The sequence below is a fragment of the Phoenix dactylifera genome, unplaced genomic scaffold (genome assembly GCF_009389715.1).
Source record: "Phoenix dactylifera cultivar Barhee BC4 unplaced genomic scaffold, palm_55x_up_171113_PBpolish2nd_filt_p 000167F, whole genome shotgun sequence".
Taxonomy (NCBI): domain Eukaryota; kingdom Viridiplantae; phylum Streptophyta; class Magnoliopsida; order Arecales; family Arecaceae; genus Phoenix; species Phoenix dactylifera.
Window position 1 is genome coordinate 199018 of NW_024067708.1, and position 72089 is coordinate 271106.

Sequence of the window (72089 nt, forward strand, 5' to 3'; positions counted from 1 at the left end):
TTGCATCCTAGTGGTCTAGACCCTGGAGGTAAGTCGGTTAACACCCATGTATTGTGTGAAAGGATTGATTCCATCTCACTTTTAATGGCTTCCTCCCATAGAGGTGCATCACTAGATTTCATTGCTTCAGCATAAGTCAAAGGTTCATCTTCAACAAGGAATGTGTAGAAGTCATCTCCTAGGTTTTTCTCTATTCTAGGTCTCTTGCTCCTTCTAAGTTCAACTTGGGGTTCTATTTCAGTGTTATCATTTTGTGATTTAGAGGATTCTCCTATTTCTAACTTTCTCTTTTCTTTCATAGGAAACACATTCTCAAAAAATACTGCATCATTCGATTCTTTAATAGTGTTCGGTGTAATGTCAGGTACATCTGATCGTACTACTAAGAATCGGTATGCGTTACTATTTTCCGCGTATCCTATGAAAGCTGCATCGAAAGTCTTAGGAGACAGTTTAGTCATCTTGCTAGAGTTAATTTTAACTTTTGCAAGGCAACCCCAAACTTTAAAATATTTTAGACTAGGTTTTCTACCCCACCATAACTCATATGGTGTTTTCTGGTTATCTTTAAATGGTATACGATTAAGTATTTTACATGCTGAAATTAGAGCTTCACCCCACAAATTGTTGGAAAGACCAGAACTAGTAAGCATTGAGTTAATCATGTCAAGAAAAGTTCTATTTTTTCTTTCAGCAACTCCATTTGACTGAGGAGAATAAGGGGCAGTAGTCTCATGTATAATCCCATGTTCCTCACAGAATTTTCCAAATTCTATTGAACTATATTCTCCTCCTCTATCTGACCTGAGTCTTTTTATTGTTTTCTGGGTTTGATTTTCAACCTCTGATTTATAAATTTTAAATTTTTCTAAGGCTTCATCCTTAGTTTTTATTAAATATACATAGCAGTATTTTGACATGTCATCTATAAAGGTAATAAAGTATCTTTTTCCTCCTCTCGTCAAAATACCGCTCATTTCGCAAATGTCACTATGTATTAAATCCAGTAGGTTAGAACTTCTACTTGTTGATTTAAATGGTTTCCTAGGTTGTTTAGCTTGAACACAAATTTCACATTTTTTGTTCTTCTCTAAATTATATTTAGGAATTAAATCTAAATTCATCATTCTTTTGAGAGTATTGTTATTCACGTGTCCAAGTCTACTATGCCACATCTCTAAAGAGTCAATATGCATAACAAGTGAAGAAGAAACATTTTTATTCATATTGTTGCATGGTAATATACTCAATTTAAATAACCCATCAGCAACATAACCCCTCCCTACAAATGTCCCACCTTTGGTAATTACAACCTTATTTGATTCAAACACTAATTTAAATCCTAATTGACTCAAAAGAAAACCACTAACAAGATTCTTGCGAACATCTGGCACATGTTGCACGTTGTGGAGAGTAATAATTTTTCCAGATGTGAATTTCAATTTTACTTCTCCTTCTCCAATCACTTGTGCAACACTGGAGTTGCCCATGGTCACAGTTCTCCCTTTAACCTCCTGTCCTCGGTTCCAGCAGAGCCAGAACTGGTTATCATGTTTGCCTGAGGAGTCACTTTGTCACCTTGCCCCTTGACCTTGTCCTTTCTATGTCTACACTGTTTGGCAAAGTGTCCTGGTTTTCCACAGACATAACACGTTCTCTTGCTCTGTTCCTTTTGAATCTTTGGTTTTGGCTTCTCAAAGTGTTTCTTGGGTTTATTTCTCCAGAAGTTAGTTTTCTTCGTTTCTACTAAGTTTGCTTTTGCATTAACTTCTGAGTCAATACCCAAGTCCTGTTTATGGTTATTCCTGTGTTTTTCTTCTATTTGAAGGGACACTAGTACTTGATCCAAAAAGAGGGTGTGTCTCTTATGCTTCAAAGAGACTTTAAAATTTGTCCAGGAAGATGGAAGCTTTTCTATAAGGGCTGCCGCCTGAATTCTCTCATCTATAGAAATTCCCATTGCGATGATCTTCGCCACTATATTCTGGACTTCATGTGCTTGATCAATTACTGATTTGTGATCTACCATTTTGTAAGAAAAATATTCTCCTATGATGAACTTTTCTTCTGATTCAGTTTCTTTACCATATTTTGACTCAAGTTCATCCCACAATGTTTTAGCTGTACCCTCAGCTCTAGAGTAGATGTCGTACAAGTTATCATTTAGTGAACTAAGTATCAAACTCTTACACAAACGATCATCTTTATCAAATTTGTATTTAGCAGCTGATCTGCCGGGTTCATGATCCATTGGGTCCTTAGTTGAAGGATTGTTTGAAACCACATAAAATAAATCTAATGTGTCCAACCAAGACTCCATCTTTGTTTGCCATCTAACAAAATTCTTTCCATCGAATGACTCGGGTTTCAGGATATCGTTTAATGAGTTCTTAACTTTGTCCATCTTTGTGTTTCGGAAACAAATCTCTTTCAAAAATGTTGTAGTAATCAACTCAAAGAACTCAAATAAAACTTAAATAATTTAATATCACTGAAACAACTGATTCCAATGCGTACCTCTTTGATGTCGTTTTCTTTAGATCCAAAATAAAATAGATAATACCTGTAGATCGGTCCGAGGCGTGTAGTCACTGTCTTTGAAAGAGATTCGCCTCCTTATATGCACCGGATTCTGGCGATCCCTTCCCAAGATACAACGGACCGTTGATTTTGTAGACGTGCACAGTACTACAAAATCTCTTGAACTCCGCAGGGATTTTTCTGTATGCTCGTACAAAACTGATTCAAAGCCAAAAGATAAAGAGTGATCGGCGAAGAGGAGGCCAACCACAAGATAACCCCTCTTGTCTTCTCCCCTCACCACTTGAAAGCCAAAAAAAAAAAAAAAAATCAGAAAAAGCAAGGAAAACCGTAGAAGGAAAAAAGCCCTCTAACGGATGTGAAGAGAAGGAATTAATGAGTGTGAGAGAGCTCTCCTCTCTCTCCCATCTGGATCAACGTTGGAGCCCAACGTTTGTATTGCATTTAGGATGGCTTTAAATGAGTTTAAATGGGGAGAAACGGTTCACAACCGTTTCAAATTTCAAATTCAAAACCTCTTACAAACATGCCCCAAGTTACATCTCTAGTTGGAGGGATACTTGAAAAACTCTACTGGTCCCTTTAGATAATGCTACTGGATCCATAGAATTGGCAACAAGATTTCTCATATTAAAGGATGATAGGGCCACATTAACTAGATCTCTTCCAGTCCGTTCTCATAGGAAGAAAAAAACGACCTTCCCATCTTTTTCTTTCCTACCATGTTCAGTTACACTCCTCTTGAATCCCATCCTTGGCCTTCTTTCTCTTTGATTGGATATTTTCGGTGCTCTGAATTTTACCGGATGGCACAGTATTATCCAAACAAGCCCTAAGTGGAATTATGTTCTCATTGTGGCAGTGGAGGACATCATACATACGCTTAGTTTCTTATTTGAAGGAACGCAGGCCGGTTGACCAGTGGTTCAGGAATGAGGTGAAATATCCTTGGAGACTCGTAGGCTTAGATTGGCCTGCCAAAGCCTTATATGAAGCCTCATCATGACATCAGGGTTAGGTCAGACTTGGGACACTGTTAAATATTATGCTGACGTGTCGGGCCCCATTTCACAACCACACCTTTGCCAACCAATCAGAAACTGACAGAACATCCATAGAAGGCTGGTGCAGTCGGAGATAAGGCAGCTGAGCCTGGCCCAGAACAAATCAAATTGGTGAATTCATGTGGCCTCATGACTTTGATTTGTAGTGCAATGATCCCAGAAGTTTGTCTATAAGCAAGATTAGGAAGATAAAGAAAAGGAAAGGAAAAATCAACTAAACAAGCAATGAACAAAACTACTCTTCGATGATAATGACAGTGATGGCGACAATAATAATAGCTTAGCTTATGCGGCAGTTTGCATCTCCATTTCTAATGGGTCTGTGTCACAAGTTGGCAATCTTTTAAGTTTAACAATCTATGCGCTCTTTCCACCGTTGATTCTACCGTAATTTTGAGATTGTCAGAAGATAAGGTGTGAAAAGCCTACTATTGTTACCTATGTAGGAAGTGAAAACACTTCAAGTTATCTGGAGGTCTCTAAAATTTTTTACCAGTAAAGAAGGCTCTAAAATTTGCGGAAATAGAAGCCGAGACATGCTTGGCTAGAAGCTTGAACTGAGTAATTATCCCTAGTGCCACAGCTCAAGTATGTGAATTCGAGGCGAATTTAGCTACATAGGATCACATATATCAACAAGTTATAATGCTTCCATTCTAATGAGGAAAATCAATGCACCAATCAATGTATAGGCATGCAAATTATGGCTAGTTGTTTGCTAATGTTTCGTCGGATGGTTCTTTAAGTCCTATCTGGACTTAAAATCCATTTGATTTATATTTCGGCGTCCCTCATAATAATCACAATCGGCGCGTAGATAGATCTTTTTTCTTCTGATTCTCCTCTATATCTAAACGATAATTTTCAATTCTAGTAAGGTAAAAATAATTACATTAGATCCATTTGATTCAGCCACATGCATCACAAGCATCAAAATCTAGCAGTCTTTTAGTTAAAAAAAGATTAATAATCTAGATGTGATGACCCCATTAGCCCTGCCATCTATAATACCAAGACCAGCAACCAATTTCTACCTCCAACCAGTGAGAGCCCAAAGCTGTATATAAGTTGTGACTTCATCTCAATAGTGTGCCATGGAGGAAAGGTGTGAGGCCCAATAGTCCCACATCGGAAAGACTCGTTCCAGAGCCTGGGCATATGAGGCGGGTGTCTCCAAATCCTGTAGACGCGTTTTGGATGGAAAACAAAACCGGGGAGGGGTGAAGGACGCTTGCGTGAAGCCCCAGAACCGGACAATATCTGGCAGGGGAGCCCCGTGTTCCCCCCTCATGTGGCCCCCACGTGGGCACTAGGTGCCTCACGTGCCTCCGAGAGGCGGGGGCGTGACATTTGGTATCAGAGCCGAGGACGGCTCTTGTCCGATGGTGGGAAGGGTGTGATTTCCAATAATCCCACATCGGAAAGACTCGTTCCAGAGCCTGGGCATATGAGGCGGATGTCTCCAAATCCTGCAGACGCGTTTTGGGTGGAAAACAAAACCGGGGAGGGGTGAAGGACGCTTGCGTGAAGCCCCAGAACCGGACAATATCTGGCAGGGGAGCCCCGCGGTCCCTCCTCATGTGGCCCCCACGTGGGCACTAGGTGCCTCACGTGCCTCGCGCAGGCGGGGACGTGACATTTGGTATCAGAGCGGACCCGGCCCATAACCTATGTGGACTAGGGGACACTGCAGCACGGATCTATTGGGGTTGACCACGGACCGATCGTGGTGTTTGTGATTAGATTTGAATGGATTTGAACCCTTAGCCTGACGAGGACGTCAGGACTTGAACAGGGGGAGTATGTAAGGATCCGTGCGGGCGTGTATTTAGTCCCACATCGGTTATTCGCTGGGTAGATCTTGGGTACTTATACAGGATCAAGGAACTCAAATAATACCTTCCGGCTAGCCATTTTGGATGAGATCCTGGGTTGTTACAATGGTATCAGAGCCAGGTTTCGATCCTGGGACCTGTGGGTTATGGGCCCATAACTTATGTGGACTAGGGGACACTGCAGCACGGATCCATTAGGGTTGACCACAGACCGATCGTGGTGTTTGTGATTAGATTTGAATGGATTTGAACCCTTAGTTTGACGAGGATGTGCGGGCGTGTGTTTAGTCCCACATCGGTTATTCGCTGGGTAGATCTTGGATACTTATACAGGATCAAGGAATCCAAATAGTAACTTCCGGCTAGCCATTTCGGGTGAGATCCTGGGTTGTTACAAATGGTATCAGAGCGAACCCAGCCCATAATCTATGTGGACTAGGGGACACTGCAGCACGGATCCATTGGGGCTAACCATAAGCAGATCGTGGTGTTTGTGATTAGATTTGAATAGATTTGAACCCTTATCCTGACGAGGACATCAGGGCTTGAACGGAGGAAGTATGTGAGGACCCGTGCGAACGTGTATTTAGTCCCACATTGGTTATTCGCTGGGTAGATCTTGGATATTTATACAGGATCAAGGAACCCAAACAATACCTTCCGGCTAGCCATTTTGGATGAGATTCTGGGTTGTTACAAAAGGGGTAAGGAATCTAAGCATGGACAGAAGGAGACCAAACACTAATAATACGGAATGGGCATCTACAAACCTTGGGAACCCAAAGGCTAGAATCCAGGACTATGGTCTCTTCCACTTTTACACCCACTTCCCCTGGAAGCCGAAAGAGTACCAGCAGCGTGCTTTGGTTTTCCTATACCTGAAAGCTACCTTCAGCCTTTCTTGGCAAATATGTGAAAGAAAAAGAAAAAAAGGTCATTTCTCATATATTATATTCTTTAGTTTCTCATTCCACCAGTTGTTGAAGAGCCTAATGATCAGGTTTACAAAATATTTTTTTCCATTCAGAGAGTAGGAGGTTTCCACCATCTCTCATCCATTTATCTACCTACCTGTTTTATATGTAAATCCATGTGTACTAATTCCTGTTGATTCTCAAGAACTATTTCTTCGTGATTCCATCCATCTATACTATGCTTCTTCTTCTTCTTCTTATGCTTTTATTTTTAAATATTTTTAATAAGATCTGTTTTGTCAGAATCGGGCTCAGACCGGTTTTCTGGCAGCACGAATAGGTACGTCTCTGTACCGTTTTATGCCGAGCCTATATTGACACAATAAGAGAGAGAGAATGGAAGAGAGAAAAAGAGATAGAAAAGAGGGAGAGAGAAAGAGGGTGGGGAGGCCGACGAAGGGCCAGCAAAGGCCAGCGAGCGTGTGGAGGGCTGCAAAGGAGGGGCTTTGCCTCTGGTCTTCTATTTTTTTCGAAACAAGGCCCTTAGAGGGGGCCCTCTTCCTTCCTCTCCCGCGCGTTCTCTCTCTGTTTTCCTCTCTTTTCTTTTTCTTCTTCCTCTCCGTGCTTTCGTCAACCCTCTCCGGCCTATATTCTCCCTTTCTCTCCCTCTCCCTTCCTCCTCCTCTTACTCGCTCTCTCTCTTCCTCTCTTTCCTTCTCTTTCTTTCCCTCCATCGGATACTTTTCATTTTGGTTGCCGGAACTATCCCGGTCTGCCACGGTATGGCTTGGTATATTCTCCGAACCATACAGTTCGAGATGGTTCCACCGACCTTGATTTCTAAATTGGTGGCTTTACGTACAATGCTAGCAACTTGCGACCAACGAGTCCAAGTGATAGAGATTGTCTTTTCATTCCTCTTTTTTTTTTCCCAATTTGTTCTTTGGATCACTTGTAGAGATCGGTAGTTGTTGGCTTATTCCTAATGCTGAGACTTTGAGTCCAAGTGATAGAGATGGTGGGGCAGGTAGGGGTTTGGAAAGGAAAGATGAGGAGTTGCACATGCTTCTTATCTTGTCACCAAAGTTAGAGGGATCAAATCAGCCACATATTTTCTTTTTCTCATAAATGAACCTTCCTCGTACAATTTGCTCAAAACCTTTATTGTCCAATGCCTTGTTGGATTCACTGCATTCCTACGTACGGTCCAAATTTTTTCTGTTATCTACATATATATATATATATATATATATATATATATATATATATATATATATATATATATATATATATATATGTATGTATGTATGTATGTATGTATGTATGTATGAATGAACTTACGCACATGCAGAGATTAATAATTAACTATGACAATTCACTTTTCACAATAGAGATGGGAATGAAAGACATAATTGGGGCTTTAGTGTGAGATCACCTTGTATCATCAAGTTAATCCCATGAAAAGGACATTGCAGACCATGTGACAAGTAAACTATTATGCTAATTAAGAGATTTCTCTCACAAAAATTCTTGCGTAGATCTAGACTTGACCTTGTAGCGAAAAAAAAAAAGAAAAAAGGATTTAGTATCAGAAACTACATCCATGTCCAACCCTAAATGTTGCTTTTATCTAGGATCTTAGATGTAGACCCATTTTCTAGACATCTTAATGCTCCTGATCTAAAGCAATATATAGTAACTGGAATAATTTAGTAACATCAAGCTATTCCATTTGGTCCAATTCTCAAAACTACTCAAATCTACTATTCTCATAGGTTTTTCTCTTCCATAAACACCATACCATAACATGATAAATGCAACACTTACGTTTTTTTAATATATATATATATATAATGTGTTTTTTTTTTTTTTTTTTTTTTTTTTGCTTAAGAAAAGGAGGTAGGGGGGGAGGGGACAAGCCCACCCCGCGTAGCAACCCCAACCGGGCCCCGCCCCCGCCAGGACTATGTTCGATTCGGGCAGAATGGTTGTTTGGTATAGGCCCAGCTCACCAGACCCCAGCCATGTATTACTCATACCCTCCCCACCCGTGACCCCGGCTCGGTTACCCCTCTGGGCTCCGGCTCGAGAACCACGTGTGAGTACGTCACACCTGGCACCACCAAGGCTACCAGCCGACCAGTAGCGCTTCTAGACCCCGTGTCCAGGCTAGGGGCATCCGGTCCCCACATTTAATCGACGCCCGCGCGTTTCGAACCTGGAACCACTTGGTTAGAAGCCGAGCTCCGTTCCAACTGAGCTACCGCCTTGGCGGTATATATAATGTGTTCACATATTGGACAGGAGTTGCAGTAAAATATCAAAATAAAGGGCAATCACACCATTTTTTTTTTAATCCCTATTCAAGAATTTGAGTATACAGCCTAGGTATTTGGAGTATCAATTTTGGAGTAGCAATTTCTTTTGAGGAAATCAAGGGAACCTTGGTTGCAATTTGGAGCTTCAAGGTTGCTAAGTGCAGATTAGATAGGATAGAGGACAATGGAACTTGTGATTAAAAACCATGCATTTGGGAGCACATAAAATCCCATCATAATTATGTTCTTTGAGGTAAATAAGAATTCAATTGCCTCACGACTCTATTTTCTCCCTCAATAGCAAGGTCGTTAGCCAGTACTCCTCCATCCCTGGCCCCTTGCCGCCGATGCTGTCCTATACGTACGTCGTCGACCCCACATACACTGTATCAAAGCTTCTGACCACCACCATAGGCTCACTCATAGTAGACAAGCTGCTCGATCTTGGATTGACTGACCTCTACTTTCTACCAGGCAAAATCCCGCTCCTTGCCCTCCTCTTCTTTCTATCTCAAGCCTTCCTCAATCAAAACCGATCCGGCTTCAACGCCGACTCACCGCTCGATCCGCCCCCACCACCCCTCCAACGCGTTCACGGCCAACTAAGAAAAAGGATTCTCCACCTACCTCGCAGAGAGAGGGGGTAACGAAGCGAGAAGAGGTGGGGCGATAGCTATAGAAGCTGACAGCTGTAGGAGTGGAGCTCATGGCAGCATAGAGAGGCATCTTCTATGCGAAATGGAGGCTGAGGGTGGAACGTATCATCTTCGAGAAAGACTCAGTCATGGAGATCGACTGGATACGAGAAGTGGGGTGGAGAGGAGATGAGAGTCGTTTACTCTGCGACATTCGGTGGATGATGAGAGACTGCATTATCTTTTAGATAGTGCATGTATATCGGAAGGCAAACATGGTTGCTGACTGGATCGCCTCCTATGCAGCACAACACTCTAGAAAAATCCTCTCGACATATCAGAGGGTCCTCCTTCACAGTTATGCCATATTGTCGCTCTTAATTCTGCTGGTTGCACCTATACCAGTGTAGGATGTACCAAAAAAATTAAAAAAAAATAAAAATAAAAAGAAGGGAGAAGAGAGGGGAAATGAGGAGACGGCTTCACTTTCTCTTTTGTTGTTCCTGTCTTTTCTTAGCCGTTCACAGAAACCACGAAACTTATATCGTCTATGTTGCTTTCTAGTTGGACTGTTCCTGCTAAGTTGGTGGGCCTGGTTCAATCAATTTCTCCTTCAAAAGATAAGGCGGGCACTCTCACTTTCCTTTCTAAAAGTTGCCAGCTGGCGATTGCGTATCAAATGAACAGCTCGCTCAAAACCTAGTATACAACACCAAGGTACTGCTGCCGACGTGAACGTTTGGGCTAACACAGCACAAGGTTTGGAATAAGTATTTTTTATTAAGAAATTATGATTTATGAATAAACTAAATGAATCCTACATCCTCCGTGAAAAGCTTGATCAAATGTAATAATTATGAAATAAATTAGTAGCAAGCTTATCCATAATAATAAGCTAAAGTTTGTTCAAACGTCACTTGGAATTTGATATTTTTAATTGTATAAATTAGTTCTTTGCACTGGTACTGGAAAGCTCATCCTGCCAAGTTGCTAGTGTTGGCCCTGACTAAGCTACAACCATTGCCCAGTGGTAAGCTGTTTGTCATCGCACACAGTGTGTGGCTAACCATGCTCCTAAACTTGTTCCATGGACTACATTCATTATGCCACCTACAATATAAAGTTGTCTTCAAATTTCTCTGAAGGAATTAGCTACTTTTGATGGTAACCATATTGTAACAACTCAGAATTTGACCCAAAATGGATAGCCGGAAGGTATTATTTGGATTCTAAAATTTATCCAGTAAATAATCGATGTGGGACTAAACACACGCCCACACGGCCCTCACACATATGACAAGAATAGTATATTTTTTTACGAATTTACACCTATCAAATTTTCAGACATAATTTTGATTGAAAGTTTGCTACGGAAGTTTCCTATGATTTTTTTTAAAGTTATCTGTTCTTTTCATCTTGATCCCAACAAGCGAACACAGGGGATGTGATAAAGACTAATGCCTTATCCCAAAGAAATGAATGGGGAAAAATTTCATTCCACTGCCTTCAACCTTATGTTTGTCTCAAAATAAAGACAAAATTGGTCTGCTTCCTTACGTATGACCTGAAGACAAGGAGAAAATTAACAAACTATGTGCTGCCCAAAATTCACAAGGTTGAAGGCATTGACCCCAGAACTAGATGTACATAAATATTTGATACCAAGATAGTTTACCTTGCTACAAATGAATAGCCTATGAATGATCTAATAGTTCTACGGTAGGCTCAACTCTCACTGCAACCAACCTATATTTAATGATAATTGAAATGCAACTCACAGGTGCTTTTGGTGGACACAGATTAATCAAGGCCTGGTGGATACAGGTTAGACCTAACTCGAACCCGAAATCTGAACCTGCGTCAAGTATGTGTCCCAAAGATCAGCTTGCTTTGCCAATAGGCTAAAGGTCAATCATCGTCCGATAGCTCCACAGAACGCACAAGCAAACATCCCGGACCCCAATCCTGTGAACTGACTAAATGAGAGTGGAGAATAATTTGGGTTCTCTCTAGAAAACCAACCCTACTGGTGCTAACACAGAAAATGCCACATGAAGATTTGATCAAATATGTTTTGATTGTGATTATAGGCTTGTTACTTGGTGCATATTGACCGAATTTTGCAATTCGTGCTAAACTGCAGGCAGATTGTAGCAGACCGCAATGAATTCATGCTAATTTCTGTTAAATAGATAAATTATTTCTCGACAGAAAAGTTGGGAACTCATCTACATTATAATTATCCATCTTCCAATACTCGAAGACGCGCCACCGAAGACTCAAATCTAGAATATCTGGCTGCGTAGTAGGAGATGACCACAAAGAGCAGTTCATTGTTAAACAACACTAGAAATCCTCAAGGATTTATTATACATAAAAGACCAACTTTTCCAATCTGAGGGGAGGAATGAGTCTCCTACCAACCATGGATAAGGATGTGACATGGCATCAAATTGGCATAACTAAAATGCGAGAGAAGGTTAGTTTGCAAGCGAATAAAATGGCTTTAACCGAGAACCTATGGCTGACCTAGAAAAGGCGCCTTATGGAGAAATAATACCCTACGCCATGTCTCTGACCTGAAGAAGGCCCCTCATGGAAAAATAATACCCTACACCGCATGCATCATGTGGTTGTGCACCATACCAATTATCTTGTCTCTTTCTCCTAGACCCCATTCATCATGCGCTCGACTAGATGATTAACCTACATGAAGGAGACGGGCTGATTGGCATGGTGCATGATCATGTTGTTGCATATAGTGTAGCGTATAATTTGTATCTAATGAGAGCCATGCTGCAAACAATATTTTGAGCTCGGTTATAAATTCAAAGGAAAGAATTGTTTGTTCAACACAAAATCATACCTCAAAGCAAGGTGCTGACAGCTGACTGATGCTACTATCAGAATAAAAGAGGATGCCAATGCTTTGTTTAGGTCCATCATTACTGACATATACACGCCCTCTCTATAACTAACATGGGATCCATCTACCCCTTCAGGGCAGTCAGTACCCTGGCAGGTATAGCATTGCCTTTATTTTTGTCTCCCCCCCCCCCCAACATTTATTATAACAAACAAAGTCCAGATTTATCAGAGAAAGAGCGAGCATATGTTACTTGGCTATGCTTCCACCAGTTCATGACCTGGAATTCTGGAAATGAGACAGACTAGGAAGAATGATGCAACAATTTGGTTTACCGTAAGCTGGCAGACCATATGATTGAAGGAAACCAGAAGTAATAAAAACAAGAAGTAATAAATTTCTCCATGGCAACCAACATACCCTTCCGCATCGAATTTTCTCCTGATGGGGTGGGGGCTGCTACGTAGAGATGGGCTTGTCCCTTTCTCCCCCTTTCCTTTTTTTAAGCGGGAAAAAAAAAAAAACAACATATGCCCTTAAAGGTGCACAGAAAAGGAGGACAAGCAAAGGCAAAGAGTCTGACAGAAGCCAATGTACAATAGAATGTACATGGTCAGCAGCTATCCATGACCAACAAACTGAAAGAACTGAAGGGTACAGACAAAGGAAAAAACAAATATATATAAAATAAGGAAGAAATAGATGCTTTACATGACAAAAGTTACTAACAATGCAAGCCATATGACAGACAATAGTCAATAGAGGCCAGTATACAGCAGAATTTACAGCGACATAAATAGGCAGCATAGCTCTCTTCACACCTCCCTCAAAAAACCATCTCTTAAACCATATTACAAACCCACATCACCCACTCACTTTATTTTATTAAACAAATATAATTTAACTGGAATAAACAAACCAATAGAAACAACATAAAAGAAAGAAAACCCAATTCCCCCTAATGCTTTCTCTTATTATGTACCATCAAGTTCATTTGGCAAGTAGGCAGCTCCTCATATAGATTCAGTAGAGCTCTTTGCCTTGGATCTGTAAAGGAGCTTCTTCTTCTTGGAGGTGGGGTTGTCAATAGTAAGAACCACCTTGCCAGGCTCACCGACCTTGAAGGCGGCCTTCATCACAGGCTCATCGGTGGCGGCCAACTTCCTTGTCTTCTGGACAATCAGTGTGTACCCATCCTCTGCATTCGGCACAAACTCAGCTCCATAGCTCACCTCCCATCCTAGGACTCGGAGCTCCCAGACCAGAAGGCATGTCTGCGAAGATGGCATTCAAATCCAAATTCCAAACGAAGGTATTACTAAACCATCAGAAAAAAGAGAGAAACTTTTAAAATTATAAGACTACCACATTTGATTATATCGATTTGATAAAAAGCTTAAGAGGATGGATTTCATGTGGTAAGTCTTCCAGGAAGAATTAAGGTCTCAGACCTCAGAAACTGGAATTTCAACTGTCATCTTGGATGAGGGCTTGATGGTGGATTCAGTAGCAGCATCAGCTGGGGTGAAATCAGGGTCATCATCCTTGCTCAGGCCACCATATTGAACCGGGACTTGCTCAGGTGCAATGTATCTGTAGCAAAGAAAGATAGAGAAAACATAATGACAAAATGTATTACACAATTCCAAAAGGAAGATGGTGTAGTAGAAGAAAATTGAGAAGTCTTCCTTAACTTGAAGAGGGTCTCTGCTGATTTAGATGGTCCTGCAAAGACAAACTTGCTCTTGGTCCTTTGTGTGAAGAAGGGGCTGATCATCCGATTGAAAGCCAAGTACCACCATGGAACATTGATGAACACCTAGCAAGGGATACCCATGTTATTACTCCTTTCCCTTTTGTATTAACACAACTCAGTTCCGCCCGATCCGAAAGCATAAATTTAAGAAAGTAAGAATGATGAAGACAGACAACTTGAATGAATTAGTTTTTGCAGATAGAATCCGTGCAATTCATTTATCCAAAAGCCGCCGCAATAAATAAATTCAAATTCTTGTAGTTATTCATTAACTTTCTTCAATAAAATCAGATTCAGCTATCAGAAAAGAAGATGCAATTAATTTATAACACTTTCCTTCTATCATATATTCAATATAATTTCAACCAACCAAAAAGCAAACACATCTCCTGAACGAATTTAACTCAGAAATGTCAAAAGAATGAATCCAACTTCAACCCCCCCCAACCCTCCAAAAAAAAAAAACTCCATTTTTGCAACCAGCTACCAAGCTTTTTGGTTTTGATAAAAATCCAACTCAATTATCTCAACCTAAAAGAGAAAAAACAATCAAGATGTAATATTTTCCTCTGACAGACACCCCATGCCAATTTTGAGACATAAAAAGACAGATTAAATACAAGGAATTAATAGAAAGATGGGATCTTTATCAAAAATACCTTCTTGGCAATGAATTCGGGATAGTTGTCTTGGAGAATGGTGAGCGCCTGCTTCGTGGCCTGGCGGTGCTTCCCTAGCTTGGGCGAGTTCTTCAGATCAGTGACCTGGACCATGGAGCAGATGCCGCCGGGAGTGAAGTCCAATTGGCTCCTGATCCCTTTCTCCAGGTACTGGATCCTCCACTTGAGGAACCTCTGCCTCTTCTCCTCGTCGCCAAAGGCCTTGGCATAAAGCTCCCTGTTTTGGAACGCCCCATAGACGTTATAGCACACAGGGTGGCCCTCCTTGTCGAACCCGTGCATGAAAACCACCTTCTCCATTTCCGGCAGGGCAAGGTCCTCGTCGAGAAGGGCGTCGATGCCGAACTGCTTCCTCCAGATCACAGCGTTCTTGATCATGGCCATGGCCTCCTTCACCTTGAACTCCCTCGCGCGGAGGAATTTTAGGAGGACCGTGTCGCTCTTCTCGTCGCCCACGAGGGGGACCCCCCAGATGACCACCTCCTCCGGCGCCACCGCGGCCGTCGGCGCTTCAGCAGAGGCCTCCTTTTCCGGCTCTGCGGCCGGCGCTGCCGGAGTCACCTCCTCCGTGGCCGGCACAGCGACGGGGACGACGGTCTCCTCGATCGCCTCCACCGTCTTGGCCCCGTCCTCCACCACGACGGCCTTCTCCGTCGGTGGCAGCGGAGGCGGCGTCTCCTCGACCACCGCCGGCTTCGGGGGCTCCTCCGGTTCCACTGGCTTCAGGGGCACCTCCTCTGCTTCTACTGCCTTTGGAAGCTCCTCCGACTCCGGCCTCTCTGGTGGGGCGGGCTCCTCGGCCGGAGCAGGGGCGGACGGCTCCTCGGCCTTGGCCTCCTCCTCCGGGGCGGCGGCGACGGGAGGTGGAGGCGGTGGGGGAGCGGTAAACTCGTTGTTGACAAGGGCGGCCAGGACGAGCTGCTTGAGCTCATCGAGGGCCTTCTTCTCCAGGTCCTGGAGATCGCCGACGACGTTGCTCTCCTCCTTGAAGGAGGTGGACTTGGGAACGACGGCCGCGGCTTTCTCGCCCTCGGGCTTCTTATCTTCCGGCGCGAGGCATGGAGGCGCTTCCTCCGCCTGCTTCTCCGGTGCTTCCGCCGCCGGCTTCTTAGGATCTTCCATCGCCTCAGGAGCGGGTGGCGTGGGCGCTTCGGTCGCCTTCGCCTTCGCCTCCGCCTCGGGCTCGACGGCGCGGACCGGTTCGGCTGCCTTTGTTTGCGTTTCTTCGGCCATCGTCGACGTCGACTGGATGATAACTAGAAGTCGGGAGCGAGGGAGAGAGTTTAGGGCAGCGTTTGGGGTTGGTGGGGCGGAAGAAGAGAGAGAGAGAGGGGGGTTAAATAGGGGAAGAGAGTGTGCAGGTGGGTATCGGGGAATGAGTAAAAATACAGCGTCTGGACCGTGCTGGCACTATTGCACTCTATTTTGGAGCGTTCCCCGAATCCGGTCCCAAGGATGACACTGTACCTAACTAAGGACAGTATTCGTTATTTTGGAGCCAGCTCCGTACTGCTTTGTGGAGTATCTGTTAACTTCTTTCTTTTCTTAAGAAAGAAAAAAAAAATCAGAAAAAATTTTCTTTCCTTAAAAAAAAAATACAAAAAAAATATTTTTAAGAAATAATTTAATTATTATTATTACTAAATATTATAAAATATTGAGTAAAGTTATACAATTATTTAGAATGTACCAAAAGAATATCCACGCGCAGAAGTCATAGCGGCCTTGTGAATATAAATTTATATAATAAAAAATATTTTTTTAAAATAATAGAATGAAAAATAAAAATAAATAAAATATATTTAGTAATTAATGATGATTTTTTGATATCAAGCCTTATTCTAATTCTTTCGATCATTTTGATTGTCGTGACACCTATAGAAAATAAGTTTTAGAATTTTTTGAATGTCAGATTTAAATAGAGTTCAATAAAAAATAGTTAACAAAAGTTGTTATATTTCTTAAAATAATTAATAAAAAATTATGTATTTTCCTAAAGGATTAAGAAATTTTTGCTTGGCTGATATATATATATATATATATATATATATATATATATATATATATATATATATATATATATATATATATTTTGAGATGTTTTCTGCATTTCAGTAAGGCACAGTAAAAAATAATCAAGAAGAGTTCCTATATTTTCTAAAATAATTAACATTTTTTAGTTTTTATAAAATAATTAAGAAATTTCTAGGTAGAAAATATTTTTAATCCTAAAATATTTTTTTCTTTAAGAAATTTCTCAAGGGACACCTTCAAATAATTTTTTCCTTATAAATTTTTCTAAAATAGCTAAAAAAGTCAAGCGGGTGATATTTCTAACAGCTTCCAATGTGTGATGACTTTAAACATATGGATTCAAATATTTTTTTAAAATTTTGCCTCTCTAAAATAATTTATATATTTTCTAAATAGAGCTTGATAAAAATTAAATAAGAAGAGTATTTGTTTTTCCAAAATAATAAAGGAATTTTTGTATAGAGGAAAATATTTTCTAAAATAGTTAAGAAGCAAGCTTCTAAAATAATTCTTTACTTCTAAGAAATTTTCTAACTGGTGGATTTAAAAAATTAATTTGTCATATTTTTTTCTAAACTAATTAATAATATTTCAGTGCATGGTGATATATGACAACTTCCGATGCATGAAGACTTTGCATGGGAACCCTAAATGGACGACTTTAAATATTTTTTTAATTTTTTGCACTTTCTAGAGCAATTTATGCATTGGGACAAATTATTTTTTCTAAAATAATTTTTATATGGGGACTACAAATGGACGTCTTTCTATAATTGCACTTTTTAAAAATAATTTTAGATATTTCTAAACATATTTTTAACATTTTAGAAAACTTTGGCAAATATAGATATATTTAACATATTTTGATAATTTCAACATATCTAGTTTTATTTTTTTTAAAAAAAATTTGTACTTTTCTAAAATAATTTTTACATAAGAGAAAATAATATTTTTCTAAAAAAATCTACATGTGAACTATTAGCGAGTGTCTTTATATTATTGTATGTTTCTAAAATAATTTTAGATATTATAAATATTCTTCTAACATATTTAGATAACTTTAACATATATAGATATATCTATATATCTAATATATTTGATTTTTTTTAAAATAAATATTTTCTATAATTTTCCTCTTAATTTTTGAATTTTGGAGAGGGGTTGAATTTTTCTCTCCTTTTCATTTAATAGGCATAGAGATACTTAACAATGCCACCATGAAAGGGACAATAAATTCGTTAAATATCCACTATTAAAATGCAGGGCCGGCCATTCTAAGTTGATGAGTCATGCCATTAGTCACCTACACCAAAACTGACATAGTTTACATGGTTTTTTATTGTATATCAACACAAATTTCTACTTTTTCAAGATATTCTAAAATTACTTGATTTACAAAATATTTCAAAATTTAACTATGAGAAGTTGATTAATCAACTACACCAGAATTTACATGGTGATGTGGCTAAAGCTTGCTCTAATGATCTAGAGATGAGGAAGGCACTGAATAGTCTACTACGATGGAAGACGAAGTGCCAATCTACTATAGAGAGATTCGAGTCTACACACAAAAAGAAGAGCGAAGGAAGTCATCGGAGCTGATTCGACCAAGAGGCCTCCAATGCTTAAGTTAGATAGATCATTAGAGGACAAGATATGTAGAAAGACAAAGGAGAAGAGGAGGTAAAGAGCTTGTAGCTCCATATCTTGTCTCCATACTTGGGGTCTTCAGCCTTTTTTTTAGTTGAAGAGTCCTTATCCCGTCGGAGTTGGATTCTTCGGAGTCGGACTTAGAGTAGAAAACTACCTCTTGGCTTTTCTTATTTGATTTAGCTCGAAAATAATAATTCCACTGAAATTGGCCTCCTTCTATGCCACAAGTTGGCCTATGATAAGCAGGTTGTTTTTAGACCTCACATGCCCCCTACATTCGAGTTGAAGCTATTTTTCCCTGCTTGGTTGAAAATAGAATTCAGATTGGCAAACTATAACCAGGTTCGGGCTTATCTTGTCTTGTTAATTTTTTAAAATTGTAAGTCAGGAGTGTGATCAGGCTCTAGATCTTTGGTTGATTTGAGCCATTGAATTTCCTTGTTTTGAGAGCCATTGAGGTTGACTTCTTGATTTAAGAGAGTTCAGCTCATCAGCATGTGGGAGGTCAATGCATCAAGTTGTGGTCCTCTAAGATTGGCTTGAGAGCCATCATGACTTGAGATCAACTATCAAACCCTTGCTCCCTATTCCTCAGTATAATTGGCAGAGCTGTAGGAGTTTTTGCTTCTAAGGGCCTCCTTTCGTTCATTGTAGCTTGAGATTGGGTTTAGGGGCTATTATTAGGTCAGTCTCCAGGAGCTATTGGAGGTCGATTTTCAAGCGCCGATAGAGATCAGTTTCTAGTAGACTTTATAGGTTGGTCTCCAAGAGTCGTTAGCTGGCTGGTCTCCAGGAGCCATTATAGGTCGGTCTCAAGGAGTTGTTAGGAGGTTGGTCTTTAGGAGCCATTATAGGTCAGTCTCTAGGAGTTGTTATAGATTGGTCTCAAGGAGCCGTTATAGATCTGTCTCCAATAGCCATTATAAGTTGGTCTCAAGGAGCCGTTATAGATCTGTCTCGAATAGCCATTATAAGTTGGTCTCAAGGAGCCGTTATAAGTTGGTCTCACGAAGCTGTTAGGAGATTAGTCTCCAAAAGCCATCAAAAGTCGATCTCAAGGAGCTGTCAGAGGTCGGTTTCCAAGAGTTATCAAAGAACAATCTCAAGGAGTTGTTAGTAGATCAGTCTCTTGAGGCCATTATAGATCAGTCTCCAGGAGCCGTTAGGAGGTCGATCCCCAGAAGCTATTATAGGTCGATCTCAAAGAGCCGTTAGTTATAGATCAAAGAGCCCTTAGAGATCGATCTCTAGAGCTATTATCAGTCAGTCTCCAAAGCTATTATAGTTTAGTCTTTAGGAGCCATTACAGATCAGTCTCAAGGAACCGTTAGGAGGTCAGTCTCCATTATCCGTTATAGGTTGGTCTCAAAGAGCCATTGTAAGAGGTCGATCTCTAGGAGCTATTTCTCAAAGAGTCGTTATGAGGTTGGTCTCCAGGAGTCATTATACGTCAGTCTCAAGGAGCCGCTAGGAGGTCGATCTCTAAGAGCTATTATAGATCGGTCTCAAGGATCCGTTAGGAGGTCGGTTTCTAAGAATTGTTATAGGTCAGTCTCTAGGAGTCGTAAGTAGATCAGTCTCCAGGAGCCATTACAAATTGATCTCAAAGGGTCATTAGAGGTCAGTCTCTAGGAGCCATTATAGATCAATCTCTAGGAGCCATTGTAGGTCCGTCTTCAAAGGCCATCATAGGTTGGTCTCAAGGAGCTATTAGGAGATCGGTCACCAGAAGCTGTTGTAGCTCGATCTTAAGGAGTTGTTATAGATTGGTCTCCAAGAGCCGTTATAGGTCGGTCTCGAGGAATTGTTAGAAGATCGGTCTCCAGGCAGATCGATCTCAAGGAGCTATCAAAAGTTTGGTCTTTAGGAGCCATGAAAGGTCTGTCTTAAAAAAGGTCAGGAGATCGGTCTTCAGGAGCTCTTACAGCTTGGTCCCAAGAAGTCATTCCGAGATTGGTCTCTAGGAGTTATCATAGATCGAATTCTGGTTTGCAGTTAGATTGGTTCTAGATTTGATCCTAAATCCCCGACAACTGTAATGCCCTAAGAATAACAATCTTCTACTCGCCGAGGAGAGCAGTCGAAGCTGTCCACCATGGAGATCAGTGGCGCTCAACAAAGATGGAGTGGAGATTAGCGAGAATAAGGCTGTTGGCACTCGAGAAGGAGATGGTGATGATGGGGCTCGTCATAATAAAGACACTATGGGGGATACATCAAGGAAGAGAAGTTGACCACGAAGCAGAGTTCCAAAGTATCGAGGAGCATTGTAACCAGAACTAGCATGGTCGCCCATCTTGTGTGCATGGCACTTGCATCACGGGCAGCACAGAGGGGCAACCCATGAGCCAAGGACCCGCGTCATAATCTTCCAAGACGTGCATACCGTGCGCATGACGCTCGTATGATGAGTGGAATGGAGGGGCGACCCATGGGCCAGGGACTCACGTCACGGTCTTTCAGGATGCACGTCCCGTGCAGAGAGAAGGTGACGCTCAAGGATGGTCGTGGAAGAAGAGTCGGCTGCAGATGTGCTGACGATGAGACCGTTTTTGAAGATGTTTAGAACCGAAGAAGGAAAAACATAGGATATGTTCTCGTTTCTCATGGATAGCGCTAATTTGTTTCCTTCAAAATCTAATCTGGTGATTTGGATACGAGAAAGGAGTTGATCAGTCTACTGTGGTGGAAGATGAAGCGCCAATCTATTATGGAGAGATACTAGTCTACACACAAAACTGAGAGCGAAGGAGGTTGCTGCAGCTGATTGAGCTGCGGGCCTTCAATGATTAAGTCAGACAAGGCTTTGGAAAATTAGATATGTAGAAAGACGAAGAAGAAGAGGAAATAGAGAGCTTGTAGCTTTGTAGCTTTTCTCCATACCTGAGTTTTGAGCCATTTTTATAGGTGAAGTCTCTATCTCATCAAAGTTGGACTCTTTAAAGCGCGAGTAGAACTTGGCTCTCCTTATCTGTATCAGCACAGGATTAAGTCCCGCTGAAATTAGCCTCTTGTTATGCCATATGTCGACCTGTGATAAGCAGGTTGATTTTAGGCTATATCACATGGTTTAGATGATTTTCTATTATATCTCAACACAATATTCCACTTATTCAAAATATTTTATAACTGTTTGACACATAAATATTTTTTATCTACAATAAGTCAGCATACTATAGAACCACTAAATTAAATTTAATATGGACTTCTAGTAATTAAAATATTGTAGATCAACAATATTATGGGGTGCATCACACAAATACTTTATACACCAAGGAAAAAAAATAATACAATTTCATAACATTGGTGTGATTTATACGGCTTGATCGGATACTGAAATTGATGCCTACACCAAAATTAGTTTAGAACCTTTATACAATGATAATTGAGATTTTTAGTGCTAAATACTCATTTCAAGACAAAAGAATTACAAAGATATTTATTCATTGCAACTATTTCGGATCCTATGGTGGAGTCACACGTGTTACAGAATAAACCAAGCTATAATTTGGAGTCTTGACAACAAGATAATTTGGTTTATCTACGGTGATCTGCAGGTGAATTTTTAGTATTTAGTTTTCTATGTCCCCTCGACATTTGGAACATAGCTCAATAGCTATGCCTCTTTCCTCTCTTGCACATTTATTGGGAGGCCAACCAATCAAATGTAGGAAGCTCAAACTATTATTTCGGGCATGATCAAATTACTGTCCAAGATATTTGAAGTTAATAGATCATAGCGGCCATGCTTTATAGATAATACTCTAATTGTATTTTTTTAACAATTAATCCATTTGTTCTCTTGCTGACCCTTTTCTTAAATAATGCCTATTATCATGATTTTTTCTAGTTCATTGTTGCTCTTTATTCTTGTGGTTAGATGGTGCTCTAAGAAAATGGCATACTTTTTTTTCATGATTTTAGAGCTTATTCTTTCTCTTATCTTATTAATTATTATTTGGATAACAAATGTTATAATACTGAATCATCTTCAAGTACTTGTCCACAAAATGATTATCTATTGCTTTGGCTAAAGGCCGGCAAAACTAAAACGTTATTCTTAAAGACTCGTTTGATTCATAGATAGAACTATTATTCAATAAAATATTTTTTATGAGAAGTTGGTGCTTGGGTATATAATATCTGAAAAAATATTTTTTTTATATTTGGTTGATCATAAAAAAGTATCTAGCTTATGTTTGTTTTGAGCGTCTTCTTTCCTAAAAAAAGGTATATAAAATACATGTTATATTTTTAATAAAGAGAAAGACCTCACTCCAGTCTATTTAAAGGCTTAAGGATATTTTTGAAAAAAAAATTAATCTATTTCCCACCTAGCAAAAATTTGATTTTTTTAAAAATTCTAACTAAATATGAAATATTTTTCTATTTTTTTGTTGATCATATTTTTTTTTCTCTCCTTAAGCAACAAAAGATGCTATTATTAATTATCTTCCAATTATCATGCACCAATTGAGAACCATAATTATGTATCATATAAAGAATCCATCACTCCACCAGTCTTTCTAATATTCTTGACAGCGAAGGGGGACAAAATGATAATTACAACATATTAATGAGTAATTATGGTAAAAAAAAAGCCATCATAAAGTATGGTACTTTATTATAGAGGGAGACTCGGTCACAATAATAAAATGAATCCAAGAGAGCCCAAGCGAGATGGAGCGGACCACCCCTGATTCGGGATATATGGGCTATGGGTATGATGGAAAAGCCTTTCAAGCCAGACATGTGTTTATGAAGGTCAATGGAGCCGCGAATTGGGATACGCTGTGGACTAGGGAGAAGGAGTTGCCTAAGGCACTCTATAAAATTTTGTTCTCTAATTTTATTGGGTGTGTTGGTACCGATGACTGGCAGCTTAAGTAAAAAAAAAAAGAAAAAGAAAAAAGATGGAGAGAGAGAGAGGGAAAGCAAAACTCCATAGTGAGTGAGTGAGTGAGTGAGTGAGTGAGTGAGAGAGAGAGAGAGAGAGAGAGAGAGAGAGAGAGAGGAGGGCGGGAGCACAGTAATCGGATGATGCGATGGGTGTTCATGAGCTGGATATATGCAACGGTCGACTTCTTTCCTTGGAAAACTTTTTCTCGTCGATCGGACAAAAGAAAGGCCCCCTAATTACCAGATGATTGCAAGAAGAAATTCCAGCGTTTAGTGGATGGTGGCGGGATTCAAAGCCAGATAATTACACTTCAAGAAAAAAAAAATGCTCGTTTTTTATTTTTATTTTTTGAATCAATTATCGTTTCTAATGTGCGTCTCAAATTTTTACATCTATGTAACACAAAACATCACAGATATATTACCTATGCAAACATAGAAATAAAATTTTTGACAGAAAATTTAATCTTAATGGATATTTTACGATGGCTTTCTTTTTATTTTTATTTTTAAAAGAATATTTCAATCTTAATGGACATCTCAACTTTTATCATTGAAGGTTTTAAGCAACAAACTGTTATAATATTTTAATAGCCATTACAAAGGTTTCGGGCCTCCTCTATTATATTCTAGATGTAATAGCAAAAAGAAAGATATAACCCATTACAATAGATTATTTAGTCTTAAATGGTCCATTGTAATAGAAATTATGACCATTGTCTGCATTTATTGTTTATCTAGATAAAATATTTTTTTCAAAAATCAGATTTTTATTTCTTCTTTTTTTTTCTCTAAAAAGTGTTTATATCACTTTAAAAACTCTGAAATGAGAAGTAATTCGAAAAATAATATGATATTCCATTATTATATTTTATAATATTGCACTAACAACCATCGTCTTAGTACTAAAAGATTTGAAATTATACATTGTGGGCTCGTTTGGTTCACGGAAAAAGAAGGGGGAAAGTGTGGTCAACGGAAAAGTAATGAAATGCCTCTTGTTTAGTTGGAGTTTTCAAAGGAGAGAGACGGGGAAGTTGTATTCCCATGGGAATATTATTCCCACATTTCATGTAAAAGTCTTTCCCATGAGAAACATGAAAAGTTAATTTCCCATGAGGCGGGAATCACTCCATTTTTACTTTTTCTCAAAAAAGCCCTTTAGCATTAAAGAAGCATTAAAGAGGCATTCATTACCTATTTTTATTAAGGGCATAATAGAAATTATATATAACTTTCCCAGAAAAGTGGATGGCCAACCAAACATAAGCACTTAGAAAATTTGTCACTTGCCCATGGTCAACCAAACATGCCAAAAGTACTTTCCTAGGCATCCTCTTTCTAGGAATTTGTTTCCCATGAATCATATTCCTAAGAGAGAAAATGCTTCCCGCGAACCAAACGAGCCCTGTAGGACAATCAATGACTATTCCAATAGTTATAACCATCAAATGATAGTTTTGTAAGTCATTTGCTATAACAAAATAATATTACTATTGAAACCATGTTACCAATATCTATGGTATGAGTTACCTATTGATATAATGTGTAGAAATATGATCTTTATTATCTTAGTCAATATAAATTGATTTCTAAATTATTGTTTACCTCTTAAATAGATTTCTAGCCTCGGTCTTGGCTATCTACCAAGATGAACGATACCTTAGTTGATAAAGACTTAGACATCTTGGATGCATAATACACCAAGTATGTACTATTGCGAGGGGGTATAGATTAATGTGCGCAAAATCCACCTCCATATTCACTTAAGGCAAGTGCTCTGTCTAGATATGCATATGGTTGACAAAGTTAGGTCAACCTTGCGTCTCAGATATCAATTTCATCATCTAAACTGGTAATAGTAACATGCTTTCCCAAAAATATAATGCCTGGATGTTTTTCTTGGTCCCTTTATCTTTCCATGTTCTCTCTTTGGCATTTCAACTTAGCCTCCACTCTGGAGCTGCTTAATTTCCCTCGTTGGTTGAATACCTTCATCTAATGGTACACACAACATTTGTGCAATCCTTAGCTAACTTGTTAATAGTTGCTGCCTAAAGATGGATTAGGAACCAATTAGTTTACTCTTAGGAAAGACTTAGAATTATTCTAAGCATTTCAAAAGGGGAATGTAAAATAATATTACAGTATCATTGCAATTATATCATACTTATTTTGTAATTTGATAGGATTTAGCAATAAGAGTGGGAAGGAGAGAGCAATGCTGAGTGGAAGAGAGAATAAGAAAGACTAGGGAGTTGGAGCATTTGGGGCAAGCTAAAGGGCATTAGCTGCTGTGGGACCTCACAAAATGTCCTGTTTCCAATTAGATCACCCTTGAAACATGGCTTTGTCTTAAGAAGAAGAGATCATGAGAGGGTTGGATGCATCTAGAGATACTGGTGGGTATTCAGAATGAGCCAAAGAGCAAGATATACATGCACGCGTGGAAGTGATCTCCTTTGTTTGCATGTGTTATAAATCCAGCACACTTCTTCTAAAATCGAACTTCAGGGTGGGAGAGTAGGGCCAAGTAGAGTCAAGTAGTAGTCTGCCAAAGTTCCACTTATTATATATTAAAAGGTAACCATTTAACACAAGCAATGCATGTGGAATTTAGATTTCTGTTAGTAGTTTTTTTTAAAATTTTTAGAATTCTAATAAATTTCGACGTTTATTTTCTTCCAACCCTCTCAAAATTATAGTAGTCAAATGATCTTTCTTTCGAGCTCTCTTAACTACTCATTTGAACTTTATCATTTTCTCACATATCTTCATGTGCGACTATTGAACCAATACTGACAGATGCTCCAAAGTTCTCATTAAATATAATAGTAGATGATTGAGCTTGAGTCGAGTTTTGTCTTTTGAATCTAGCATAATTGAGCATTTTACCAGGTTGGACGGAGCTCCTAGTAGTCTTTGCAATTATAAGGTGTTCAAGCTGGGCATGTTCATAAGCAGAGCTTTAGAAAATTAAGTTTGGTGGCTTATTTCCTAGTCAAACCAAGCTTAAACAAACCTATTACTGAGTTGAGCTTGTATTGTTCGCAAACAACTGGGTTCATTTGAAAGCACAGAGGAAGAGGGTAAGAAATGTGAAAGAAAAAAAAATCATGACTCTTACACATCACGAGGTTTCGATGGGTCTAGTATATGAGCAAATGGTTTCAGGGTGCCAAATAGTTTCAGTTGCTAAAGTTATTGGACGTTGGTTAGTGATGACCTGCATTTGAGTCTTGCCCTCAAACCAATTTCAGTCCGGCATTCTCTCAAACTAATTCTCGAGGAAAAAGATATAGGTTGCCACCTTGTGGAAATTGCAACCCTTTTGTCAAGGGAGATTAAGCACCCCCACATTCTCAGGTTAGGAGCATGTGATCTAACATGCTTACCTCCATATATTCTAGCTCACATTTGGAATGCATTCACTTGGGATGGCAACCTAAACCCTTGTTAAGGAAGATTAAGGGGGTGTAATAGCAAATTAATAGAAAAACAAAGAGATGTTATTGAAATAAGTGGATTGTACATAAATTTACTTAATTATCAATTTTGCAGAAAAGGTTAGATTTGATTTTGTGCAAAATAAAATATATATCACGGATCGTTGGACAATAGTCTAAATATATGTATCAGATATCCTTAGTCTAAGTATGAGTGGGCGGTAGTCTAAGCAAATGAGTATAAGATATTCTAAATATATATCAAACATTAGTGAATATGTATCGAGTACCAATAAATGTGTATTTCTTGAACTTGGACCTAAGGACAATTATCTATTTACCTAAAGAGGGACAAACCTCTGCAACAAGAATATAATCTGGTCATGCTGAGCCCTCAAAGATTGCATCTTCTCCAGTCTATAAACGTCTGCAGTGTTACTTCTATGTCTAGCATTCCGGGTATATCTCCTCATTGCAGATAATTGAGTGGGAATAACTCTAATGCCATAACCTCTCACTCGACCATAATGCTCCCATCACATCAATTCGGTAAACATCTGTGCTTCGACGTAACTGGTCTCGTTGGATGATAATGAGTCTCCGACATGCTCTGCAATAAGATATATAGCCCTCTCCTATATTTAAAAAAAAAGTCACGTATTAATGTTTGAAAATATAAAATTATAAATAGTTATATAAATTGATTATCAATGCATATGACTATCTCTCTCGACTACTTTCAAATAAAGCTGTCATCTCAGTAGGTATGAGTCATCCTGTCAAACTCTACCTCACCAGGCTTCCTTCCATGCTTTTCCATCTATAACACAAAGTATATGTTATATGATACATCATCCATGATGCGTAATATATAATATAAGATATACGATTCATGATACATATTATATGATACATGATATATGACACATAGTTCAATTTGAAGATTAAAATTTTAATTTGAATTAAATAAGTCAAAGAGTTTTAATGTGACTCATAAGTACTATGATACATGATACATAGTTTCATTAAGAAGCATTAGTGTTTCAATATAAAAGAAGATTGAATGTGCTAAAGAGTTTCAAAGAGACATACGAATTCATCTCTACGCTTTATATAACTCTTGGAGCTTGATGTGTGAGAAACCGACTAAGATGCTCGTGCAGCTCTATCAATATCGAAATAAATCTGCCAAATAAAGTAAACAATATAATATATCTTGTTTATATTTGCAATTTATATTAATAATATTGAGAGTGAATACATAATCAGTCCTTTTTCAAAGGTCAGTAGTGAACAAGCACTCTCCACTGATGAGGGTATACATCAAGAGAAAAATTATGAGTAATCTCCTTCTTTGTCATACTCTCTCCCTTATAGTCCATCATCAACTTCTCCTTAAATTCTTTCCATTTGCGATTAAGAAACTTTAGCACTCAGTCATGGCTTTCTAGAGGAAGCACAAACTTATTCTACACCAAAGTGAAGAATATTATAAATGTTAAATCAAATTAAATAATTATGATAGTTAGCAAATTAACATACAATATCAAATTTAATTCTTTATCTGTACAACTCGTAGAAACTCAATCTTATACGAAGGAAGCATATTATTTCACTTAGTATAGTTGAGCGGACACAATTGATGTTGCCACAATCTGATCCTAGAAAACTTGCTAATATGCTTTCGACCCTCTTGATGGGTTGCCCTATTTGGTTGCATTTGATGATGATCCTCTCACCCTCACGAAGCTGCCATACAGCTCTTGCTCGAGTGGGTCCCCATTTCGTCCTCACTCTCTCCTATCAATCTACAAAAAACACATAAAAATAAAAAAAATATTTTCAAAACTATTAAATATGCATTAAATAAAATGAAGTCAAATGTAATAAAATATTTAAATTATAATAGAAATAAAAATATGATATTTTAATTAAATTATCCTAGATCTAAAGTCATCCATAATAACCTCCTCTCTTAGATAATTAACAAGAGGCTCGTGCTAGGACTAGGGCTCGTGCTGCTGCTGCTGTATATCAAATTATTGAGGCTTGTGGGGCTGCAGAGACTGATCAGAAGATAATCCAGCTTGACTATACTGAAACTCCACATCTTTGAATCATTTCTCTTGGCACATGATACTAGCTAGTATGCATAAATGAAAATCAATATCAGTTAAATAAAAAACAATACTAAATGAATTGTTGATAAGAAATAATATTTATTAAATGAACATGATAAAAAAAAAGACAATATTTCATACAATGTATACATTATAAATATTTTTTACCAATAAGAATCAAGTATTATTATTCTCTCTTTCAATATCCATCCTAACCAAACTTGTTGTAGAATTTAGTTCATTAGTTGGTACAACATTATAAGGTATATACTGAGTATAAATCTCATCATCCTCTTGTTCCAACCCTTTTTTCATATCAACAAGTCCTTAGGTTTAGTTTTAATGATAACAACCCATTTCTTATCTTTTGAGTCTTGCACAAAAACTACTTGTCAAACTTGAGATGAAAAAATGAATGGATAATCCTTCAATAACACACCAATATGTATCAACCTTTAAAAATTTACAAGTTGAACCTATATATGTCTTGCTTCATACCTCTAGGTGAGTTTATATTTACCCAATCACGTCAAAATAATATTACCGTAAACTTTCTATAATAATCCAACTCATAAATATCTATATGGGCACCATAATAAGTTTTTTTGTCTGCTTCCACCATAACTCCACCATTTTGGGTTTTTCTAAATTTCTTACACTCTTTGCTATAAAATTTAAAACCATTGATATTGAAACCATTATAACAGTTGACAATATTATTCGGATCTCGGGCAATAGCTATTAATTTATCAAAATATTTTTTCTCCATCATCTTTGCTACCTAAAAAACATGATACAACTGATGATTAATTATTTGATGTTAATATCCACCAAATTTTTTAAGAAAATCTAATATATATTATATGTCTAACCTGTTTGAAAAGTCATTCAGAAAATAACTGAACCTTCTCCAGAACTCTTCCACCGGATGAGCACTTGTAAACCTCTACAATCTCTACAATGTCACAATTTCTTTGAGGTTGATTGAAAACGATCTCTACACTTTCAAGATATCTTAAACAAAATAACAAATATTCCTCAACAATATATCCTTCAGCAATCGAGCTCTCGGGATGGGCTTGATGCACATACATAATCCTTTAAGCATACAAGATACCTTACAAAATTAATTTTTTTTTGAATATCAATATTGGTAAGATATTACCGAAGCTAAAGATTTCTAAATTATGACTATAGAGTTTAGCACTATCACCTCTCAATGGGATACATTCATTTGTAGTATACCGGTCCATCAAGTTTAGCTTTCAAAGTTAAGAGTGAACTAGTAGATGAACCATAATAGTGAAAAACTCAGGAGAAAAGATTTTTTTCATAACACAAAGTGTAGTACAATATTAGACTCTAATTGATCAAACTCTTGACGATCAAGAACTTTGAAACGAAATGCCTTAAAAATGACAACAATTGAGAAACAATTACAACAACTTATTTCGGCATTGATAATCTTAAAGCCAGTGGAAGATATCTTACATCAAAATGTGACCATCATGACTTTTAAGATTTGAAAGTTTCCGTTCTTTGAGATTCACACATCGTAAAATATTCAATGCATACCTTCATATTTTCAAAAATATTAGAAAAAGTTCTCTCTCGAGTAGATATTGGGTAACATGCAGGAGAATAATAAATTTTATCATTAGCAAGCTCTTTCGAATGAATCTCTTGTCTTATGCCCATGTCTTTCAAATCAAGATGCAAGTTATCTTTGGTCTTTCCATCAAGATTTAACAATGTTCCAATCAAATTATCACAAGCATTTTTCTATATATGCATCGCATCAAAATTATGTCGAAGAAGATTGTACTCTCAATAAGGTAAATCAAAGAAAATGCTTTTTTTTCATAACTGCTTAACAGCTCTATGTATAGATGTTACCATTGTGTTATCATCATATCCATGTCCATATGCGTTGTCATCATTCTCAAAAAAGTTGTCAGCATCCTCAAACACCCCTATATCGAGATTGCTAGTACTAAGCTTCTCTATTAACCCTTCATTCATTGAACTCCCAACATCCTCCCTTCCTCTTTTCTTTGAATATTTGGAGACCTTACCCTAATTTAAATTGATGCCATGCATTTGTCTAAGTACTTCATTTTCAGTAGTTGGTGGAATGAGGGTAGGTCGCAACTCTATAGTCAATCATTTCATTAATCATAGTGATGAATTCTATCCCTTTTTTAATCTCAAAGCTTCTGAAGCTTGACGGGAGACCTTGAACTCCAGCTAGTTGATGCTAACAGTTTTAATATTGAATAATGTTTCTTGTCATTGCCTAGTCCTCGTAAGAGGTGTCTCCGTTACTTGTCCAGTCACTGGAAGTAAGAAACAAGTTCCTCTTAACCCAAACATTATAATGAATTATCTTGGGATAATGACCGAACAAAACTTACATACAAAAGTTTCTTCATATCCAATTGGTCAGAGCACTTTGTTACAGACAAATGCACACTTCCGGCCCCAAAATGTTGCCTATTATATTCTTATTAAAAGAAGTAGTTTTTTTTTTTTTTAATCTTAACCATAAAGCATTACCTGTTGTTTGAGGTTACCATTATGGATCAAACTATGATCTACAAAGGATTCATGTTTTAATACATCCTGAAATCAGTTCTTACTCTAATCCAAAAGCAAGATCGAATGAAAATTCTAAAGTTTCACTGATGGTTCTAAAGAACAAGACTACTGACCCATGAATTTAGTAGGAAATGCAAACATCTACTAGAAATAGCGCAATTACTCCCATGCCCTGCTAACATGTTTTTTCCAGTTGAATTTGGATCTAAAAGAAATCCACTTGAATTGTCTCTAATTACAATTTTTTACGAATCAATAGAAAGATGAAACCCTAATTAATTGGAGCATCGACAACATCATTAGAGAAAGTTCTCTCTCAATTCCAATTCCCAGCACTCCAATTGTAATTAGACGAACATGCGTACATTGCATTCATTGCACAAGAAAACAAACAAAGAAAGAAAGATGGGAAACAACGGAAATAATGAGCACCGAGGATCCGCCAATGGCTTTCGGCAGCAGGCATTGGGAGGGAGGGGATTCTCGGAGGTGGCGGCAGGTCGGGGTCGGGCGGCCAGCTGCGAGGGACTTGAAGATCGTGGGAGGGAGTCAAGGAGAATGTCGGAGGTAGGGGGTGATAATATGCAACGAAGCGAAGTTGGAGGAGGAGAAAACTGGTGAAGGAGGAGGAGGCCAGTAGAGAGGTGGAGGAGGAGAAGGAAACGGTAAAGAGGCATCCCAGGAGGAGGAGTTCGGTGGTGGGGGTGAGAGGAAAAGGGCTGGATCGGGTTAGGAATTTGGAAAATATGTGGAACCCAACGACACTTGTTAGCGTCGTCTTGTTATTGGCTTCCGACGGCGCTTTCAAGCGTCATAATATAACAATGCATAACAAAAAAATTTAGAAAAATTCCGATCTACCTTGCCGATGCTTTAAAGCGTCGTCATATTCTGATGCTAATAAGCTGCGCCGAAAAAATTTGGCGTAGTAGACAAGTTAACAATGCTTTTTTCTAGAATCCACAAATTTGCGTTGGGATTGACACTTCTTCCTATGCTTGTTGTGGAGCATACTTGAGGATGATAGTGGTATTTTGATGATTAACACAACCATTAAGGAAATATCTAATTAAATACTACAGGTTAATTTGATACATCATTGCTGAGTTCGACACTCTCGGTATATTAAAAGAATAAGATCAAGATGTATTTTAATAATTAATAATGAGATAAAATTTGCGATAGAAAAGAGATAGTGAATTCTAAATTATAATTCGGCAAAGTTTCAAGTGAAACGTACTCTTAAGGGAACAATAGTAATTTTCATTGTTAAGAGTATGTAGCAATATCATGACATACATTCAAAATTGCTTGAAGTATATTTCATTAATTATACGGATAAATCTAACCTTAAGTTGCAGCAAAGTGTGGAATGAGTCGACCCCAAGGTTGATAGAGTCGACCCCGGCACATCATGGAACCATCAGGCACGTCTGTCTTCAAACGCTTGACGTACGCTGGACACCCCCAAACCCTAAAGTGAGAGAGCATCGGCTTACGTCCAGTCCACATCTCATGTGGTATTTTATTTACAGACTTACTTGAAACCTTATTTAGAATGTAGCAGGCTGACTCAAGAGTATATCTCCAAAAAGATATGGGCAGATCAGCAAACCCCATCATGGATCGAACCATGTCTAACAGAGTTCGATTTCTCCTTTCTGATGCACCGTTATACTATAGTGTACCAGGAGGAGTCCATTGAGAAAGAATCCCATTTTCTCCTAGATATGTCAAAAACTCACTGGTGAGGTATTCACCTCCTCGATCTGATCGAAGAGTTTTAATACTCTTTCCAGTTTGTTTTTCTTCTTCATTACGATATAATTTGAACATTTCAAATGATTCAGATTTATGTCTCATTAAATAGACATAACCATACCTAGAAAGGTCGTCTGTAAACGTAATGAAATATGAATACCCACCTCTAGCATCTGTGCTCATTGGTCCACATACATCAGAATGTACAAGGATCAATAAATCACTGGCTCGTTCACCTTTTCCGGTAAAAAGTGATTTGGTCATTTTACCAAGAAGACATGATTCATAGGTTGTCAATGATTCACAATCATTAATATTGAGGATTCCCTCTTTACTTAACCTGTTCATCCTGTTCTTGTTAATATGACCTAGCCTATGATGCCAAAGGTAGACATCTGTGACATTATCTATTCTAGGATGCTTACTTGACGTGTACATTACATTAATAGGTTGTGATAACAACTAGATGCCATTGCTCAATCGTCTATTCATTACAGTAACACCATTCATAATGATATCACAAGAACATTTCTTTATTAAAATTTCATAACCGTTCATGGCCAAAAGGTCTACGGAAATTATATTCAATAAGAACGTAGGACAATAGTGACAATCACTCAAGACAACTACATGAGAATTGAAAACAAGTTTGACATTTTCTAAAGCTAGAACTGGAATAGATCTTCCATCTCCAATATTCAGGAATCTCTCGTTGTTTTCAAATCTCTCATTGACCTAGAGTCCTTGCAACGAATTGCATATATTAAACGGACTTCCAGTATCTAATACCCAGGTCGAATTATCACATATAGAGAAATTATAAGGTGTTATCATATAAATACCTTGATCAGCAACTGATTGCCCTTTTCTCTTGCTTGGCCTGTTCGGGTCAAGTGAGGTAAGGTACTGAGGACAATTCCTCTTCCAATGCCCCTGCTTCTTACAATAGAAGCATTCTGCCAGATTGTGGTCAGCCTTAATCTTTTTGGTCTAACTTGGCTTAGCACGTTGCACCTTTTTCTTTTGATTCTTATTTTTCTTCTTTCCTTTCTTAAAGATACCACGACCTCTGGACGAACCTCCCACTAAATTCACCGACCCTTTTAGGAGTTGGTGATCCTTCTCAAAAGTTTGTAGTAAACCTAACAATTGGTGATAATTTACTACCAGTTTCGTCATACGAAAGTTGGTGAGAAATGGGCAGTACGAACCAGGAAGAGAATTCAGTATAGCATCCTTCCCCAATTGATCATGTAGGGGAGATCCGAAAGTGCCTAGGCGCTCGATTAACTCAATCATGTACAATACATGATCGGTCACCGAAGCCCCATCCTTCATACGTGCGCTGAAAATAGCACAACTAGTCTTGTGCCTTTCAACATCATCAGGAATACCGAAAGATTCATTCAACACTTGAATGATGTCTTCCGGCTGCGCATTCTCAAAATGCCTACTAAACTCATCATTCATTGCAGCGAGCATAATGCAACGGACAGTGATATGATCACTGAGCCACTTCTGATAAGTGTCTCTGACTGTACCCCGTGCATTAGCAGCGGACTGCTCAGGTGCCGGATCTGTTATCACATAAAGGATCCATTCATGCTCTAGCACAATTTTCAGTTTCCTATACCAATTATTGAAGTTGGGACCTGTCAACTTGTCATTATCCAATAATGAGCGAAGTGACAAATTAGTGGCCATTTCTGTATAAAAGAAAATTTGGTATTAGTATATGAATTGACTAAACACATTAGACTTGGACTTTATCTAAAGGTACTCCCACTATTTTATACAAATTGGTAGCCTCTACCTCCAATTCGAAAAATTACTCCTAATTCTTTAGTGGGTACTAGAACCCAATAGATCGCATATAGGCCCGAGTGTGGCTCGGCTAACCCATATGCACCTATTGGTAGGTTCTAAACTAGTTGCTTCACTAAGCAACTTCTAGTGATAATTTTGCCCTAGGTTCTTCGGCAGGTGTGTGGCGCCTCCACCGAATACCCTAGTCAGGTCCAACCATTAAATGATAGGGTTAAGTCTAATCAACTAATAGACGACCAAGCCCGAGTGTGGCTCGGCTCACCTGACCGCCTATTGAAGGTACACTTAATTCATCATATATTGAATGACAATTCCAATGCTTGATAAGTACCAGGCGTGTCGCGCCTCCAATAATTATCAAAACATTGGACCCATTATCACCCAACTTAATGGGAGGCTATGACCTAGTTATCCCCATAACCATTTCATTTTAAGGACCTAATAATTTTAGAGGATTTCTTAATTAGGATAGATAAGAAACCGTAGTATCTGTCCGGTTGACGTGGTACTCTACCCGATCGCCTTAATGGTGCATCTAATATGGGTTCTGGATCTGATCTAATCAAATCTGACTCAATTGGTTTAGTGGATGGTGTCGAGTCTTCTACATGTTGAACTTTCCTAAGCTCAACATTAGAGCTTTTAGTTCCTTCACTAAGGAATTCTTTCTCTAAGAAAACAGCTTTATTGCTTACGAACACCTTTTGTTCTTCAGCAAAGTAGAAGTAATGTCCTTTAGTTTCTTTAGGATAACCAACAAAGAAACATCTGTCAGACTTGGGTTCAAATTTGTCTGTTTTTAAACGTTTGACATATGCCGGACACCCCCAAACCCTAAGGTGAGAGAGCATTGGCTTACGTCCAGTCCACATCTCATGTGGTGTTTTATTTACAGACTTACTTGGAACCTTATTTAGAATGTAGCAGGCTGACTCAAGTGCATATCCCTAAAAGGATATGGGCAGACTCGCAAACCCCATCATGGATCGAACCATGTCTAACAGAGTTCGATTTCTTCTTTCTGATACACCGTTATACTGTGGTGTACCAGGAAGAGTCCATTGGGAGAGAATCCCATTTTCTCCTAGATATGTCCAAAACTCACTGGTGAGGTATTCACCTCCTCGATCTGATCGAAGAGTTTTAATACTCTTTCCAGTTTGTTTTTCTACTTCATTACGATATAATTTGAACATTTCAAATGATTCAGATTTATGTCTCATTAAATAGACATAACCATACCTAGAAAGGTCATCTGTAAACGTAATGAAATATGAATACCCACCTTAGCATTTGTGCTCATTGGCCCACATACATCAGAATGTACAAGGGTCAATAAGTCACTGGCTCGTTCATCTTTTTCGGTAAAAGGTGATTTGGTCATTTTACCAAGAAGGCATGATTCACAGGTTGTCAATGATTCATAATCATTAACATCGAGGATTCCCTCTTTACTTAACATGTTCATCCTGTTCTTGTTAATATGTCCTAGCCTATGATGCCAAAGGTAGACATCCGTGACATTATCTATTCCAGGGCGCTTATTGGACTTGTACATTACATGAACAGGCTGTGACAAAATGTAAATGCCATTACTCAGAGTTCCATTCATTACAGTAGCACCATTCCAAATGATATTGCAATAATCCTTTTTTAATGATATTTCTTAACCATTTTTGGCCAAAAGGCCTACAGAAATGACATTCAATAAAAAACTTGGACAATAGTGACAATCACTAAGGACATTTACATGAGAGCTAAATTCAAGTTTAAGAATTTCTAAAGCTAGAACTGGAACTGATCTTCCATCTCCAACATTCAGGAACCTCTCGCTGTTTTCAAATCTCTCATTGACCTGAAGTCCTTGCAACGAATTGCATATATTAAACGGACTTCCAGTATCTAATACCCAGGTCGAATTATCCCATATAGAGAAATTACAAGGTGTTATCATATAAATACCTTGATCAGCAACTGATTGCCCTTTTCTCTTGCTTGGCCTGTTCGGGTCAAGTGAGGTAAGGTACTGAGGACAATTCCTCTTCCAATGCCCCTGCTTCTTATAATAGAAGCATTCTGCCAGATTGTGGTCAGCCTTAATCTTTTTGGTCTAACTTGGCTCCAACCATTAAATGATAGAGTTAAGTCTAATCAACTAATAGACGACCAAGCCCGAGTGTGGCCCGGCTCACCTGACCGCCTATTGAAGGTACACTTAACTCATCATATATTGAATGACAATTTTAATGCTTGATAAGTACCAGGCGTGTCGCGCCTCCAATAATTATCAAAACATTGGACCCATTATCACCCAACTTAATGGGAGGCTATGACCTAGTTATCCCCATAACCATTTCATTTTAAGAACCTAATAATTTTAGAGAATTTCTTAATTAGGATAGATAAGAAGATCCGGTTAGTCTAATTTCTCCCACTGACTTCACCAAATCAGATTAGACTCAAACCGGTTAAGAAGGCACCTAAATCAGTCAAACTGATTTTTCTTATAGGCATGGGCTAACTCGAATCATTAAGTGATCCAATCAAAATGTGATTGACCATGTCGGCCAGGTAAGTGAGATCGGTGGAAGGGATATGCCATTAACTCGACAAAGATGAATCAGTGCGAGTAGCTCCCAATTAAAAACCACCGGTCAAAACCGCCAAACTTACCTTAGACACCGACTGGTTAATCAATTTTGATTTGATTACTCAAATGACTCGGGCTACACCTTTGAGCCTAAATCAAGTTCCATCTTGGTCTAATCAAAAACATGAACTTGATCCATCTACAACTATTGTAAATTGATCTAGAATTTTCTTGACCTAATCTAGTTACTACTTAATTAGATTTGATCAATTAATTCTATTTGTCCATGTATGATTCTAACCTTAGGTCTAACCCAATCCTAGGAACTTAATTCAAGCTAACCCATATGCCCAAAGAATTATGCAATGTCAATTAATTGAGTTACAATTCTATTTCATAACACTTAATTCTCAATTAAGTTTAGACTTATGAAAGTTTTGTTCATTGCATATTTCTTTTTAATTACATATTAATTACAATCTTTCAGTTCTTAAAACATATTTTCAGATCTGAGTTTTTGTAATTAATCACATGTAATCAGATTTAATTCATGTTTAAGTTATTATATTTAATGTTCATGCATCACATATACATAACAACATGAATTAATACAAACAACATACATCTTATGTATTTGTTTTTTTTCACTTTTATTTTCAGATCTGATTTGTTTATTAAAATCAGAGATCATATAAATCATAAACTTTATTTAGATCTAATCTAAATAATATTATAATTTCAGATTTATTCATGTTACTAATCCTAATACAAACATGCATCATATGCATCCAAAATTTCAGATCTACTTAATCATGCATAATCAGCAATTAAATCAATCATAAAAAATAATTTAGATCTAATCTAAATATGTAAATGATTTCAGATTTAATTACAAGAATTAAAACATAAAAGTTTAAACATGAACCTGGCTCTGATACCACTGTAATTGGGAGTCTCCACTCCTACATGGGTTCGATCCTATTTAAAATAGGGTGACATCCATGTATACCTATCAGAGCACGCATCTCTATACGCCTCCGGACGAAGAGCCACGCTTCGTCACATGATCACGCGTGAGAGTTTCCGGAGATCGGTCACAACTCTTGGACCTTTGCTCTGATACCACTGAAAGTGAATCCTAGGTTCTTCGGTGTTAAGCATGCTGATTTTTTTTTTTTTTAAACCATGGCTGAACCTAATCGGGTTGCCTACGTACCCCTTCATAAGGGGGATCAAGCCATACGTAGTTCTTTTTAAGTTTTAAAACGCAGCGGAAAAATCGAATCAAACAATTAAATTCATACATGCTTACAAGATCAAATCTAGAAATCAGCGCCTTAAGAACACATAGGGTTATGCCGGAATCGTTTAAACAATTATGCCAAAACTTTCATACATGATTAACTATCAGATCTGAAACTTAAGAACTCTATTCCGATTAATCTCCGAATATCCATCGAATGGATTCTGGAGATAACTCCGTGAGGAGCCCCAAAGGAGGGTAAAACCTCGGGGAATCAGACCTAGACCCTGACTCCAAAATAAAATATTGATGTGGGATTAATACCTTTTATGATGGAAGAAACTTATGGATCTGATCCTTGACTTCGTAGCCACTCACACGAATGGCCTCTATGAGAAGTACACGCACTACAAAAGAAATGATATCTCCCGGCGGTTTTTTTCGTCTCTACCGACGCTTTTAAGCGTCGGCAAATTTCCAGCCCACGCACCTCAAAGCGTGGGTCAGACGTCGGGCAGGTGGGCGTGGGTCCGGTTTTTGCCGACGCTAAGAGAAAGCGTCGGCAAAAACAGGAATTTGCCGACGCTAAAGAAAGCGTCGGCAAAAACGGCTTTCCCGACGCTTTAAAGCGTCGATAAAGCCCAATCCAGTTTTGCGTTTTCGCCGACGCTTTAAAGCGTCGGCAAAAACGGCTTTCCCGACGCTTTAAAGCGTCGATAAAGCCCAATCCAGTTAGCGTTTTCGCCGACGCTTTAAAGCGTCGAGATTGCTATTTTTTTTAAAAAAAAAAATACGAATGTAAATTTGTTGCTTTTGGCAAAATAAAGCTCATGAGTATAGCAACCTAACATAATAAACAGTTGCCGACGCTTCTGATATATGCTCCTTAGGATCATGCCTCTTCAGCAGTTGCCGAGCAGTGCCTAGTTCTTGTTTTCAATTAATGTCCTAAATTACTTTGGGAAATGCTAATGACTGAACTACCAGTTGTATTTAGGTCAGGAAGGTTATATCTTCTAATGACAGTGCCTGTTCCAAGTCCTAGCAGTTAATATAACATGGTATGGCCTCATGGCTTGTATTTTCCCAACTGATAAAAATAAGAAAGAAAAAAATTCTAATATCTAGATAAAATTGTGATTGATCCATCAAGTATACCTGCAACCAAGTACTCAGCACAAATTTTGCACTGAGAAAGAAGAAAATTCTAATATCTAGATAAAATTAGAATTGATCCATCAAGTATACCTGCAACCAAGTACTCAGCACAAATTTTGCACTGAGCTTAATCTGTACCTGAGCTGGGGAAGTAAGCTGTAAGGATGATATAATCATACTAGTTCAATTGATAACAGAGGTCCTCAAAAATCATAAAAAGTTTGGAGCCTTCTGTGTACCCTTCTGAAATGGGCTGAACTGCTAGGCATCATCAGCATCCTGAAGATTTCTATGAAATTTTCTGCACACAAAAAGTCCCCCGGGCTCACAAATGCTGGCTTGGCAATTTATAGGAATTCCTATATCCCTGTAAATTGCACTAATTCCTGCACACACGGCAGGGCTTTTCAGAACACCCTTAGCATTACTCATCATGGAACATAGCAGAACATCTCATATAAGAGAAGCTGTACCAAGAGAATAAGAGGAAAGCTTGCAGGTTCATTCAGGGGTAAGGGTAGTTACCTCCTTCAAGGAGAACTGGTCAAGAAAAGAGAGTCACCCAGGTTATAAAACTACAAGCCAAAAGCCATTACAGATACCCATACCCCCCTTTAACAGAAACAAGACCGGTGGTTCTATATACACCCCCCCTATTGCTAAGGACACCCCCCAAAAACCAAAAAAAAAATACCCAAACTAACCTTTAGTGTAATTACCATATTGCCCTTGAAATTTTCTCTGTACACCCCCCCTTCCTCCTCCTCCGTTTCGTTTTGAAAAGAAAAAAAAAAACACCCCTCAAACCCCCCTTAAACCCCTCGATCCATTTACATCGTTTAGGCGATCTTTGAAGGAGATTTAAGCCCCATTCGAAGCATGGACAAGCAACTAGTGATTTGGGACGAAGAATCGGCCGCAAAGGTACGTGTTCCACCTTGTTTCGAAATTTTTTTTTTTTTCACGGTTCGTGCTCCGTTCGGCACTGGATCGCCGAACAAAAGGCTTTTGTTCGGCTGAACAGTGCCGAACAGAAGCCTTCTGTTCGGCAACCCTCAACCGAACAGAAGCCTTCTGTTCGGCTGCACAGTGCCGATACGGGACATGTCGGGACGTGCCGTGCCGAGATGTGCCGATACGGGACATGTCGGGACGTGCCGTGCCGAGATGTGCCGATACGGGATGTGCCGTGCCGAGATGTGCCGATACGGAATGTGCCGTGCCGAGATGTGCCGATACGGGACATGTCGGTACGTGCCGTGCCGAGATGTGCCGATACGGGACATGTCGGGACGTGCCGTGCCGTGCCGGTACGGGATGTGCTGAGACGGATAACTATTTGGATATTTCTGCCATTGTTACATATTTTCTATCATTTGATATTATTTGCAGGTTTTTCGTACTAGAGCCCAGTCACATACGCCCATTATCTATATTGATGCTATTCCTTCTGCCTTGAGACCATACATCCAGCATATCAAGGATGTAAAAGCTGATGGGAATTGCGGATTTAGGGCAATAGCTGACTTACTGGGATTTGGAGAAGATGACTGGGTGCGTGTTAGGAAGGATTTATTGCAAGAGTTGCAATGTCATTCGGACCACTATCGCACATTATATGGTGTGGAAGGGACGATTGCTGAGATCACTCATGCATTATCCTATTATGATGATTGTCCACCATATGACAGATGGATGACTTTGCCGGACATGGGTCATCTTATAGCATCCTGCTATAATGTTGTCCTATACCATCTCTCGTTGCAACAATGTCTGACCTTCCTACCTCTCCGTTCTGTGCCAGTACCTCTTCTATCCCACAAAGATATCGCTATCGGATTCGTAAATGGAAATCATTTTGTTGAGGTACTACGTTCACAACACTTGCGAATATTTAATTTTGCTTATTTAATTTTGCTTATTTATAATTTTGTAGCTATTAATATTTTCTTATTTCTAATTTTGAAGGTGTTCTTGTTGCCGGGACATCCCGTTCCGCCAGTAGCGACCAACTGGCGAAAATATCATCTTCCTTGTGCTACCGGATGGGAAAATTCATATGAAGCCCGGATTCAACAGTTCAAAGAGAGCATCTCACCTAATGTTATAATTAGCGAGACAGTAGAGTTAGATTGATTGTTTATATATGTACAATTTTTGAAAGTTGTAAATTTTTTTGGGCTCTTAGAGTCATGTACTGTGAAACTCCATCATCAATATAAATCAAAAAATATCTGTCTTCGCATTGTTAGATTGATTGTTATGTGCACTGTTATATTTGTGTAAAATAGAACGGGCCAGGCTTTACAAAGATTACACGTAAATGTACCAAAAATATATATTTTTCATTAATATCAACAGTTTCAAATTACACCAAAAAAAAAAAGTCGAAGCTACATAATCAAAATAAAGGCTCCATCATCAATCCCTATGACGCCGTCGTCGACGCGTGTACTGCTGTACGTCCGAATGAGAGGGTGCTGGATCTGAATGAGAGGGTGCTGTACTCGGGCCAGGCTCATCACCCAGAAGTAACTGATGCATCTGACAAATAGCATGAAATAGGTGCCCGGCACCTAGTGACGTAGCCTCTGAGGGACCCATCCGTACAATGTCGGTACTGATACCGAGTGCATCTGCAATACGCCGCCGGTGCATGTCAGCATCATCATGACCTCCCCTAGCTCTAGAATGAGTACTCGAGCGCAGATGAGGAGGCTGAACTGCAACGTGCGTGATACAGAGATACCACTCCATGTATCCCGGTACGCTGTCTGATGGCCGGGTAACTGGGTGGCTCCTGCTCGCCTGGCTCAGCATGTGGTCCTCCCACCGCTCCCAAAGCTGATCCATATAGGAGTAATGTATCCGGTACGAGCCTGCTGTGGAACCTCTGTTGGCTCGCGTAGGGGCTAGTGGCGCTCGAGGGATGGTCTGAATACGACCAAACTGTCTAAGAACCCTTTCTGGATGATAGGGTTCTACGATATCAAGGCACTTGATGGAGCCACTAAAAAATGCGATATCAACATATGGGCGATCTCCCCGAAGCCGATGATGGGGATCCCAAATAACCTGCAAAACAAAAGGTCCATTTCAGTTTTATACTATATCGCATATTAAAAGTACTGACAAACACAAGCAAATGGTAATATGATACGTACCTCATCGATGCTCAAAAGGTCCAATGACTCACGTAGAACCACTAAATGGTCCATCGTGGTACGGGATGGAGTACTGGGCATCCAGCGGTGCACGCGGGGACTGGAATCAGTATACTCAAGCGACGGGTGAGGACTGAGTGCTGGAAAATGCTCATAAATCCATGCCTGCAGAAGCGTCATATAACCACTGATCTGTCTCACTGATGACCTCGACGCAATCCCCAACTGCCGATACAAATATGCTAAGGCAGCTGTACCCCAGGCATATGTGCTCACCCTATCCAGATCCCGCAGTAAACACAGATACGCTATAGGCACCCTGGTCCCACTCTTATCAGCAAAGAGTGTGCAGCCTAACAAAAATAACAAATAGGCTCGTGCTGCACACTCTATCCTCTGCTGGCTGTCTCTATCAGATACAGAGTGAAACTGAGTCCTCAGCCACTCCATCCTCACAGACTGACCGCGCGATGACAGTACCTCCTGACGCGCGTCTCCAGCTGACACCCCCAACAACTCCACAAGTAGCTCCTCAGCATCCCGATCACTCATCCTCTCAGGAGAAACTGCTACTGAGGCACCTGCGACAGGAATCCCTAAAATGGCGGATACATCATCCAACGTGATAGTGATCTCGCCAAATGGTATATGGAAGGTGTTCGTCTCGGGCTGCCATCTCTCTACGAAGCCCGAAATCAGAATCTTATCGGTGAATCGATAAGAGCACTGTACTAACTCTATGAGGCCCGACTGCCTCAATAGTGCTTTGAACCTGGTATTTGGTTGGTTTGAAGACCACCACTTCCATTCACCAACCTTGGCAGTATGGTTCATGCACTTTAGTGGAGCCCGTTCCTGTAATATAAATGTATAATTACTACTACTTTATAAAACATCAATAAACAAAATATAATGCTATAACAAATAAACAATACCTGTTGCCTCCAGATGGAAGCTGCTATATGCGTCCTGAAATTGATCAGGACGGACTCATCCTCTGGACCTCCTGGACATGGTCCAACGGACTCATCGTCTTCGCCCCTAGCGGGCATATCATCATGCTCTGACTCAGGAGAGGGCGATGGCATATGAGCAGGCTCGGGAGAAGCAATCCTAGCACGACGTCTCCTAGCTGACGCCGTAGGTCTAACTCTGGAGGGACCGAGATCCATGTCTGAAAATATAGAAATTCAATGTTAGGCTATATCAAAGAAAATAATTCAATTGCATACATAAATGATAAATGATAAAACAAGCCAAAAAAGAAACAAGTTACTTCTTGGAATCTACATGATTGGGTTTTGTGATAAATAATTCAATGTTACTTCAATTGCATACATAAATGATAATTCAAAAGTATACGACTCGTAAACTCAAGACATAACTCAATAATAGACTTTACCTAAAACTATGCCGCAGTTCTTAGTTTTTGTTTTTAGTTTTTGTTCGTTAACTAATGTTGTGGTTTTATTATTTGATAGAGCATTTGATATGAGATAATCATTCCAAGATCAAGAATGACATCGATGAAGGTAACAAGATCATCATATTTGGATGCACCATGTTAATGCTATATGATAATGATTCTAAATTATCCCTACTTCTCAAATTACTATCTAATCTAGTAATGAAAAACTTGTCCTTGATGTTGGGTATCCAATTCACCCTAAGGACGTGATCTAGGCTAAAATTTGGGAATAAAAATAATCCTTAGTCTAGCAACAGAAAAAAAAAAAAAAAAATTTGGATTCGGCCCCATGGGGACCAAGATACATTGGTTCGGCCCCATGGGGCCGAACCAATGTATTTTGGTCGGCCCCATGGGGCCGACCCAATTGTAGCGGGTCGGCCCCATGGAGCCGACCCAATTGCAGCGGGTCGGCCCCATGGAGCCGACCCAATTGCAGCGGGTCGGCCCCATGGGGCCGAACCGAAGGCACTGGTTCAAAGAACCAGTGCCGAACGATTTGGGGAGGCGGGGGGGGGGGGGAGCTACCTCGAGGTGGTCGTGGAGGCGCCGGCGAGGTGCTCGTTGCTCGGGAGATGGCCGGGGAGGTGGTTCCGGGAGAAGCCGGCGAGGTGGTCGGAGATCGGGAGAATGCCGGCGACGAGCGGGAGAAGGGGGAACGGGGGGGTTTTGGGCGTTGGCGAGGTGCTTTGGGCGGAACAGTTCAAAGGGAGACGGAGGGGGTTTGGCCGCCGGCGAGGTGCTTGAGGCGAGGTTCTTTGGGCGGAAGGGAGAAGCCGGCAGGTGTTTTGGAGGGGAAGAGCGGGGTGGGGGGGGGTTTGGGGGGTGTAGAGAGCAATTTAGGTGAGGGGGTGGGGAGGGCGGGGGGTAATTTAGGAATTTTTAATTTTTTAGGGGTGTCCTTAGCAAATGGGGGGGTGTAGAGAGTATTTAATTTTTTTTTAATTTTTGGGGGGTGTCCTGAGCAATAGGGGGGGTGTATATAGAACCACCCAAACAAGACAGACAAGAATAGACCTTGTTCCTTTATTGACCCAAAAGAAAACTTATTATTCCACTCATTGTCCCTCAAAGCCACAGAGACTTCGATGGATAGCAAGTCTGGAGCATTGCAGTTCTTAAGCACTTAAGCAGAAGAGGAGTTCAGCTTCTTCTGCTTCCTTCTGCGAAGGCCTGTGAGTGACAAGGGGATTGTGCTTGAGTTTCTCCTTCAGGTTCGAGTGTTGGGCATGGGTCATCGTCGCAGGTGCAGGAGGGGATGCCAACAGAAGGGAATGGGCTGCAAGTGAGAGGACAGATAAGCTCTGAAGAAACTGCTGCCACACGGCTCTTCCGAGTCTCAGATCTACAACCTGTTTCTGGTGGCTCCACACGTCGGTGAATAGATGAAGTGACAATTACTAACCAGGAACAAACACCAATTCCCACAAAATATATATATATATATTCATATTCTAAGCAAACAAACAGAACTGAAATAAAAACTATACTCCAAGAACACGGATCTCATGGCCATTCCAGCTAAGATGTAGTATATGGACTATATTGATGATTTCATGGGTTTGATTACCATTAAAAATATGATACTAGCCAGGTCCAATTAGTATATTTTTATGAAACCAGAAATATAACTCAGTGGCACAAAGAAATAATGGAAATGAAAAGGGGAGTAGGAACAGGGGTCAAAAAGATGGAGCATTCATAGCCATACAAGACCTAACCCAACTTTTCAGGATCAGCAGAAAGAATTAAAATCCATTTAATAAATATTAAATGTAGTTGAGAGACCTAACTCTTCATCTAATTAGAAGCTAAATGTAGTAAAATGAATTATATAATGATTGATATGAACAATTAACTTAAAGAGAATCTTATCAAAAAGATAATACCTGGCACAGCATCTAGAAGTGTTTAAATATCAGTACTACAGTCTTTTGTGCCAAGCATGGCAATTTCACAAACGGACTCAACTATATAATCATTATGCATCAAATAATTAAAATAGAAAGACTTCTCACCTTCTAGATTCCACAAGTAGAGCACGCTGTTCAGATGTTTTATCAGCACTAACATCTTTCTCTCTAGCAGTATAGCTGCACAAAAATAACCAGGCTACAGCAATCAGATGATCAGCAGGGCACAAAGATCGCAATGTATCATGTATTGATACTGTAATATGCAGAAATGCAGCATTGAAAATACACCAATTACCATGAAAACTACTATTTACCAGTGAAAATTCATGAGAATACATCAAATTTATGTTAAATAGCTTCGCACAACCAAAAAAAAAAAAAAAGACAAACATACATGACTGACAATCATTATTCACGACTTCTTGAGACCTAATAAGAGCTGAGTGAGTAAATCAGTACCTCGAAGGAAGAACTGCTTGAGGAACAAAAGGGGCATAAGCAGTTTCCCTCTCAACTGTAAGCCTTTGAGCTTTCTGAAACTCTTTCAGAACTGCTTGGAAATCTTTTGCATGCTTTGCATCGGCTATCTTTTTGCTTGCCTGCATTTAGAAATTCATGTCTAAGAATCACGGAATTAAGGGGGAAAATCAGCATGATGTGTAGACCAATAGTTTTAGTGGCCTTATTAGAATGAAGCATATATACAATATGTCACCTCTATATAGCTGGAAGTCTCAAAATAGCTGCCACCATGTTATAGTAATTTAAACACTATGCACCAGAAACAACAATCGTGACCACTACATCATTTGACAAGGAGGTATAGAAGATAGATAGCCTATGAAGTTCTGAGAGAGCAATCTAAAATATTAATACTTACATGGGCGAGGCAAAGACCAAGACAGAGATAACATTGCCTGCAAGAATAGAAGTTAAGAGAAAGAAAAAACAGTTAGTTATGAGATGGTCATTTAATATATGGGAGATAGCTATGGGAGAGTTTCTTGGGGGGAGGGGATAGCTGAAGCTCACCAACGACTCCAATGAAGAAGAGAAGGGCTTCCATGATGAGAAGAGTCTGGCAGGAGAAGTCTGGGCTTGGGGTTAACTAATAGGAGGAGGGAGAGATAAGAAGAACGTGCTCTATTAAATGGAATAAAGTATTTTTATTCCATCGTTCTCTTCTCCTCCTCCACAGGCTGGGACCTATCAGAAGATGCCACTGTATTTCTCAAAAATAAAAAGCAAATTGATCGTACCAATTACTATGATCCAATGCAGATCAAATAAAAAGAACCCCTATCTGTCCAACATTAAGTTGCACAAGAGTGATGCTTATCAAGACATTGTAAAATGATAGCTGGAAGTATCAATTCTTGAGTGGACATATTTCATTCTAGCTTAGGTTTAACAATTTTCATGTTATATTGCTCTAAAGAAATGCCAACAAGTGAGCCAGCAACAGTAGAGAACAGCAAATTTCAAGATAATCTTTAAACCCCAGCAACCTTACATGTTTTCTTTTCTGGGGGAACCAGCACTAGAACGGTATGCTATCACCATCTTCATAAACTGGAAATCATTGACTACATCATAAAAAATTATAAATATAAACCATAACCAACCTGAACACAGACCCGGGTGACGAGGGCCGGGTAGTCCTCCTCCCTGATGAGGCCGAGGTGGGCGAGGCAGTAGAGGAAGGCGGCGAAGTTGGTCTCGTGGCCGGTGCCGTAGTCGATGCGGGAGGCGTTGCCGAAGGAGTCGAGGAGGTAGGGGAGAAGCTCGTCAGCGGCGGGGAGGAGCTCCTCGGAGGTAATAAGGGGGAGAAGGAGGGCGGGGGTCTCGGCGGAGAGGCGGGCGAGCCAGGAGCGGTAGGGCGGGTTGCCGTAGCGGGCGGAGTGGGGGAGTGGGGGAATCTCATCGATCCAAGAGGTTAGGGCTTGGAGGAGGGAGAGGAGGGAGGTGACGGTTTGGGGGAGGGGGGAACGGGGTCGGAGATCTTGCGGCCGCGGACAGAGTGGGAGAGATCGGCGACGAAGCCAAGGAAGTGGCGGCCGGCGGCAGAGGAGATGGAGGCGGTGGGGCCGCCACAGGCGGAGCACACCGACGACGGCGGCGGGCTGGCCTCGGCCGCGGTGGCGGAGGTGGAGCAGATGGCGGCGCATGAAGAGTCGGCAGAGGCGGCGGAGGAGGGGGAGGAGGGCTCGGCGTCGGTCATTTTTTATGGGAGGCGATGCGGGGTTCGGAGGGAGAGGATGAAGAAGAATCGAGGCGGCGGGAGGGGGGAAGGGAGAAGAATCGGGGCGAAGAAGAAACGAGAGAGGGCGAGAGAGCGAGAGAGCGAGAGAGAGAGAGAGAGAGAGAGAGAGAGGAGGCGGGATGGGTGCGGGCGGAGGGAGAGGAAGAACCGGTTTAAGAAGGCCGGAGGGGAGGGAAGAGGAGGCAGAAGAAGGAGGAGGCAGAGGAGGGAGGAGGAGGCAGAGGAGGGCTTGATATGTCGATCGAGGATGGAGGAGGGGGGCGGACGCGGGTTTGGTTTTCAACGACGCTACTAAGCGTCGTTATAGGCCAACTCTACGACCACACTATCAAGCGTCGTATATTGCCGACGCTTTTAAAATGCGTCGGCTATTTTTGGCGCTCTGCGGGACATTGCCGACGCTTGCAGCAAGCGTCGGCAAAAACATGTCGTTAAAATCTCTTTTTTCCGTAGTGACGCAAAGCCCTAGGTAGATCGTCTTCCGTGGGAGTGCTAGCTCGCGCAGGAATGCAGCAATGGCTGAAGCTTTCTCCTTCTAAACACTCAACCTTTGATTGTTCTTCAAAGAGATGGAGGATGGACGTGAGGAAGAAGGAGAAGAAGGGATGGAGGCCCTCAGAGAATTTTTTCAGAATTTTTTGAAACCTCTAAATATGGTATATCTTGAACCCAAGGCATGGGGGTCTTTTATAGCCAAAAGATCTCCCCACGTATCACACCTAATTTAGCAAACTAAATAAGAAGATCCGGTTAGTCTAATTTCTTCCACTGACTTCACCAAATCAGATTAGACTTAAACCGGTTAAGAAGGCACCTAAATCAGTCAAACTGATTTTTCTTATAGGCATGGGCTAACTCGAATCATTAAGTGATCCAATCAAAATGTGATCGACCCCAAGCTTGCTTGAGTCGACCCCATCTTCAAGCCTCAAGAAAACAAGTCTCTGGAATCTCTAAGAGAGTCGACCCCAATGTAATTTGAGTCGACCCCACCTTGAGTCGACCCCAACTGAACATGAGTCGACCCCAAGGTTGTGTCATTCAAAACTGGGTCTCTGGAATCCCTGAGAGGGTCGACCCCAATGGAACTTGAGTCGACCCCACTGTACCTTGAGTCGACCCAAAAAGAGTTGAGTCGACCCCAGTGAAAAAAGGCTGAAATATAAGGTTCTATGTTTCCTGAGAGGGCCGACCCCAATGTAGCATGAGTCGACCCCAGTGAAAGTTGGGTCGACCCCAGTGAAAGTCGAGTCGACCCCAAGTCTGATGAACAGTGGTTTGAGTCGACCCCAGAAAAGTTTGGGTCGACCCCAATACGGGTAGAAGCATAACGGCTAGTTCTGCAGAAGTACTTTTTGTCCTCCCAACAGTAAGTAACGGCTAGTTTTTGAAATCTAACCAATGGGGGGTGTCCAATGGATGAGAGAAACTATTTAAAGTGACACTATTCATTAGAGAAAAGATACTTTTGCAAAATATCAAAGCTTACACAAGAAAGACAAGTGCCCTAATCTTCTTCATCCAAGTGCTTCACTCAAGAGTCCAAAAGAAGTGGAAAAACAGATTCTAAGCAACATTAAAAGATCCATCAACCCTTGAAGAGTGAAGCAATCTTGACAAAAAAGAGAGAAGTCTTATCAAGCGATAACTATATTTTAAACTCTTCTTTGCAGCTTATAATTGTTATATTTGCTCATTTAGGAGTTTCAACTTTCTTCTTCTTTTTAATCACCTTATAAAGGTTTGTTTGTGAGCCCGTAAAACCAACAGTGTAGGTTTATTGGTGAACCCGTAAAACCAATTGTGAAGGTTCGTTGGTGAGCCTGTAAAACCAACGTAGGTTTTTGGTGATCCTGGAAAACCAAAGTGTAAAGGTTTTTGGATTGTGAGCCCGAAAAACAATCCACTGTAATCCGCGGGATTATAATAAATTTCCAAGGGGTCGCTTGGGGAGTGGACGTAGGTGCTTAGGAGAGCATTGAACCACTATACTTCTTATGTGTTTGCATTGTGTATTGTCTTAACTTCACTCACTCATCAATTGACTCAATTAAGATAGTAAAAATTTAGAGAAACCAATTCACCTCCCCCCCCCCCCCCCCCCCCCCCCCTCGTGGCTTGTCACCTTGGGCAACAATACTGGCTATAAATTTGGCATTATTTCCTTAGCATAGTCGTAGCACACTCAAAATTTACACAAATCACCTTTTTTCTCTTCCATTTGTAAAGGTGGAGTCAGCATTCTTCATAGGTCATACGATCTACATCTCTTTATTCTACATACACTTCCTTAATGGTTCACAGTTCAAACAGACTTGGACTTCATTCTGCTATTTAAAACTTTGATAATTCAATTAATTATTGTTTTGACTCTTGATATATATCAAGATTAGTACGCAAAGGTGGATGAGGAATTTAAGCCTTGTTTTCAGCCAAAAAAATGTTAATTAATATGACTTCAACGAGTGTATAGTCCACCTCCTTCCCGCTGTAATATATCTGGAACCTAATACCATCAAGCAAATTCTAAGACTATCCCTCAAACAACTCCATTCCTTTTCCTGAACACTAAAAATCAAATACGTATATCCGTTACGTACGCCAAAGATCATGTTCAGAAAAAATAAAAAAGGCTATCCCTCAAACAATTCGTAGCATAGATCATGTGGGTTGCACGGTTTACACTGTAGAATAGCCGCCAATTGAACACATACTTCACAGGCAATAATGCATTTATCGAATGAAAAGTGGATTCATTCGACCATGGGCATTCTCTTTTGTTCTCAATTATTCAAAGTAGAAGAATTTTGACGTCTCAGTCCCTATTAATGCGAATGGGTGTAAGCCTCGCTGCTCGGAAACACCTTTTATCTAAAATGACTCGTAGCACGGCAAACTGCTAACAGCCAGTAAGAGATTGTGCAGAAAGTCGTTCAGTCTTAATTTCAGATTTATTCTGTAAAATAAAATTTCAATAAAATCAAAAAAAAGGAGTCTTTATGTCTCGTTATCGAGGACCTCGTTTCAAAAAAAATATGCCGTCAGGGGACTTTACCAGGACTAACTAGTAAAAGACCTAAATCCGGAAGTGATCTTAAAAACCAATTGCGTTCTGGAAAAAGATCGCAATATCGTATTCGTCTAGAAGAAAAACAGAAATTGCGTTTTCATTATGGTCTGACGAAGCGACAATTAGTTAGATATATACATATCGCTGGAAAAACCAAAGGGTCAACAGGTCAGGTTTTACTACAACTACTTGAGATGCGTTTGGATAATATCCTTTTTCGATTGGGTATGGCTTCGACCATTCCTGGAGCTAGGCAATTAGTTAACCATAGATATATTTTAGTTAATGGTCGTATAGTGGATATACCAAGTTATCATTGCAAACCCCGAGATATTATTACTACGAAGGATAAACAACAAGCACTAATGTACTAATGTACCTTATTTGATAGTTGTCCAACTACTTATGATAGCCATCAAGCACTGCACCAAACTCTACAGTATAAACATCGCACGCAAAGTGGGGGTGCAATTAAGCCGAGCTAAGTCGAGCTCGAGCTTGACTTGATTGAAAATACTTAAGACCAGAACTTGACTCGAGATCGATCGAGCCTCAATATTCAAGCTCGAGCTTGACTTGAATTAAAATACTTAAGATCAGAACTTGACTCGATTTTATGTATACACACACACACACACTAAGCTTGCAAGTCATGAAGCAGAATATTTGTTACTAAAGCTCGATTTGAAAAATTGTCCAAGCTACTTGAGCACGGTAACTGTGAGACCCAATAGTCCCACATTGGAAAGACTCGTTCCAGAGCCTGGGCATATGAGGCGGATGTCTCCAAATCCTGCAGACGCGTTTTGGGTGGAAAACAAAACCGAGGAGGGGTGAAGGACGCTTGCGTGAAGCCCCGGAACCGGACAATATCTAGCAGGGGAGCCCCGCGTTTCCTCCTCATGCGGCCCCCACATGGGCACTGAGTGCCTCACGTGCCCCGAGGAGGCGGGGGCGTAACATTTGGTATCAGAGCCGAGGACGGCTCTTGTCCGATGGTGGGAAGGGTGTGAGACCCAATAGTCCCACATTGGAAAGACTCGTTCCAGAGCCTGGGCATATGAGGCGGATGTCTCCAAATCCTGCAGACGCGTTTTGGGTGGAAAACAAAACCGAGGAGGGATGAAGGACGCTTGCGTGAAGCCCCGGAACCGGACAATATCCAGGGGAGCCCCGGGGTCCCTCCTAATGTGACCCCTACGTAGGCACTGAGTGCCTCACGTGTCCCGAGGAGGCGGGGGCGTGACATTAGTAACAATTTAAGTTGAGTCAAGCTTACATCGGAGCCAAGTTTAAACAACTTGCAAGCTGGACTCTCCTCGCGCTCGACTCATCCATACTTGCTGCAGAGGATCCCAGTTCATCTTGAAGCCCAGCATGGATCCGGTCACCGATTAACGTGAAGCCGCTCGGCGATGTAGGCTGGAGATCGGTTCAAAAGTCACATCGTTTGAGCTATAAAAACGATTGGTCTATTTTTAAATATCGACCGTTGGATCTATTCCGTACACCTCTCAAAGCACTAAGAACTCATCCCTCCATCCCCTGTGTGGATCTTAGAGCGATCGTTGTACGCCCCTGTCCACGTCTTCTCCGTCACGTCACGCGTCGCCGGACGCCGGAAGGCGGCAAGGGAGCGTGGAAGCACGGCGCGGTTCGGGGCGAAAAAGTCGGTAGGTGTCCATAACGCCGACATAACGGAACCGCAATTCCGTTTGCTTGGTGGTATTCTACGAAACCCGGAGGGGGCAAGTCGACATTAATTGTTGGAGTGGGTCCCCCATCCTGTCTGGGCCTGTGATTCCCACGGACTGGGCCCCAGAAAATATTCCACGGTTCATGATGGATCTTTTCTTCCTTTGCATGATCCAGCCCATCAAATTTTGTTTTTCTTTTACTTTTTTCTTTAATTCAGATAGCTCTAAGTGATAAAGTTCTTGGTTTTTAGCAAAATGAGTATAATTCTTCATGCTACCTAGATGAAAAATTGACAATCTTCACATAACCATCATGTAGCAATGTAGCAGAGATTCAATGGTTAGATGGCTATGTAATATGCATTCTTGTGGCCATGCAATACACCCATGTCATTCATATAAAAGCAACTGCTATGACTTTCTTTATTCTATCAGCCGAGGTGATTGAGCACTTCCAGGAGGCGGGGCGAGAGACTGAGTATCCACTACTGTATGACATTCGACTGCTATTGAGAAAGTGTTGTACCTTACAAGCCATACACGTGCTTCGTGAGACAAATAAAACTGTTGATTGGGTCGCTTCTTTTGCTACCAACCATTCAAGAGAGATCTTCTGGATTGAGCATGCTTATGTTCCTCCGCCACTGTGCAGTCTACTTTCTAGTGATTCAACTGGTAGTGTTCACATGAGATTAACGTGAGCAGCTGATGTACAAAAAAATAAAAAATAAAATAACCGGTATCGTTCCTCCTCATAATGATCATATAAGCATGGTACGATGTTAATAAGGTTCCCACATGTCGTTGTTGGGTTTTGCTTCTTATTGGTATTTCTGATCTTTCTTTGCTTATGGTTGTTTTTTATTTTCTATGGTTTCTATCATGAGATTTGTAGATGGATTGCGACTAAGCCTGATACAAGTAGCTCCTATAGCAACAATTTTCATTGACGAAATCATTCCGTTAGGATTGCGTAACAAAACCAAACATAATAAAAATGCAGTTTACTTTTTAACTGGCAGAGCTCATCATGATTGAAATGAACCAAATTGTAAGTGTTTTAAGCTTGTAGACTCCGAGGATGGCTTGCTATAAATTAATCAAACTTAAATTTGGCGGTGAATTACATTTCTATTTCTTCTCAAGAACAACAATCTATTATTCTAAAGTACTACTATTACTATTACTAGGTAGCACTATTGTTACTATTATTATTACTGTTACTGGACTACTACTATTATTACTTTTACTATTATTTTATACCTTGGGCAATATGTTTAGAAATAAATATATTTGATAAAATTAAAATTTGAGAAATTACAAAATGATATTTAATGTGTGAGGATTTAAAGCACCAACTAGCACCACACCCATTTATACACTCTCTAGCGGGCAAATGGGCCTCTGCACATGGCATGGTGGCAAGATAATGGCACTATGAAGGATTTCTTTTTATTGGCAATTGTTTAATAATAAATGACTATATGAAATATTAATGATCATTTAAAATTAAGACTACACCCTAAAATTCATATGGGAATATGAGTGAAAATTTATGACTCGTCCTATTAACCCGACTCGCAAATGGCCTCCTTGAAGAAGGTTCGTATTTAACATACATAGATTTAGACTATAAACTCGTCAATCAATCTAGATCTATTTATTAAATAGATCAGGTTTAGATTTAACCCCTATATCATTTAATCTATTTGACTTATTTAATAATTGAGTCGGATCATAATACGACCAATTTAACATGTTTATTTAAAGCTTAGTTAACATATCTCTGTCGTGTTTAACTCGACTCAATTGTCCTATTTTACCCGTTTCAAGCTATTTGGCCCGTTAAAAATCCACTCGAACCCATTTAACCAAATTTGACTAGTTTAATAAATAAGTTATGCAAATCTAATTAGATTACTTATTTAATAAACAGATTGAGTTTAAATCTGAATTTTTGATCTATTTAATAAATAGGTTAAATTTAGATTAATGAATTTTTGATCCAACTTACATCCAACTTGATCCATGTCCGACCCGACCCAACCTAACTTGATTGCCACCTCTACATGGGATGTATCAAAGTTTTCACTGAAAAAAAAAAGTAATGAAAAAGGGGTCAAACAAATTATTGTGGTGACTTTTTTCCGCTTAAAATATTTGGAATTATTTGCTTACGTAAGAACAATACAACAATCTAGCTATTTCATTGCAAGCACAATTCATCTCAAGGTAGGCATGGAAGCCATAATCTTACCTATTTTTTTTCCATCAATATGGTAGTAAAGACAGAAAGCAAATGATATAGTGCTGGCTTATAAGAAATAAATTTGGATAATGACGGTGATGATGATGGAAGCGAACATCAGAAGTCATCTCCAGCTGTCCCATGTTAGATTTATATGCAATTAAGCCCATGATCTTCCCTTTCTATTTTTATATACTCCAAAGTATAAACTACCTCATAAAACAAATTAATTTCATACACCAACCAATAGGCACATCAGAGGTTTAAGAACAAGAAATGGGCCAGGTGAACACCAGGGATACAAGGCATCGACTCCACGACAAGAGATGCGAACCCCACAAAGACCTTTCGTACTCCAGGGGGGCATCCTTTTTTGTAGGCTCAAGCCCAACTCCCTCTCCTACCTCTTACTGTATATCTGTCTATTGACTCTTCTGTCTACCTTTTAGATTTTTAAGCAGAAGAAGATTCCTATTCTAGAGAAAAAGTATGCTTGTGTTTTATGTATTGTGAGTTGTTCAGAAGCTGAAAAGCTGGCCGGGTGGCAAATGCCAATGGTACTTGAAGAATTTCCTAATAAACATTAAAAAATTCCTCACCATTACCTGCCAATTGTTTGCTTATAATGTTTTTCTTTCCTCATCTTTGTTCATTTATGTAGGTGGAACATAAGGTTAGTCCATGCATAGATCCTCTCCAAGATTATGAAGATTCAAGAATCAAGTATGGACTAACAGAATCGAGCGAGGTCAATTATAAAGGTGATGTTTTTTATACTTCAACCTCATGCTAGTCTCAAGGACAGATATGAGACTTGAGAGAGGCTAATCAAGTAGCAGATAATTAAGTATGATGTGAACTTATAGTCACTCACCATCATGATATAGAAAGAGAATTTTGTGCATAATTTTAAAGCCTTTCATATAAAGAAATCACATGCTTGTGTGCCTAGATTTCCATTTTTCATGTTAAGTGAGTTAATTTTATTTAGAAAGAGAAGTAGACTAAATTTAATAAGGGAATGGTTGGACTTTCAAATGAAGCAAAATATTTTTATGGCTCAGAATGCATGTAAAATTAATTGAACAAGATCTACCATAAGTCTTAAAAAAAAATTGTAGACAAAGAGAGATGCATGACTTTGATTTCTTACAAGTAAGGCTAACTTGTTGGTTGTGGGAAATGCCATAGAGTAATGTGCTTTAAGATTATAATCACAGATGAATATTTATCCTAAGTTTTTAATATGCATCTTTGGATATAACATTACGACTGCAAATACATTTTCGTGGAATAAATGCATTTGATTCCAATGACCATAAGTAGAGTTAAACAAATAATTTTTTTTAATTTCTCATTTTTCTTGGGGAGAGATTGTTGCTCTGTTATCTCTGTCCCCGAGGAAGACTGAAGATGATAGTTCAGCCGCATAGTCTTTATACTTTATAAATTGATCACTCCATTATCTTCAGCCTTTAACTTTTAATGCAACAATTTGCGCAGTTGTTCAGTTTTAGACAAGTTATTGGCAAAATGATGCCTTCATCAGTATTTGTTTAGGCAGTTAAGCTTAAAATGATGCCTTCATCACTGTTTTTTGGCAGCTTAAGCTTAAAATGATGCCATCACTACGACATGCTATCAAGCAACATCACATCATAATTTCCTAAAGAATAAGTATCACCTAAATCCGATTCCATTTATGATTTGGATTGATATTTTAAAATTTTAGATTTTTCTTTTTAGTGCAGGCATAATTTCTTCTTTCAAATAACATTTCAAAACATTCAAGAACAAGTGGAGACATCCTATTAAATCCACAGGGCCTTTATTTAATTCATTTATGAAAAACCTGCAATAATATTCTCCACTGAATTGCAGACCAACATTATACTGAAATTACCATCTCCTAGCAAAAATACCTTTTAATAATGTTCAAAAGCATATGAATGCATGTAATGTTCAAAAGCCTGTTGAATTAAGGAAAGGACCCAAAATTTTACTGCTGGGCCACATCACGTGTTTGGCACGTGTGGCAGGGAAGAAGACTTCCTCTGGTTCCCATCGTCATGGGCCGGAGGAGCTCGCCAAAGGTAAGGCAAGCTTCATCTCTCCATTCTCCTTTCTTTGAGGCCACTGCTCCACCTTGAATCCCACCAGCAAGTTGCCAGGTTGGTGATAAATAGGACTCCCCTGTTTGATTTTTTTCCTCCTATTTCGGCCTGTCGTCGCCGTGCGTCGCTCGCCGTCAGCACCACTATGGGTTGTCGACCGTTGGAGGTTGTCGGCCACGAGCGCTTGCTGCCACCAAGCACCTCCTACTGCTCGGAAAGCAAAAGAAAGAGCGAGACTCACTGTTCTCTCTTCTCTTATTTTCTCTCTCCTCTCTCTAGTTTTTCTCTCTCTTCCTGTTTATCTCATTTTCTTTCTCTCTCTGTTTATGCTTTTAAGTGGACCAGCAGAAAATCCATCTCTCCTTTGTTTCTCTCCATGCTTTTTGGTCAACCCTATAGAGGGTCTTGGACAGACATCATCATGATTACCCCAAGTAGCTATGCAGCATGTTGGCCCCCACTATAGCACTTACTGAGCATGTTTGAATTTCATCATCATCAACGTTTTTGAGCTATCTATATTGTAGCTTCACTCTTGTTCTTGAGTTAACTTGTTAGACTATCCGGGTCCGATCAATTCGAGCACCTAGATATTACTACCTAGTTGACCCCAATAGAGGGTCTTAGTCTAGTATTGCTACGACCCCCCGTCGCGATAGCTTTAACCCAACCATCACCAAGTATTGTTGGACTCTACATCATAAATCCTAATTGTGTTATATGTACCATGGTCAGATTTTTGTTTCGTGAGTTGACTGATTTAATTAGCCAAAGCAGACCGACCTAGATCGTCAGACGTTGCTACCTAGTCGATTTTGTCCGTCTTGCACTTGACAGTTGCCAGCTACCATTGGACCCAAAATTGATAGTCCCTGATCTATTATCTTTTTTTTGATTGGATATATGTTTCTTAATCAAATGGATTAAATTATGCTGTACTAAACAATTAAGCATTGTAATCTAGCTAGCCTCGTATATCTTTCTATACAAATCTATTTTCATAGTCAGCCCTGGTTTTGTATGGAGCTGTAGTTATTCGAATAGGAAAAAGCTCAATGAGATCTTATACTCAATTTTCTAAATCAAGCTAAGGCCCTAACTTTTATTTATATTTAATTTGCAATTAAAGGAGAATATGAATATGTGTAATTCAAATATTATAACTTTAAAATTAGATAATTAATGAATAATTGATTCATTAATATGGTGAGCGATTGATAAGGGATAAGTTGGTATTATATTGATATTAAATTGACTGAAAATGTTAGGTGTGGATTGGTAGCATTGTAGCTATATTAGATTGTGATAGAGGTAAGAATTCTTATATTCGGTCACCATATATATATATATATATAATACACACACACATATATACATACATACATACATACATACATATATATATATATATGTACGTGTATACATATATATATATATACACACACACACGTACATATATATATATACACACACACACACACACACACACACACACACACACACACACGTACACACACACACACATATATATATACATATATGCATACATACATATACACACACACACACACATATATATATATATATTGGTTTGTACCGCTGGATTTCCATCACAAGATTTGTATCGATAAATTTGATTATTATATATATTTTATGATTTTCAATACAAATATATTCGTATGTTTTATACGTATCAAATATTGAGAATATGATGTGAACAATTATATCTTGAATTTAAGAACAATTCATTATATAAATGGTAAGTGATTCGACAAGAGTAACATGTAAATCAGATAGATAAGATATAGTGTGTACTAATCTCGTCATAGTGCCCAAGGGCTGATATATGAGAATAGCCCCCACGAGCTTATGCATGGGATAGCTTCCAAGGGCTTAAGTGTGGTATAGTGACCATGAGCTGATGCATGAAAATAGCCTCTACGAGCTTATGTGTGGAATAGCCTTCATGGGCTTAAGCGTGGTATAGCGACTGTGGGTTGACGCATGGGGATAGCCTCCACGAGCTTATGCATGAGATAATGACCATAGGTTGACGTATAGAATTATATCAATTATGGACCGAGTCATGATCTTGGTTAGTCCATAATCGAAAGATAATTAAAGAGAAAAATGGAAATCAAGTTTAATGAGAAACAAATGAAATGACACAAGAAATTATTGTTGAACAATTGGATACATATGTGTGTGTGTGTGTGTTTATATATGCCTTATGATAAAATAATAATATGCATATTATTTGTATGAGCTTTCCGAGTATTGATACAATATTTATTTTATATTGCTAATTGATTGTTTTCTTATTACTTATAGTATAATGGTTTGGACTTTTTACTAGGCTGTAAAGCTTACAACCCCTTCCTCTTTCTATTTTTTAGAATTGCATATTGCGTAGTACTTGGCTATAGTTGAGATCACAAGTAGAAGGGATGAATAGATAGAGCATCATTGATATTGATTGGATGATTAAATTCTATAATTAGATTAGTTTTATTGTTCGTTATGAATTAAGATCATTAATATTCACGAATATTGAGGTTGTGATAATTTTTTTAGGCCTAGCATTTTTTCTAGAGCTCTACCCTAGAGAGTGTGTGGCCGTATCGCATTTCAAACCCAGGTGTTGGATTCGTGGCATAACAATTAATGGTTACAATATATAGCTAAGCATGGGGTCTGTCAAGAAATTCATTCAATGCAAATATAAGAAAGGTCATTAGAGCCTTGAATATAGCTAATCTCTTCAAAATATGGTAGAGAAAGAATCTTTAAGGTTAAACAATGTTGACAGTTGTAACATCATTTGTACTGCAAGACTTAGACATTACAAAACTTGAACCAATTGCCAGCTCCAAAATGCCTTCCCCACACTATATTGAAAACAGGTACAGACCACCTCACCTGCAAAATTAAATGATCCATGTTACTTGAGCTGGTAGCTAAAGCTAATGAGCAAGAGTGATGTTCCAATCATATGGCTTCTATTGCTTTATCCTGAGAGGAAGAGTGATGACTTACAGAACAAGAAATGCAGAATAGTTTTGGAGAGCAGATGAAGTGGGAACTTAACATAAGAATTTTTATGCAGGTCGGTTGCATAAAATGCCTTTCTCTTAAGTTAGTCGAGTTGGCATTGCTTTTGCCGTCGTCCAAATGTAATCATGGAAAGAAGGCTGCAGGGTGATCTCCATTTTGGAGGAGGATACAGAACTTCAGCTTAAGCAAAGGTGGTAGTCCCTCAGCTTGATTACAAGAGGAATTCTATGGTTTTTCTTTTGATCGCCAATTAATCGACAAAGTGAATTGTTCAATAGACTATTACCATAGCCATACACTTCATTTTTTCAAAAATAATAACAATTCTGGGTCACCAATCATTGAAAATTTTCATGTCAAAAGCCAATGTAACACCTCGCAAGGTTCAAAAACATAACTACAATTGCAGAAGGGAGGAACCACCCATGCCAGAGAACTATCTATGCAAAAACCACATCACCATTTATTTTTTGTGTAGCTCATATTTGTCCTCATCATCATTTTTTTTTGCAGACCTCAAGTCTTGATTAGGCAGCACAAGAGCAAGTGCAAGAACAAGTACTGTGGTAGTCGTTAAAGGTGAAGCACGCTTGGCATTGTTCATGTGCCACAACAAATGGTCACCAACTGGTTGTGGTATTATGCATTTGAAGGCACTCTAACATTTTCTTCCTATCCTGAAGGTGAGGTTTCCCTTACAAAACAGAATCATCCATGCACACAATCCCTTCTTTGCAGGCTATATGGATACAGTCTGAAGAATGACGTTCACTGAACCAGGCAAATTATTCTCATTCTTTCTTTCATGTTTCTTCAGTCTCCAAATCATAAATGTGATTTCTTTTTCTTCTTTGGAAGAAAGAATTAGCCTCAGGTCTAATCGCTTTCATTCAGTAAATGATAGAGAAAATAAAAAGGCATTCAGGAATATGATGAGGATTGTAAATATAGGGTTTTTCATTAGAACATTATAATATCGGTATGTGCATCTAATTGTTTGACTTGGAAAAAAAAAAATATAACATTGGGTGGCACACTGCGAGTGAATGATAAGGAAAGGAGAGTGATATAAAATCACCATCGCCATTTTCAACAACCATGCGAACGCAGTATTATATTCTCTCAATTTGTTCAAGTGTTATAGATCTCAACGAAGTTAAACAACAAGCATATTAGACTGAAGAAGGTTGAGTTTGGATGCTGATACCAATTACCTACCGTAGTCTTAAGAAAAAACCAGTCGTTGTCCAAGTTTATCTGAACTAGTCTAGTGTTGCGTATCTTGGCAGGGCAGACATGTGCAGGCCCTCATATTGGCCTTCATATTGTACTTGGCTGGAAATCAACAACCACAGTACTTTGGAAACTAAAACTATTCCAATTTTCTAGAGTTTTTGCAGATTGACTCACTTAAATATTGGAAGGAAACGTGTTTTGGAACATGGGATGTCTCATGGCTTGTGTTTAAGCTTGATAAATTGCAATGGCAAGACAAACAAACCACGTTACAGTTGCTATGTCATCATGACTGTTGATTAAACTCGTTAAATTTGAGGGTTCTGCATGTGTTTATCTGAATGGCCACACAGAAATCAACTTGAAGCACTCTAAACTATTTATTGGTAGCTCATCAATGTTTAACAACCTTGCTGAAAAGTAGGTAGACTCAATGGAAATTCTTTAGTGCCATGAGATACTTCACTACAGTAGATGTCCAAAGAGAACTTTAAGGAAGAATGTCCGGCTTCTGATCAAAAATTTGTCATGAAAAATATAGCCATTGATTACTTCAATTGAGGATTCGAAGTCGCATTTTGTGCTTTGAAGATATAAGTTTAGAAATGAATTTATTTATTGATCGTCACATCCAATATGCAGCGAAGTCATGCTTGTAATACCATTCTAATTCCACAGCCGCAATAGAGCTGATAGAAAAGCAAGTAATGACACACCATATGTCATGTTAAATGCTCATGTATGATGTATCTGGCCCTGTTTTTTTTCTTTTTTTCTTTTTTTTGGTGTAACGGCGTCTCACTACATACGGCCGTGAGTGTGCCCGGAATAATCACCGTACAAAATACGCTCTAGTGCCGATGGCACATGCTCCAATACCCCCCATGTGACAACTCCAGAATGATGCGCTGCGAAAAAAGCGACCAAGTCTGCCGCACTGTTCGCCTCTCAAAATATATGTGCGACACTAAAGGAATCAGACTCCTCTAGAAAATGGCAAATATCTCTGATTAGAGGGTGAAGGTCTATCCTGACATGCCCGCTCCGGATCCAGTCGATCACTATAGCAGAATCGCCCTTAAGAAAGATTCGTCGCGCACCCAGGTGCACTCTGGCATGGACGAGGCCCTTCCATGCCGCACACAGCTCCACCACAGGCACTGACTCATCAAAGGTACGGCAACCTCTAGTTGCAATCAGTCTAGAATCCTGGTCTCTAATCACAAAGCCCACGCCACTTCTGCTGCCTCTCTTCGAGATACTGCCATCCAAGTTCACCTTGAGGAAACCAGGGGGTGGAGGCTCCCAGGATACCAATGGTATCATCGCATACCTGGGCAATGTAGGGGCCAAGAAGGAGCCCCAGATGTCCCTGACACCTCTAGGTGGGCTCTGTGCTACCGAGCTGATAAACTCAGCTGCATGGGCAGATGCTCTGGCCGCCACTGATCTTGGATAGAACCCTACCTCTACCATCGAAAGTTCTCGCGTTTTTGTCCAACCATATGTGATATGCCATATATGCCCATACCAATCCTCTCTCTGCCATACCCGGCCTCCGGGCTATATCTCTCAGCTGGCTTAGAAAAGCCTCCGAAGAAGTGAAGCTCGGCTGGTGGGCCAAGGCGAAGCCCCAAACCTGAGTCGCACAAGGGCAGGTAAACACATGGCTAATAGTCTCCTCCTCCCCTCGGCAACCCTCACAATCAGCTGGTATGCGGATCCCCCTCCGAGCCAAGACTCCTCTAGTGGGTAGAATACCCCATGCCATCCTCCACAGGAAAAGGGCCACCCATGGATAAATATGTAACCGCCAGATCCAAAGGCCTTCTAGCTGACGGGTGTGCCCTGGGTCTACTACCGCCTGGAGATCACCAACTATCATTGTCGTCCTCCTTGTCAGACTCCATATCCTCCTATCCGTCGACCCCTCTACAGGTAGGGGAGTGGCCAATATCCTCTCAGCTAAGGTGTCACCGAAAAGAAGGTGGATCCGATCAGCATCCCATCTACTCTCTTCCGAATCTACGAGGTCACACACTCTGCTACCGGTTGTCGCAGCTGGGTCAAACATAGTAGGCCATCTGGATAATGGTAGTCCGGGCAGCCATCTGTCCTCGACAATATCAATGCTGCGGCCATCCCCCACCGCCCACAAGATATGGGGGAGTACCTACAGGGCTCGCACACACATCTCGCGTCAGATGTAAGAGCATCAGCGTCCTGGTAAATCAGTAGAACTCTGCTCCCCGCACTTAGCTCTCATCAACCTGCTCCATAATCCATCTGGCTCTAGAATGAATCTAGCCACATGCCTAGATGCCAACACCTCCCATCTGATGAGGAGGGAGTGGATACCAAGACCCCCACTCCTCGTCGGCTGACAGAGGACCTCCCAAGCAAGCAAGTGGGTGCCACCTCTCCATGCACGTCCGCCCCAAATAAAGCTCCGAATCAGTTGCTCTAGTGACCTCAGCAAGGCAACTAGAACAATAGTATTTGAGAGCAAGTATAAGAGAATAGAGCTCAACACTGACCTAGCCAGGATAACCCTGCCCATCATAGAAAGGGTGCTCGCCTGTCTAGCCGCTGCCGAAATATCATCTCCACCCCAAAACTGTCAATCCTGCGCAGACGACGGCCAGTGATGGGGATCCCCAGGTACCGCATGCTACCATCCTTCTCACTAATCCCCAGAATCTCCGAGATGGCACCTTTCACCTGAGCATCAATCTTAGGGCTGTTGCATATAGCTGATTTGGCCATGTTAACCCGCTGTCCGGAAGCACTACAATACTCCACCATAATCGTTCGGAGTGCCCGTGCTAACCTCCGACTCGTCCTAACCATCAGTATATAACAAGTGGGAGATCTGGAATGTACCTATCCTTGGCCTGTAAGGCCCCAGATCCTAGGTTATCTGAAATAGTCTTTATTTTTAAGTGAAAAATTTTGATAATTATAATGGATTAGAAGGAAATGAAACTTGATATTACTGGCAGAAAATTTGATTTGCGTCATGATGCAGCACTCTTACCCATGTCAGTTTTAGGTTACCCACAAAACTCACATTAGTGTAGCTGAATTATATAATTGTAGACTTGCAAACTGGGATAGAGCCCTGCGGTTGCAGCGCTGCTCCAAAATGAAAGGAGGTTCTGTCTTCAAATCTTCGTAGTGAAGTTCCCAAGTATTGGGCACAAGTAACTCTACTAGGTGATGTGAAAATAGGAGCTACAATATATGTGATTGGTTATTTCTTCGAAAATCTTGGTTGTGTTGTGAGGATATGTCATGTCTGAAGAAGTTGAGAAGACATGGTTAAGCAGTTTTAGAACTAAACACAAGCTGATAGCAGATTGAGACCCTCCCCTTTCATCTCAGGCTAGAAAATAAGTCATAAAAAGGCTCTCCTCTATTCTTGCTTATCGTCGCAAATTTATTTTGTAAATTCAGAACATGCAATGCTATCACAATGATAACCATAACAACAAGCCCTGTCTTACCTGTTTGGGGAACAGTCAAAACTATACTAGCCATTACAAGTTTATACTACCTGTCATCAAAAGCTCAGAACTTCTGCAGCCCCCAAAGAAACAAAACAGAAAAGCCATGTGCTTCATTTGTACATCTTTGTTTGTACAATATCCTTATTCTCAAATTCAAATGACACCAAAGCGATCAAATTCAATTTTACTAGATAGGCTTGCTCTTTAAATTCATTATCATGGCGCACCCTCCACCCCGAACACGCAAAGAAAAAGGAAGGAAAAACACAGACACACATGCACATGCATGCATGCGCACACAAATTAACAACATCACAATGATTTAATTTTATATTCTCGCAATTTCTATTACTATCGAAAGTTCGATAATATTATAGGGTCAATGTGTTCGAGGGAATCTTCGGTTTTGCTAATTCCTATTGTTGCAGAACTTCCCAATGGCAGAAGCACAATTATTTGCATCAGTTCACGTAATGAAATAGCTGCATGTGCGTGCACTGTTGCATGCGACTTTCTCGAGTGTTTGCAATAAATACTAGGCGCACCAAATATTCTGGTTTCTGTAGTAATACTATGGGCTGTATACTTCTATTTAATATTTATAGCTGTTAATCCTAGTAGCCCATGTTTGTCTTTATACACTGCTTTCAATTTTTTTAGGCTCTAAACTTCACAGGATGACTTACCTGTTAAAATGCTAGAAAGATGGCACGCAAGCCTGTTTCTTAAGTTAGTACATGAGAGCACCTTCGCTGTTAGCCTTGGTCATGCATATAGGTGCACCTGCAATGATGAACTAAGAACCCTGCAAGAAGGTGGAGCATTGCCATTGAGTTGACTTCTGTTGATGAATTTGTTGAACCCCAATAAATGAGTACGTAGTTTACCTGAAATTTGCTACTGATTAGGTGAATCTGAATATGTGTTTGAATTTTGTTTTTGTGGTGCAAGCAGAGGTGGTTTAATTTGCAGCAAGGCCAACAAAGCTTGCCTTTCGATGTCTTCCTACTGGCATTATGAGGCAGAATTTGTTATGAAGATGGATTCCAATTGGAGAATTAAATTCGGTATTTTAATTTTTTCCATGTATTATGTTATTTTAAGTTGGCTCTTAGGTGATGTTTCTTTTTAATTCCAGGTGGAGCAATCAAAGCGACGTGTGTTACTGGTGTCTTCTCCAGAAAAGCTGAGAGGTGCCTAACCAGTTGTAAAGATTAGGTTCGTTGAAATCATCGAAACTCTCGGTAAATTGGAAGAAAAGAATGGCACTTCAGGCATTGCCCATAAAGAAGCCTTCCTCATGCCACTTTGGATGTCATATTCACTTGTAATCAGAGAGGTAGAGCATATGCCGGCTTGTTCTGTTTGCTGCTGCTAAGTGGTTGAACAAGGGCCGGCTTTTAAGCAAATTAGATGTAGATTTTTTTTTGGTTTGCCATGTTCTAAAAATGAGACTCGTTTTACTATGATTTTTCAAGACTTTGATATCACAAACCATTCATGATAATAAAAAATACCGGCAAGGTCGAGATAAAGGCGTAAGAATAAAGGCATGTCTTCGTTCCAGTTCCCTGCCTACAATGAAAAAGCTGGAGGAAAAAAATTAGATAGCAGAATTAGAGATGACTTCTTGGATTAGATTTGGTGGATTGGCAAGGTCAAGATGTAAGAACTATCGCAGCCTTGTGATTTTGCTGTCCTTCGAGAAATTATTGGCTGATCAAGGTCTCCATTTGGGCATTTCTATGGTCCCTTACTTTACATTGAAATGCTGGGGCTCATATTTTGTTCCCCACTTTTCTTTTCCATGCATTCTTTCCAGCCAATGGGTTGGTTAACGTGTCATTCTCAAGTAAAAGGAGTTCACTGTCACAATTATTGGCTGCTTGTGCATAATTATTGATAAAAATAAGGATGGACCAATGGACGGATGTCTTCGTACCGATAAAATATACTTGGAATCATAAAACAGATCCAGCTTTATGTGCGCCTGTGTCCTTGCTACTCAGCAAGTGTTATAGCGTGGCTATTTTACTGCTAAGTTGTTATAATATGATGGACTGCAAGCTGTTCTTTTGGCTTGAAGTTATAAACAACAAGATTCACCCACCACTTTATTCTCCTCTAGAGAAAAGGACATGCATAGACAAATGCATTCTCCACGTCAAGAGATTAAAAAAAAGGATACACCAATATACATATAAAAGGTTATTAGTGGCACCTCTTAGATCTAGAGTATGATACGGCTATGCTACCGCAGAGTTTTGCCCACAATAACACGAAACTTACTGATGCACCTCCAAATCAGTTATAGCTCACCATAAGGACCAGCCAATCAGAATTTGCCACGGCGCCAGCACGTGGTTGATCAGAGCCGGCCACCTAGCAAAATGACGCAAAACGAAGATGGATGCTGCTGAATTTTTGTGAAAGATGGTTGAAATTAGTTGAACCCAAAGGTAATTTGAGTTAGAATGTGGTAATAAAGGATTCAAGGCCTACGTTTGAGGTATAAAACCTAAGAGGATTTATGATGAATGATGGATTGAAACAATAATAATAAAAGTGCTGCGAGTTGAAGCTAATGGAGATAACTATGGGCTGAATATAAGAGTCTCACCTATACCCAAAATCCAAGGAGTTTTTTGGCATCTCACCAAGGAACAAGAAGAGCCTTTAGAGTCTCACCAAAGGAAAAGAAGAAGAAGCTTCTCGCCTCTAGATCACAAGCAATTTGCAAGCCAAAATATTCTTCCTTTATTCTTCAATGTCCACCCTTTAAATAGATGGGGCGTTGGAACAAAATAGAAAATTAATCTTATAACAAAACTCAAATTAAGACTCATGACTAAACTGTAACTAAGGTAGGATTTGACCAAGTCAAGGGACCAAGTAGGATTTGACCAAGTCAATACCATTTGTAACAACCCAGGACCTCACCCAAAATGGCCAGCCGGAAGGTATTATTTGGGTTCCTTGATCCTGTATAAGTACCCAAGATCTACCTAGCGAATAACCGATGTGGGACTAAACATATGCCCGCACGAGTCCTCACATACTTCCCCCGTTCAAGCCCCGACATCCTCGTCAGGCTAAAGGTTCAAATCCATTCAAATCTAATCACAAACACCACGATCGGCTTATGGTTAGTCCCAATGAATCCGTGCTGCAGTGTCTCCTAATCCACATAGGTTATGGGCCGGGTCCGCTCTGATACCATTTGAAACAACCCAAGACCTCACCCAAAATGGCTAGCCGGAAAGTTATTATTTGGGTTCCTTGATCCTGTATAAGTACCTAAGATCTACCCAGCGAATAACCGATGTGGGACTAAACACACGCCCATACGGATCCTCACATAGGACTCCTAATCAAAGTAGGAGTGGACCAAGTCCTCTTTTTCACTACATAACGTGCACCTCTTGATGCCACTTAGCAATCAATTACATAGACTCAATTAAAAGACTCAATTCAGCAAACTACAACTCAATTAAGGACTCGATTGACAAAACGACCAAAAATCAAACCAACTTTATGCGCACGCCCTAAGGATTGGGCGCCTTGCTCCTGCATCACAGAACCAGCGCCATGCGGCCGAACTCGCATATCATGAGTTCTCCATAGTTGGCCACATCCTAATCGGGAGCCATAATGATTACTGTGGAGTGATTGATTAAAACCCCGTTTGATTTTGATGAGCTCAAAGCATTTGAGTATATCGTGTGATTACTAATGAATTCAATTGAGTGTTTCAGTGAAAATCCTGCTCAAGTGTTTCTAGACATGGTTTACAGTATTTTGGATAAGTTAAGAAGTCTGCTGAACCAATGTCTGAGACTCGAGTCGACTCCCGAGTTTCACGAGTCGACTCCAAGCGTATCAAGGTCACTGGCACGAGCTCGAGTCGACTCCTAATCAGTATGAGTCGACTCCGACTGAAAACAGACAGAAGGATAGAAGAGCAGTCTTTCAGATCTGAGATTCGAGTCGACTCCAGTGGAACGCGAGTCGACTCCCAGCGGTGCACAAAGAAAAAGTCAGAGAGTGTTTTATGGACTCTGAGATTCGAGTCGACTCCAGTGGAACGCGAGTCGACTCCCAGCGGTACACAAAGAAAGAGTCAGAGAGTATTTTATGGACTCTGAGATTCGAGTCGACTCCAGTGGAACGCGAGTCGACTCCCACCGGTGCACAAAGAAAAAGTCAGAGAGTGTTTTATGGACTCTGAGATTCGAGTCGACTCCCGCATTACGCGAGTCGACTCCAAGATTGTGCGACCATCAACAGAGAAAACCATGTTACTGCCACTGAGATTCGAGTCGACTCCCAGACAGCTCGAGTCGACACCAAGACAAGCTTCACGTCAAAAGGCAGAAGACCAACTTTCGGAAACTGAGAGCCGAGTCGACTCCAAGGAAGTTCGAGTCGACTCCAAGACTGGATGAGCCAAAAGACAGAGAATCTGGAGTTCGGGCTCTGAGATTCGAGTCGACTCCCAGGACAGTCGAGTCGACTCGAGAGGGCAAAATTCAAATTTGTATCCACGGTCTACAGAGGAAAAGCCGACTCCAAAATTGCCAGGTCAGCGCCAGAAGTTGGCGAGTCGACTCCGGGCCAAGACGAGTCGACTCCCAGTCGTGACGGCAACTTTAATTCAAACTTGGAACAGTTGCCGAGTCGACTCCTGAAAAGCTTGAGTCGACTCCCGCTACAGCCGAGTCGACTCCTGATCGCGCGAGTCGACTCCAACCCACCAACGGTCACATTGTCAGGCTGCGCAGAGTGTGCAGAACGGCCAGAAAAAGTGGAGTAACGGCTAGTTTCCGTGGGGGTTGGCTTAAATAGCCACAGAAGACTGTAGCAAAATAGAGAACATACATTCCACTCCAAGCATTCAAGTCTTCAAGCTTTGCAAGTGCTCTTCAACGAGAAAAAGGGGAGATCAGCATTTACTGCGCCACCAACTTCTCCCCAGCATTCAAAGCTTCCTCCTCCTACATTCAAGTCGATCACTCATCCAAGAGGAGACCAGAGTCAAGAAGCCATTCCTCTACTTAAGCTTAAAAGCGTTTGAGGGCTTCTAAACTCATCCTTGAATATATTGTTTCATACCCGCTTTTGAGAAGCTTATTTTCTGTTTTCTTTCTACTACGTGTATTTACTTGGTTCAATCGGGGGATTGAATCAAAGGGAAAAAGGTTAGTTGGTGAGCCAGTTTTAAAACCAACGTGTGAAAGGGTTTGATTGTGAGCCCGGGAAAACAATCGGGGTTGGTTCTAGTCGGTGAGCCTGGGAAAACCGACCGAGTTCGTTGTTAGCTCGTAAAACAACAAGTTTGGTTGTGAGCTTGCAAAACAACCGGCTGTAATCCAAGGGGGTTATAGTGTATTCCCAAGAGAAACTTGGGGAGTGGACGTAGGAGCAAGGGATAGCTCCGAACCACTATAAAACTTGTGTTTGTGATTGATTGTCTCTTCCTCTTCTCATTTCATATTGCTCACAGCACATAGTAATTAATTAAATAACTTGGCATAGTTTTTAATTAATCATCCATAACGTTTTAAATTATCCAAATTGTTTTAAAACCCAATTCACCCCCCCCTCTTGGGTTGTCTATCTGGGCAACAGGTGGTATCAGAGCCAAAAACTCTTCCACTCAAGAGTTAAAAGATCAAAATGACAACCCCATTTGGATCTTCTCACATTGAGGGTCAGTCCACCCAAAGACCCCCTTTCTTCAATGGATCCGACTACTCATACTGGAAGGCTAGGATGAAAATATTCATCCAAGCCCAAGACTATGAGATGTGGACCATTGTTGTAAATGGCCCATACATCCCATCCATATATATAGATGGTGTCAAGGTACCCAAACTAGAAACGGATTGGGATGAACATGACATGAGGAAGGCACAATTAAACTCTAAAGCAATGAATGTCTTCTATTGTGCCTTAGACCGTAATGAATTCAATAGGATTTCAACTTGTAATTCAGCAAAAGAAATTTGGGACAGACTTGAAGTGACCCATGAGGGCACGAATCAAGTCAAGGAATCCAAAATAAACATCTTGGTTCATAAATATGAACTATTTAAAATGGATTCAAATGAAACTATCACATCCATGTTCACTAGGTTTACTGATATTGTCAATGGCCTAAAAAGCCTTGGCAAGAACTATACTAACAGTGAGCTTGTCAGGAAAATCCTTCGATGTCTACCGAGGTTGTGGGAAGCTAAAGTGACAGCGATCCAAGAAGCTAAAGACTTGAACAAGCTTCCACTTGAGGAGCTCCTTGGATCCCTGATGACTCACGAACTCACCATGAAACAACACGAGGAAGAGTCTTCCCATAAGAAAAAGGTAATAGCTTTAAAATCTACTTCTTCTAACAAGGACTTATCTTGCAGCA

The 72089-nt window shown here is 40.0% G+C and overlaps 1 protein-coding gene and 1 pseudogene across 1 annotated transcript; both read right to left on the minus strand.

The window, feature by feature from the left end:
• Positions 1-12828: 12828 nt before the first annotated feature.
• On the minus strand, positions 12829-15954 carry LOC103713910 (patellin-3-like). Its single transcript, XM_039117055.1, has 4 exons — positions 14589-15954; positions 13868-13992; positions 13625-13766; positions 12829-13447 (listed from the first exon to the last, which is right to left on the minus strand). The coding sequence occupies exons 1-4, from the start codon at positions 15840-15842 to the stop codon at positions 13187-13189; spliced, it is 1782 nt and encodes a 593-aa protein (XP_038972983.1). The 5' UTR covers positions 15843-15954; the 3' UTR covers positions 12829-13186.
• A 29839-nt stretch (positions 15955-45793) lies between these two features.
• LOC113462156 lies at positions 45794-49189 on the minus strand (annotated as a pseudogene).
• Between the last annotated feature and the right edge of the window lie 22900 nt (positions 49190-72089).

Excerpts from the sequence above, each read along its gene's own strand:
- LOC103713910 (XM_039117055.1), bottom strand. The coding sequence starts at position 15,842 with ATGGCCGAAGAAACGCAAACAAAGGCAGCCGAACCGGTCCGCGCCGTC. Across the intron at positions 13,993-14,588 it reads CCGAATTCATTGCCAAGAAG|GTGTTCATCAATGTTCCATG; the intron begins GTATTTTTGATA and ends ATCCCTTGCTAG. Across the intron at positions 13,767-13,867 it reads TCAGCAGAGACCCTCTTCAA|ATACATTGCACCTGAGCAAG; the intron begins GTTAAGGAAGAC and ends TCTTTGCTACAG.